Source organism: Pempheris klunzingeri, chromosome 12, assembly GCF_042242105.1.
Source record: "Pempheris klunzingeri isolate RE-2024b chromosome 12, fPemKlu1.hap1, whole genome shotgun sequence".
Lineage (NCBI taxonomy): Eukaryota > Metazoa > Chordata > Actinopteri > Acropomatiformes > Pempheridae > Pempheris > Pempheris klunzingeri.
In genome coordinates, this window is record NC_092023.1 from 25,781,792 (window position 1) to 25,853,880 (window position 72,089).

The 72,089-nt window shown below is 40.1% G+C and overlaps 1 protein-coding gene across 1 annotated transcript; it reads right to left on the minus strand.

Moving 5' to 3' along the window:
• Positions 1–4,460: 4,460 nt before the first annotated feature.
• Positions 4,461–55,637, minus strand: LOC139211339 (cilia- and flagella-associated protein 46). The gene is given in 60 exon segments (XM_070841630.1): positions 4,461–4,573; positions 4,832–4,930; positions 5,065–5,201; positions 5,412–5,493; positions 9,077–9,189; positions 9,327–9,429; positions 9,871–9,903; positions 9,995–10,055; positions 10,386–10,465; positions 13,659–13,814; positions 14,278–14,340; positions 14,622–14,742; positions 14,950–15,128; positions 15,808–15,881; positions 16,180–16,277; positions 17,581–17,754; positions 18,111–18,293; positions 19,434–19,556; positions 21,437–21,625; positions 23,042–23,239; positions 24,701–24,839; positions 25,935–26,117; positions 26,752–26,858; positions 26,957–27,157; positions 27,423–27,575; positions 27,996–28,056; positions 28,136–28,234; positions 28,586–28,734; positions 29,137–29,298; positions 29,729–29,851; positions 29,943–30,166; positions 30,884–31,016; positions 31,273–31,285; positions 31,428–31,607; positions 31,723–31,858; positions 31,997–32,069; positions 33,545–33,710; positions 33,825–33,956; positions 34,330–34,511; positions 35,432–35,542; positions 37,731–37,880; positions 39,804–40,005; positions 40,725–40,937; positions 42,569–42,681; positions 44,042–44,160; positions 44,529–44,653; positions 45,142–45,259; positions 46,976–47,093; positions 47,473–47,698; positions 48,141–48,331; positions 48,727–48,825; positions 49,236–49,335; positions 49,517–49,663; positions 50,529–50,623; positions 51,129–51,252; positions 51,868–52,032; positions 52,903–52,967; positions 53,294–53,425; positions 55,381–55,502; positions 55,589–55,637. Coding segments are annotated over 60 exon segments (7,779 nt in total).
• Between the last annotated feature and the right edge of the window lie 16,452 nt (positions 55,638–72,089).

Consider the following 72,089-nt stretch of genomic DNA (forward strand, 5'->3'; position numbering starts at 1 on the left):
CAGTCAGTCAGTGAAAGTTAATGGTGCTTAATTTGTAAATCAGGAGGTCCTTGGACACAGAGAGGGTGAAGTTCCAGTGGGACAAAAAAACTCAAAAGTCCACAGTGCCTCATCACTACAACGCCAAGGTGTGAACTGTTCAAACTAAATAAAACCAAACGTTCATTTTTAATCAGCATATTCACAATAATCACTCAAAATCAGCAGGTGGGGGTACAAAGAAACAGCTGCTTACAGCTTTGGGCTCAGTACATACTTGTGTGTGTGTGTCATAGATCTGCTGTATATAGAAGTAATTAATGTTTCAATAAAGAAACATTTAACCACAAATGTAAGTTTGAAATGTCACGTAGAAGAAAAACTCGTGAAGCAGAGAATAGAATCAAAAGCAGCGTGTGAGCTGTGTGGAGACTAACTACAGCTGCCATGGTTTGTTGTGCTGCTCGTCTCTCAGGCGGAGACGTGCACTGACATATCTGCTGCTTCTATGGCTCTGACATGATTTTCTCTAAGTAGATGTTGCATTTTAGTTTGGTCAGAGTGAAGTCTGTCCTGAGGGAATGTTGTCCTAGTTCAGCTCGGCATCCATTGTTGAGGTTGTTCCTGTGGACTGTGAGAATAATCTTGCAAATGTCACTGTGTAAGAGGACACCACACTTCACCACCACACAGTAAAACTGGTTCAATTATAGATTAGAATATTTTGAGCCAAGTTTGAGTGTAGACTTTTATATAGCATAGGAAGCCCTGTCTCTGAGATCACTAATGGCCAGATTGATATTTCCAGTAGAGCTAACGTTTAGTCCCAAATGTGTTGCTGTGTGTGTGTTCTGTGTCTCTCTCTGATTGTCCCTTCACTGTCTGTGGATTTCTAATTCAAGCCACAAGTTCTATTTATATCCACAAAAGGTAAGCGGGCTAATAAACTGAATAAAGTGACATACTTTGTATGCCTGCCTGCCTCCTCTGCCTCGTCACCACGTGACCTGACCCCTCTCTCTCTCTCTCTCTCTCTCTCTCTATTTTAAATGTAGTGTTGTATTTCATGTTTATGTTATATTCATGTTATTCCTGTGTGAGAAACATGTGGTACTATGACAGACTGTTGTACTGACAGACACCTGGCCTTCCTCTCTCCGTCTATCTGCATTGGTGCTGAACGCCGACAGGCTAGGTTCCCTGTCTGAGACGGGCTGCATTTGAATATGACCTGTGGTGGGATGATGTGACTTGGCATAAGATCACATATTGTATCTCCCGTGTCGTGTATTTTGTCTGTGGTGTGGTAGATGAGTCAGAATCTACAATTTACAAAATGCAAAGTGAGCGAACAGAAGAAAAATCTAAATCAAATCAATATTTGGTGTGACCACCTTTTGTCTTCAGAGGAGGACAGAGGGGGTGAGGTGCTCCTAAAATGGGCCACTGCTTTAGGTAACAGCTCAATAATGCAAATATCAGCCAATCACGTGGCAGCAACTCAATGCATTTAGGCATGTAGACATGGTCAAAATGATCTGCTGAGAAGAGAGGTGATTTAAGTGACTCTAAATATGGTGTGGTTGATGCTGTCAGGTGGGCTGGTGTGAGTTTTTGTTGTATTTTCACACACAGCCATTTCTAGGGTTTACAGAGGAACGGTCTGAAAAGGAGAAAATATCCAGTTAGCGGCAGTTCTCTGAGGAAAATGCCTTACTGATAGCTCAGCTACTAAAAGCTCAGAATGCATGCACGCTTCCTATTCGAACCAAAAAAGGGGAACTGACCCATTTACAAGCCTATCATCCAACTCTCTCTTGATTGCACTTTATTACTATTGCTGCACCTGTAGTCTATTGCCTCTATCTCCTCATGCTATGCATTTTTTTTTTTAACCCATTCAAGACTCCATCCAGAATCAGTAAGAATATGATGATGCTTACTGGTGACAGGGTTTGTCTCTCGGATGTAGTTGTACCTCCATCTGTGAATAATCTCCTGTGCTTCTGCCTCTTGTCTGAGTGAATCCTGAGTGAGAGAAGTAGAGCTGCACAGTGAAGAGCTCTCTCTGACATTTCTGACAGTAGTGACAAGTCAGTCAGAAGGTAGGCGTGTGTAGTAGCTGTAGTAGTAATCACAGCAGTGAGAATATTAGTAGTAGTTGCAGTAGTGTGTGTGTGCCACTGTTTTGATTATTCATCAGCGCATAATTCATCTGCAGTTTGTCAATCAAGAAGACTCATGCAGAGGAGTTCAGTGCAGCTGTGGCTCAGGAGGAACAGCAGATCTCCCACTGATCAGCATTTCGATCCCCAGCTCCTCCAGTCCACATGTCAAAGTGTCCTAGGGCAAGATGCTGAATCTCAAATTGCACCCGAAGGCTGTGCTATCTGTGTGTCAGTGTATGTGTGTGTGTGCACGGGTGAATGGCATGTAGTGTAAAGTGCTTTGAGGGGGGGAAGACTAGAAAGGTGCTATATAAATGTAGTCAGGTCCATGAAACCATTAGATTCTGATTATTTGGTTAAATTACCAAATTAATTGGTTTTGGCTAAAACTATAACGATGAAAAATGATGTAGTTACACAACATCATACAGTTCATTAAATGGAATCAAGTTTAAATACTGTACTGTCAAGTCTAAATGTAAATGTGAGGGAGGATTTTGGGCTTTGGGAGCACAACTGAGAGAGACATCTGTTGGCTGCACAGGAGGTTGAAAAGCAAAGTCGTCCCTGGGTGAAAGCACAAACAAGCTGCTGAGATAGATATCAGAAGAAGGGAAACGAGAAGAGTGGTATCCAGCAACTTGCTCTGAATGTCATCAGCCAAAGAGCAGGCTGTCCAGGCATCAGCAATGCAGACATGAGCTGAGACAATCATTTCTTAAATGTTAATGCTCTTAAGTGTACAGATCTCTACAAGCACCAACGCAGCAATATAGTTGCTGTGCATCTACATAGGAGAAATGTCACCAGTGTCTGATGGTACAACGTTTGGGTTGACTTACGCAAGTCAGTTGTCTGAGTCTGAATGTTGACTGGCCAAATCAACACACAGAATATAAGGCAACAAAACCTGCCTGCAACCATCTCTAAAGCTCACTAATAACCATGTAATAGCCTGTTTAAGTCATCCAAAACCAAAAAGTAAGTTGTGGTTTTACAGGGTTATGTGCCAGGCTCAGTAATCTCCCAAACTCCCCGCTGTTTGCCCGGGAACCTCACACAAGTAACCAGCACATAACTCTGTACATACAGTATGTACATAATTGTTGTGGTTATGTTTTTGTACGGATTAAACAAATGAGATGAAACGTGTTAGTGAGCTTTAGAGGAGCAGGTTTTGTTCTGCCAGGACAAATCGAGGCTTCTTGTTTTCCCATGTGTCCTGTATTTATGCTAAGCTAAGCTAAGTGGCCCCTGGCACAATACAGTCAGAACATTTCTTACTCAAGGCGTGTGTTTACGATTTAGGAATCTATTAATGAACATTTAGTGCAGCACAACAACAAACACACCGCAGTGTCTGATGAAGGTATTCTCTAAATGAAAATTAACAAACACAATTACATTCATTTGGAATTTTAATATCTAGCTTCTCCAAAGAGAGAGGTCTTGTGGTTTTCATGTTTACACAGTTTGCCCTCAGTTGTGGGAACTTCAGTGTCTGAAGTTAAAGTTAGTTTCATGTGACAAGTCAAGACAACAGAACTGTGGTAAATACCGCAACAAGAGATCAGTGTTGTGAAAGCCACAGTTAACAAGGCGGAAGTAAACTGAACTACTAAACTGATGTTAAAAGACATAAGAAAAGACAGCAATAACAGAACTTTGGTTACATTTGTAAGGTGAAGCTGCATCACAACACTCTTAAGCTTTTAATGTAGGAATTCAACCATTTCTGTCCTTTGACAGCAGGTCTGTCAGTCCTGTCAAGTGTATATTTGGCGTTCAATAATTTTTCACATTGAATTTGGTAAAGTCCGATACTACCCCATATCGATGAAACACTGGTAATCATGGTGACTGATGCTGGCAGAACTCTCTGAGCATTCACTATTATTGAATAATATCTGCGAGGCAGAGATCCTGAGGGTACAACTTGTCAGCACAAGGTTAGTATTAACATTGCTATTTCAGTAATATTGGACATGTGTAGAAGAAATCTCTGAGCTTTGACAGCTTTAGTCTTATTTCATGGAATCAGGTATGTTCCCTATTGTATCTTAACGGCTGCTGTGCACGGTAAAAATAATATTAAAAACATCAAGTGTAAAATCAGAATTTTCATAAAAGTGCACAGTGAGAAAATGTATGTAAAGACTCAAGGATGATCTTTAATGAAATGCTTAACCCCCTTATACTATAGAAGCTTCTGTTTTTTGCATACAGTTATATTTGCAAAGCTGGCTGACATGAACCTACAATCATCTTGAACTGTGAAAACTTAAGTAAGAAATATTGAGCATGTACAGTACATTACGTGACAATTAAGTTAGGGAGTCCATAAAGAACGCAGCTGAAAGCTGATGGTGTGAGAGTCATCTTGTGGTGAACATGGTTTTCCTTTGACTCATGGACGAGCTGTTGATCTGCAGAGGAAAGCCACAGAGAGCAATAATCACATCTGAGGGTTATTTTGAAATCCAGCTTAATTGGATTCATAATTTGAAAGACTCTGCTTCAGGTTTCTTTTTTTTCTCTTTGCAAAGAAACCCTCATGTGCAGAAAAAGAGAGATGCGTGGGTCTCTGTGATGGCCCATCAAAAGCCCATTGACTTGAATGTACTTACAACAAATAGAAATGCAAATGTGAGGCTAAATGAGGGAGTGCGTAGCATATACAGTACCATATGTTCCTGTAACCTTGTGAAGCACTATCTCTGAAGTGTTCCCTCTCCTCAGGGCATTGATGGTCTGACCAGAAGTCTGTCTGACCCTCAGTAGATCTGCAAAACAGCAGTAAGGTGAACGTTTATAGAGGCTAAATCACAATGTATTATGTTAACAGTAAAAAAAATAAATAAATAAAAAAATATTTTAAATATTCTATAATTGTTTCAAACATATGTCCAAAACCTACTGTCTAGAACACTGGCCATGTTGTGTGTGTTCTGTCGAAGGCTGCTGTGCCACTGGTCAAGGACAACACAGCCGACACCACCCAAACTCAGCAGCAGAGCAGTCTCCAGGGGTTTCTCCAGGGCAAACTGTCCCGCGCTGGGGAGGAGAGAAACAGTGAAATTATGGGAGAGCTATCAACTATCTCCAACCAGAAAACTGAAATAATGTCAAAGACAAAAAAGTCTATTGTCACTATTGTTGCTGAATCCAGTAAAACACATTAGGAGGGTAAAACGGAAGACAGACATAAATGAGAAGAAAAGTAAGCGTAAAACTGACTTAGGTTCAATGGAGCCATTTGGTTACCTCATGTGCACATCAGTGTTGGATTGGCGGAGACGACTGGCATTGTTCTGAACCATGTCAAAGAGCAGAGCCATGCGACACTCTGTGGAGAGCAAACATCAAAATCACCTTCTGGAAACAAAATAAAACAAGGTCTTCTAGAAAAAGACAACTATTCACCATCAGCTGTATAAGAAGCATATACATAAAACTTCTCAAAATCAAAACACATAACACATGGAGAGCCAGGTACCTCTGTGGCCTGTCACCTGTGGCTGTCTCTTTCTTTCTTAATGCAGAAATGATCACTGTTTGCACCTACATCTTTGACTTTTTCATATACTTCTCCAAATCAGCCTTGAGAATGTCCATCATGTGCTGCCTTAAACAACCTGAGCTGTTCTCAGCGGTGCTCATGCGTCAGGACGTGAAAGAAAGAAGTACAGAATGTTGTTGAAAAGTTGTAATAAAAATGTAAGAGGTGCTTTTAATAATAATAATGATGCTGATTGTATTTTTGCACTTCTGGGCTAACTTTAGCACATTAATGTATTTTTGTTGAACTCTTTCAAGATAATTTCCCACAAAGTCTATTTCTATGAATCATAAGACTCGAAGGCAGACAAAATTAGTATTTTTTAAAAAGTTAAAATGACAATTCTAATAATTTTACAATTATTAGAACCCCATTAAGGAAATGAAAATATAATAATGAAAATAGTTTCAGAGTATAATTTCATTTTCTCTGCATCGTAAAGAACTATGAACTATGGATCAACTGTGTTGTGAAACATTGAGCTGAGTGGTATAATGTATAAATGATTTAATTCATCATGAATAACAGAGGGAGCATTTGGCTGTTTCTGTTACTTCTGGTTTTCTTCATTTTCAATAATTTCCTTAAATAACTTTTCAGGCAGGAGAAAGGGGCGCTACACTTTCTCAGCAAATGAACTAAAACATGACATTTTGTTTGCTTTCCACAGGGAGTAGAAACAAATAGATGAAAAACACTTCAGAGTTAGTGTGGCATCAGTCGTGCCATAGTGCCAAGGAGGCTTTTAGCAGGACTCTAAAATACTGTTTGAAATAATGTTACTTCAACACAGTCCATCTATTTATTAGTTCACAAAAAAGGCTTTTACTGTACGAGCATTTGGACTCGACCTGTGGGTGTGAGAAAACTGGTGCTTGTGTCTGACACCAGGTGTGTGTCAGCGAGGTCGTCTACCATCTTCTTTACTGCAGCAGGGACAGGCAGTGCCTTGCAGCTATTGTGGCTGACTTCTGATACAGTGACAATCATGTCTGTGTCTGAAGCGAGACACTGCTGCCCCCCTCTCCTCCCCTTTGCTATGCAGCTGCCTGAGGCCAGAATATGGGGCTTCTTGCCTGTCTTTCTTCGTTCTTCAGTTCTTTCATTCTAGGTGCATGACTGTGATTTCTCGTTCAGATTTTACAGTGCTTTCCCTCAAAACCCTGCCCTTGTGCTCAAATAACTCGAGCGCACGGCTTTGCCCTGCTCCTCCTCTAACTGTATGCTTGCACTCATACGTACTGTGACTTGCACTTCCTGCACTTCAGTTTCAGTCCTTCTCACGGTCAGGTTGCTTTGGAAAGTTTACTCTGAGATTTCCCCTCTACTGCCCAATTTGTTATTCAACAACACTGAATATCCCCCAACCACTACAATAGCAGGTGTAATGTTGACCCTTTTTTGTGATATTGATTAAAGAGTAACCTGTAAGACGCGCTCTAAGAGTGAATGTGAACACACCCACACTAAGGCAGGGATTATTTTCATTGGTCAACGTCACGCCTAGCATTCTATTGGATAGGGAATTTTTCTATTTTTCTGAATTTTGGGTAATTTTTGGGCTATTGGCCAAAAAAATTGGAGAGCAGTGGAGAAATCGGAGTGCAGGCACCTCAGAAGAAACCTGAATTAGAGGAGAAAGGCTGAAGCTGGGGAGCAGGAAGTCTGTGCATACAACACTGTGTGTGAGTACAAGCACTCAGTTTGAACAGAAGAGGAGCAAATCTAAGTGCAAGCTGGGGCTATTTCAATGTGAGGGCTGGGGTTTGAGAAGACGCACTATAAAATTTGAATGTGAAATCAATGAGTCATACTCTCAGATTGAATAAAGACTGGAGAAAAACCCGTACCAGGAGTCCACTCTCTGTGAGTCTCACTCATCCAGTCATTGTCACAGCAGTGAAAAAGTCGTCAAAAGAGTCATGTTCAGAAGTAATATTATTGCACGCACAAGATAAAGATGTAGTGATAAAGTGACACCATTCCCAGATAAGATATGAGTGCAGATGGTACTCCATGTACCACTGACACCTTTTTTTTCTGAGAAACACAAATGTGCCATCACCTAATCATATCCTGATGGCCAATTAAGTAGAAACAATCCAGTGTGTTGTGAAGCAACAGCTGGAATTCGGAGCGTGGTGTCAGTCACACTATAGTTAGCAGCACTAATGCCAGGCTAGTGGCTGGCGCATATGTCTGGCCAGGGGCGATGCATTCGGCCAGCCTGTCACTCTGTCAATCACTCTGGATAAAGTTGACCCATCCTCACACTACCTTTGTTTGGTGGTGAAAAAGAAGAAAGAAGCCATGAAGATGGCTGTTTTGTGAAATATTTTTGAATGCTCTAAGAGCTGAAAGGTTTGGGGCAGAAAATCATTTATTTAAAGAGTACTGATGTGTGAGGGGGGCTCCTCTAATAACCGAGCAAAGGGAGATGTGTTTGGAGTCTTCTTGTCCCGACTAAATAAATTATAACATCCATGAGTTGTTTTAAAACTACTTCAAGAAAAAAAAAATCAAAGGTTTGGTTCAAGTTTTATCCAAGAAGCTACTTCACTGAAAATTTAAAATCATTTTTCAAAAATCAACAGTGAATTTTGACCAAAATGATTGAAATGACAAATATAATTCTTAAAATAGTAAGAATATGTCACATGTGTTATCTTTTGTGAATTTTGCCATAATCAGTAGGTAGGCTTTAATGATTAGGAATCATTACTGTATTAATACGGTATTCATACATTATTCCTCAGTGTAGTTGTTAATTCGGGCTCTCAGTGAAGTTGTGGTGTGAAATGTTATAACTGGGTTTCAACAGTAAAACTGCATTGATTTCTCACAGCAGAACAGGCCTATTTCTATGCATACCCATTCAGGGAATGAAAAATTGATGTGTTTGAAGAGATTAAACTGCTCTATTTACTGCTTACATAATCTGCAAAGAGCTCTGCTCCAAATTGCAATCATTCAGTCATTACAGTGTTTTGCCACCTATTTTTGTTCCTAATTTATTTGAAATGCTTTAGAAACACTCAGTCATTCTCATGATTTTGTGTTTTATGTAATGCATTAACATTTACGTTGATCAGTTCTGTGTCTGTGATGGGGTCACACAAATAAAAGTGAGCAAAAACAGACATGAGCCTGGTGTCATGCTGCAGGTGATGGACACATTATCAGTTTATGAGCAATTTCCAGGAATGACAATGTGCAACAGACCTGTACATCAAGTTTCTGGTCTGTCATATACAGCGGCATTCATATGGTTGTTCATATGTTCAGCATTCTGGAAATTTTGAATGCTCACGTCCAACATATTAAAAACATATACACTCACATTCTAAAAGTGTGTATGGGCGTACAGTACCAGACAGATTGAGGGCTGCTAGTTTGGCAGGTGGAATGTTTGCCATGAAGCGCTCCGTCCCCAGGTAAATGAAGGCACTGCATCTGCACAGCAGCTGCTCCATCTCGGACAGACTGGAACGGTTAGCAGTGTGGAAATGATCGGGTGTGTTGCAATGTATCACATACAGTTGGTTCTCAGTATGTTCAGTGGAAAAGCCAAACAAAGACATGCTGCATTGCATTACTTTGCTCCACTTAAAGGTTCTAACCTGGGCGTTTGTTTGCTGCCCGTTAAGCCCTCCCACTGATGGGTAAAATGCTGGCTGTGGGTTTCCAAAATCTCCTTCATCCTCGAGCTCAGACTGGTCCCCTCTGTGCCACGTAGACAACAACAACAACACAGAAATATTATAAAAGCCTCCACTTGCTAAAGTTGTGACAATAACTGGGAGCTGAAATTTGACCCACACAAGGCCATAAATGCAGATATTTTGTAAAAGAGTACATTATAAAAGACAGGAAGGTGCTTTAAAGGGTGAGAGAAGGACATGCAGGGCCAGCTGTTGCTGTTGAAATGCTTGGCCGCAATTCAGTATAAGGAGCACATTAATCACGGCAGAGCTTGGCTTCTTGAGTCCCAAAAGTAAAAAACACACCACCTATACAGAATCTAAAATAGAAGCCGCTTGAGCTATAAAGTACGATATTTTCTTCTGCCACAGTGCAGTACATTTCCACCTTTAGCTATCCCTCCGGTGTATAAGTTAGAGGGTATAGTTTTTTTTAATGTGTTTTCTCCAAACATTTACTTACCAAAGTGGCCTTCATTGTAAGGGTCAACAATATCTGTGGATGCATGTTAAGAATAACTTCACTGTATTCCAAGAACACAAATAAAAGTGACAGAAAAACATACAATATTTCACAAAAAAGATACATTTGAAGTTACGTGTGTCCACGGGGAAGGTGCTACAGGGCAACGCACGATTCGCAGGTATCTGGGTAAATAACTTACAGTTTAAACAAAATTTGATATACTGCACATATACATCAACAAATACCAGTTGCAAGAGGGAATATTAGGGTGGGTTTTAAGACAGAGGAAATAGAGCAAAAGGAATCGAAGCAAAAAAAATAGAAGTGGTGCATGACAGAAGATAAATTCTCAGAAGCTAGAAATAGGATCTTTATGAAAACACATTATGTAATTGATTGAAAACCACACTTAAAACGGAGAAGAGAGGAAGCTAAATTATTGCCAGTGCTGACAGCAGGTAAAAGTAATATTGCTGCTATCTGGCAGGTCCAGATTAATTTACTGAACTCACCACTTTGATGGCTTGGCTTTGATCTCCCTTCGCCTTAGTTCCCTTGCCACCTTTGGTCTCCTTTTTGTTGTCACTTTCAACTGCGACAAACAGGAAGCAGAATTAATACATACACTTGTCTGCGAGTTAGATTACACAGCATTTAGACTGGGAAAAGAGAAAAAGCATCTCAGTATCTGCAAATGACATTTATTGGTGTCTGAAGAAAGTTTCCCCATGGCTCCAACATTTGCAATCCTCTGCAAATGAAAGTACTGACTATTGATAAAGCATTGATTATCAACTTAATTACCAGATCATTATTATTATTATTATTATTATAAACAAATAAATACATACATGGGTTTGGTCAACACCTAACAGTTAGACACACTGAAGTAGTAATCACGGTTCATTATTGTGATTTTTTTCTCATTTGAAGCCAGCCTGTATGAGAGCAGTCCATCTGTTGGTCCATCAGTCCAACACTTTGGTCCAAAGTGAAATCTCACCATGATTGTTCAATGCCCATCCTCTGCTGCAGGATAAATCTCCACATCCCATGCCAGCACGTACTTGTGTATAATTTCTTTTAAGAAGAACAGAGGAAAACCTAAGTGCTGTACCACTCTGTACACTTTTTAATTTGAGAGAAACATCCAGCTCTTGTTCCTATCGAGTTTGAATGCAGTCATTATAACTTGCTTTGGACAAAAGTATCTGCCAAAGTTGCCTCTCAGATCTCCAACCACGTCTAGCACCACGCTTCGCCTATGGTAGCTTTCCAACTGCAAATACAGTAACATTCATCAAAATCAGCAAAGCACAAATACTGTAGTCTTTGATCTGTTGGAAAAAAATTGCCACTAGTTTGAAAGTCTGGCCAAACTTTTAAAACTTGCCTCACTATAATAGTAAAAAACGCTGACTTAGAACTGTTTATGGTTGTTTTATGGCCTGTGAAGCCTTGCCTTGTGAAGTTTTGCTAAAATCCCCTTCTAATATATGTAACAGTTCATCACTGTAAAAGACCAAATCTACCATGAAGTCTGTGTAGTTTGAATCACACTTTATCTTATATCACTCAACAGCTCTCACCATAGAGACGCACAGACATATTAAACATAGTAAACACAGACATTCATACAAAGGCAAAAATTTCCAACCTGAGGGGAGTCTTTTTATAGTTTGTGCTAATTTGTCCTGTGTATACTTCATGCAAAGCACTACACAGAATAACAAATAGCCCTTTCAAAAGTGGTTTCAGGCACTATATCTTCTTGACACAATGGTAAACTGTAGATGTCAAAACTATGGTAATGATGGTCCAGAAAAAAAACTCCCGGTCTCATCATCACCCATGTATTTGATCCAGGCACTGAAAGATGTAATAGGAAATACATGTTCTTGCAGTTTCCCCTCTTGGCATATGAAAGTGACAGATACACACTAGTTTAACAGCAACCTTTGAACATTCATTCAAGTTATGCAAATGATTCAACCTTTAAAAATGTAAAGATGTTTGTAGCATTAGATTCAGTGCTCTTTCTAACTCCTTTTCTTTTCAAAATATTAATGTGCATAATACCCCAAAGGATTCAAGCAACGTTGCCAAAAAACAACTAGGTTTGTTTCTTGAGATTTTACTCTCGGGACATCCAAAATGACATTTTTAGCAGGGTCAACACGGTGAATCTACAGAATCTCAAACCCACACATATTTAGCAAGTACGGTCATTTCAACTTGAATCTCGGTTTGCTCAGTCAACATTTACACTCCGCCAAGACCAACATATATCGCCCCTGCACAATCAGACCTACAGCCTTGACTCTAAATTGTTAGCTCCAAATAGCAGGTACAGTGAAATGACCACAGTTAATGGACATCCACTTAAGCAAAGCAGGCTGTGGCATTCACGGATGTCCGCATGAACTTCTGCATGCCAGCAGGATGTGTAATGACCTTTTTCTCCTGAACAAATTCCATTTCCATGGATGGCTGCCTGCAGTCCAAATTCAGGCGTCAAGATGCTTTCGCAAGTGTAAGCCATTATTTACTCAAATATGATGAGGGATTATGTGAGGCAAACATCCACTTGTACTGCATAAAAATCACACTCTATTAACTATTGCAAGTTTTATAGATAAGACAGTTAAACTGCACAATCTTATATCCCCCATTAAGAAGCTTGTTGTGCTTTACAGTGGCTATGACTGAGAAAACTAGAAGGGCACTTGGAGAGCGCACATCTAAGCCAAGGACAGCGGACCAGATTTGTTATTAATTGCTTGTTCATGAATCAGATCCAGATCCTCTACAAAATGTAATGAGCTCTTCCTAGGCCCATGCTTCACCGTTCTTTCAGGAAAATGATAGTATATGTTTTTCTGTAATCCAAAATAATAATAAGCAAGTTGGTAATAAAACCACAACAAAGCAAAAATATGAAACATCTGAAACGCATGTCATCATTACACATCTCCTCGGGCATACAAGTTCCTCTCACTGAATTATGCAGAAGTACAAAGTTTGGTCCCAACAAGCTGCTTCTTAGAAATTAACAAAGAAAATCAGGGGAAATGAGTGATCATAGACTCATAGGTCTTGACTAACCACTGTTTGCACAATTAAAAAAGTATTAGTTTTGTAGCAATTTAAAGCGGGTGCCTGCATAAATTAGCTCCAGTAATAAGAGGCTGAATGAAAGCTGAACAGGAATTCTCCTGGTGATTTTAGACATGAAAATCATCAAGTCATTTGCACTTCCATATTCTAACAGGTTTCTGATTATACCTGTGTTATATATAGAACTGTGTTAGCAATTTCTATTGTTGGTACTAATAACAGATCTCACAGAATGTATGTGCTCTATTTCAGTGTGTGTCTCTGTGCACCTCTGTGTGGTCGCTATGATTTGTCAAGCAAGACCTACAATATGTTGGACAGTTGGGACGTTGTTACTGATGTTTCCTCAAGCACTGGGGAATCACAAATGCCAAATTAAAAACGTTACAGTACCATGGAACAGGCATAAAAATGTGTAATGTAAAAAGGTTAGAATTAAATGAATTCCACACAGCATTGATTGAAATTGTTCACTGGATTGTAGAAAACCCAAAAGTAGCACCATAGAATTCAATGACTGATCTGAGATCAGCAGACTTTAAATCCACCAGACCAAATGTCCTACAGTATGTTGTCCTTAAAGTTGCATGTTCATGGGAATGGTTAGGAATCCCTAGGCAGCGCTTGCGAACAACTAAAAAATGAGTCCGCATGTGTGTCTGTGGTACCTTTCTCTGGTTCTTCTCTGTTCAGGCGACTGTGGAGAAGCTGGAGGGAGAGGTCTCGTGATACAGAGCTCAGCCCTTCCTCCTGCAGGACGGACAAGGCTTCTAGTGGCAACTCCAGCAGCTTCCTGTCTGCCAGCAACACCACGTACTCCCCTGGTTCGGCTGGTAATGTAACTGTGTACACACAAAGACCAGCAAACATTTTCTCATATATTGTGTTCATTGTGACAGTACAACTCTTTTTTTCCCCTTAAATCTTTGATATTGCAGTACAACAACCTTCAAGGAACTATTGCCCCACTTCTGAAGTGCACATTTTTAAACTGGTCCAGTGTCACTGTTCCACCAATCTAGACTCTGACACATTTAGTAGTTCTATAATACTCACTAATTGTTGTAGAAGTACAGAGTTATCATATTGTGTGTGTATATCAACATGTATCATATTAAATCACATATATGACAACAGTGCTGGCCTGAGGGGGATGAAATGCAGCCTGCTTAAATAAACAGATAGGAATCACAGCATATGTTGGAATAGCGGTTCATATGATACACTGTTAAGATAACCACGTCGCCCTTAGGGTGTCACAGACACAAGCAAACTCACACACAGCATACTCTGCTTTACCTGAGCTCCCTTTCTCTTCTTTCTCTTTAGCTTTGGTCATATCATGGGCTGGTAGTGATGGAGCCTGGGGCCTGGGGGAAGTAAGGACAGGAGAGGAGAGGATCAGTACAGCTACACTACCTTATATCTGACATAAGATAGAACCAGACAGTGTAAAATGTGACGAAGACAAACACGGATACAGCACTTGCTTTGTGTCAGGTTGCTGCATGAACGCAGACATGGGAACAAACCTGACCAACCAAGTTTAACAGACAAACCAGCCTACTTTGTTTTGAACACACACTTAAAGAGACTTTTCTCACAGTGGACATTTGTACATTTGATGACATATACAGTACTTCACCTTAAGCAAGACAAGTCAAACTGTGTGAGAAGTGGATTCAAATAATCTTCCATATCTTGTACAACTTCTCTGAAGCGAGACGCTAAAATTTCTTCTGTGGCACACTTCTGTGTAGGGGAACAAGAAAATAAGAGAAGGGAGTTTCAGTAGCTGTAATGCAGTATTTATGTAAAAGTCAGCTGTCCCAAGCCTCCCCAGTAAGCGGGAAGAGACATGAGATGATGATAATTGAAGTGGAGCATGCTTATTTATGAGGCTTGCAGTGGATAATGTTAAGGGAGTGAAAGGAGAGCAAGGGTCCTAACAAGACATACACAGGGAAAGCCCTGATGGTCCTCAGAGGCATTCATTGTGGCCTCAGCGCTGTTCCAACAAGCTTCCTTGAGGAGGGTATGTCTAGTCTCCTGGCCAAAAGCCCGAGCCCGCTCCCTCAGTGCCAGCAGAGCCCGCGGGCAGACTGAAACCTTGGCCACACTAGTGCATGTCAGGGTACCTGCAACATCAGAATTGCCAATCAGACATGCATACTCACAGACACACACAAGCCTTGTAATTGGTCCCCATGAGCACCTCCACCACCTCCTCCCCTTCCTTCTGTTGTAAAATCTCCCTGTCTTTTTCTGTCTCATCTTGTTTTGTTCTTTTTCCTCCCCGTCTTTCTATTTCATGAATCTGTCATCATTCTAAGGGGATGAGCCTGGAACCTAGCAAACTATTCCTTTTTTTTTTCTTTTTTCACCTCCATCTGCAACCTTCATCTTATGTCAGTCTACTCCCAGGAAAGGTCATGTGAGCAGGCTACATAGTTTGCCAATACCATGTGATGACTTGTGTTCCATGCCAAGCCAGCGGCACAGAGGTCAAAGGGAAATTCTGGTGATTTTCCTACACTTTGTCGTCTTTTACTCTCTGCTTGTCCTCATTAATTCTGAACTTTTCATCTGCCTTACAGATAAATGTTACATGGGAATACTAAATTCATTCAGCTCTATTTAAATGCTGACAACAATGTTGCGTGCAGCACCGTTTGTGTGAAACAAATTATATGCAGTACAAAAATACATAAATGCAGTAAATCCTCTGTTTGAAATGAAATTTCTCATACAAGTAGGATGTTTGACATCTCTTTGTAGTATGAACATTGGTTTAAAAAATATGTATAAACCTCCAACCTGTAACGTGGTGACTCTTTCCCTTTAGATTTGGAGCTCTGGTCATCTCACAGAAGGCCCCATAAAGTTCTGACCTAAAGACAAGACAAACAAATACCCTTTGGCTGTATACTGTATGTACTGCTACACATGCTCATTTAAAAACCTTCAGATTCAAGTAACATAGATGCATTCCACCCCACAAATATAGATACAGTACCTTCAAGCCATTAGCCCTCTTGTGGCGGCTGTACCACACAGCAGGCCCCATCTGATACACATGACTGTAGCCTAAACCTTATGTCACTTGTGTGACCTGCAGCCAATTAGTAATGTACCACCTTACAGCGTGGCACATAGAGAGAAACACTAAGAGGAAAAAACAGAAATTACCCATCTTCAGAATGCTGAAGCAGCAGGATCTTCAGGTTGGACGGAAGCTCCATAAGGATGTTTAGGTGGCTGGGATTGATGGTCAGCTGGCTAAAGGCCTGCAAACCAGATGGTCATTTCATACAATATATAAACTTGAAGTGTCACTGAAATTGTTTTTGACTGATTTAATTGATTTCAGAACATGAAAACACCTGTTGCTCAAGAAAGGTACCACCAGAGATACAGTATGTGAAGAGGAACAGAGGAATATTGTTTTGCATTTCAGTTTAAAAGGATTCTGGTGGATCTGGGTATAAACAGTAGGTAAATGTCCCTACCAATGTCAAGGCAATGCTGAATTGTACCACCAATAGTTGTACAGATCTCAAAGGATCCTGTTTTTTTTTTTTACTTAAAAGAGTTGTGTGGTCTGTGTGTTTTCTGCAAAAGGTGAGCTATTATGACAAACAGTGAATGAGCGAGATGTGGGGTATACTTGATGATCAGGCAACCTGCTATTCTACACATTGTTGGGTCCCTGCAGCTCTGACAGAGTGGTGTGATCAACTGGCCACAGTTTGTCCAAGTAATTAGTTTGTTCGTGAATGTCAGGCCTCATTTTATAAGTAACGTCTTGTCAGCAGCAGGCTGACCAGCACGAGACACACAGACAGCTGCAGGTTATCAGGTGAGCTCTGATGTCACAGTGAAATGTCTGGCTGTAAGATCATGAGCTAATTAAAACTAAATACAAGGTGAAGCTTTTCAGATGGCTTTCATATACTATAGGTTAATGCATGAGCATTCCTGTGACTTTGTCATGTAGCAACAGTTTATTAGTTACAGGAAAGATTTGAGTTACCTGTAAGACGTGTAACAGCAGACATTATTCATTTATTTTCTTGTAACTTTTATTGAGGGGTTCTATTTTATCTAAATATTAATGCATTAATTAAAATACTAATTTAAAATCAGAGAAAAATGTATATGGTACAAATCCTGTTTTAGCCAAGGTTTATAGTAAGTATATACATACTGATTGAAGCAAACATTTTGCTATCCAGTCTTATTTTTATTGGCACTTTTAAGGCACTGCCATGTTTCTAACTTTTTAAAAGACTCATTTGCCTTTTAGGAGGCAGCTTTCATGTAACTTCTTGACGTGTTATGTTCACAAAACTGCAGATGCCTCTAAGTTGTCCCACATACCAGCTACTGTGCATATTGGCGTGACCACAAAACTTTGAAATGGAGGCGTGTTTGCAGCTCCACCACTCTGTGTGATTTTGGAATCCTACAGCATGTTCAGAGCAAAGGCCGTAACAGCACCAGTATCATGTCCCCCATCAAGGGAATTTACAGAGCTGAATGTGACAGCATGCATAAATCATGAGTGGAAGGGGGCTGGTGAGCCGGTACCTTAGAGATGCTACTGAGGGAATCCTTCACTCCATTCAGCATGCTGCTGGGCCTCTCCTCCTGAGAGACAAGCAGTTTCCTGTGAAGGTTGAGTAGAGCAGAGAGCTGGGACACACCGGTGTCAGCACAGGCAGAACTTAGGACCTCAGCCATTGTTGCAACAGTGCAGCAGCTCTGGGAATAAAACAGAAGATGGATGAAGGAGCTGTTGTTAAGAGCAAGAATTATATCAGGTGATGATGTCCTGAAGGATACCATTAAGTATGTGAAGATGATGTGTGGGTGGCAGATGCAAGGGACTGGTTTGTGCATAAAATCACTAGCATGGTATCTACAGTGCCACCACGTAAACCCCAATTTCATACAATAAGTATAAGTGGAACTTTCTACAGTGTACATCAGCATAGCCAGGATGAAACTGAGAGTGAAGGTAAAACCTGATGATTAACAATCTATATCACTTCACACTCAGAGACAATGTCTGCATGCAGTAAAGTAAAAAAATGCACACATGATCTGAGGCACAATACCTGAAACAGGGCAAGGTATTGGCCTGCCACTGCAGGGTCAGACTGGCCGAGACACTCCAACATGTTGAGAGAGGCATCAGCCAGGATGGAGGAGGTCAGTTTGTGTTGGAGACATAGGCCTGTGGCCTCAGCCAGTGTCTTAGTGGCCTGTGCCAAGAGCTGCTGGGCTTTAAGCCTCCTCCGCTGTTAAATAGACATCACAGACACGCACACACAAATTACAGGCAGATTAACACCTCTCTACACTTTAAAAGTCAATGCAAGTAAGTCTGCGTAAAATAAATACACTACTAATAAGGTGAACAGTATATCTCTATCATTCTAAGTTATCATCAGAAGTCACCAAATTTGTTTTTATCGAACTTTCTAAACTTTTCTTCACTTCCATCTTCAAACACTACGTACATGCCTGTGTGTACATAGTACACTATTACACTGTAATCAGTCCTCTTCAACAAATTGGCTGTTTAGAGATTCTCTCATAACTTGTGAGTGATTATGCTGCACAAATATATTCCAAAGTAAAAGTTACTGCTACTACTAGTGTGAAATTCTTTCCATGGACAGAGTGACTTGGGTGAGCCTTATATTAACTTCACTTGAAGTGTACAATGCATTTTCACAGAGCAAAGACTGTCAGCTTTGTTCTCCATCTCTTCTGCTGGAATCATGTAAACAATAGATCTCCTCATATCCGAGAGGAACAATTACAACGACCCCAACCAATTACTCTTGAAATTTACATATGGACGTGTGACCTGAAACGTGTGAACCTATCATTTAGGTCAAACTCCAGAAATACACATTTTCTGTAATCTTTACATGTGCCTGTCTTTACATCGCTGTTTCTGCATTGCATCTCATGTCAAAGTCCTTGAGAGTACTTGGAGTACGCTCAACTACAAAAACTTTTCTGAATGACTTTACGGTCATGCTGTCAGTGAAACCAGCATTAAGAATGAACTTTTTTTTCTATGCATATAACCATCACACCACAAAGTATCTGCCAATACATTGTGTATGGTCAAAGTTAATCTCATGTCAGACATCCCTGTTAAAACTCAACTATACAGCTTTAACAACTCAGTCTTACTTAATATTCCAAAATGTTGCTGCATAAATAATACATTGCCCCCTTTTTATTCTGCATCAAGTATGATGCGGACAGTAGATCTCTCTGCACTGACTTTCAATATGAGAAGTATGCAGAGCGCCCAGAGATTTACCTCTGAGGGATTTGAGATGTGAAATGAACCTCTGTATAAAGACCTTAGATTAGAGATGAGTCAGAAGTGATGGGGTCACTTGTCAGGAGGTATGTACCTGCAGCTCAGCACTTTTGGCAGACGTCACCCTCGGCTCTCCTCTGCTTGATTCTCTGTCTTTCTCTGTCTCTGGTTTCTCCTCCCCCACGGAAAGAGCTTGAGGGTCAGACCAGGCACTCATCTGCACAAAGTTAGTTCAAGATCACAGAACAATGATCGTGATTAGTATAAAATCCCCTCATGATCACAAACCATGAAGACCTAAGCTTTTCTGTCTTAAATTATGTAAGAGGCCATTCATCTCTCTTATCCTTATAAGCTTTTCACCCAGTGTATCAACTTTTTCCTGGTTATTTGTCTGTTGGTGTGTATGCGTGTGTATGTGTGCCCCTTTATCAGAACTCAAAAAAACACTTTCAAGTAAAATCACCTATGATTTGCATGACTTTTGCTTATGTAATCTGCATTACAGCCAGGACATTTGATGTGATTTATAGCCAGACTGTTAAATACTGTAGGTGTAGGATATTAAGTGGAAGTCAAGTAAGAGGTCTTCATTCACTCCCATATTGTTATAAAACTGACCTCTTTGGTCAGATACTTTCAGGATTGTTCATTTAACAGTCTGTCTGTTACTGAACTGGTTTTACAAAGACAATTTCTGGTAATATGTTTTTAAGACGTTCCCTCTCCATTACATGCTGGTGGAGAGAGCTCTTGTCATCTTTTTGCTGTGGAAGTACTACTTTAACTCTGCCGGGTGGCCTTTGGTAGCCGTTGGTAGCCGTTTTGGCTACACAAGTGATCAGCTGATCGCTCTGAAACCTGCTGGCATCTTGACCACGAGATCTTCACAAATTCCAGAAGAATTGTGGAGGAAAACACACCGAGGTTGCAGAGGAAAGAAGAACCAGCGGAGGAGAGAAACCAGAAGGAGACAACGGAGGCGTATGGAGGAAAAGAAATATAAACCCTGTCTCCCCATTGTTACTATGGGCAACGTGAGATCGCTGGTAAACAAGATGGAGGAGCTAACAGTGTTAGCCAGGAGTCAGATGGAGCACCGGGAGTGTAGTCTGGTGTGCTTTACGGAGACATGGCTGCATCAGGACATTCCCCACCACGATGTTTCCATTGGTGGCTTCCAAACTGTTCGGGCCGACAGGGACTGCACCAGGAGCGGTAAGCAGGAGGGGGGCTTGCTGTTCTGGTGAACAACAGGTGGTGCAGTCCTGCTCATTACTATCAAGGAGCGCATCTGCAGCCCGGACATTGAACTGTTTGCTGTTGGTCTTCGTCCACGTTGCCTGCCACAGGAGATTTCACATGTTGTTGTGGTGACTGTTTACATTCCTCCTTCTGCCAACCCAACTTCAGCGTGTGACGTCATCCACTCTTCCATAGCCCTAGTAGTACAGACTCTACACCAGAGTGCACTCACTGCTATCTCAGGTGTCTTCAGTAGTGGTCTTCAACCATGTCACCATGGCAAAGGCACTGCCCAACTTCACCCAGTACGTGAACTGTTTCACCAGAGAGGAGAGGACCCTGGACTCTGGACTCACCTGATTTACTTTTGTGTTTGAGGTTTATTCTTATTCTTTTGGAGCTGTGTGTCACAAAACGCAATTTCCCCCTGGGGATTATTAAAGGAATTCTGATTCTGATTCTGATTTCTCATGATCCTTTCATGATTTGTTTTTAATAATCTTTTTGGAAATCCATTGTAAGCCATAAAAATCTGAGTAATGCAAATGCTTGATTTAACAGATATGGGCAACAAATTTATTTGGCCCCAGACTGGGCTCCAGTGTGATTCCAAGAGATTTTGCAATTCAAAACATATGAAGCTGGAAAAATGATGTTTCCAATAGTCTGGTTTCCATTTCTAATATATTCATTATATTTCCTGATATCCCCTTGTGATTCTCTAAATAATGTATCAATTTTCAAATGAGCATTATGTGTACATTTGTATAATGTATAACTATATTTACTATTCACACACACATACACACATACACATATAGAGTACATATCAATAATGTTTGTGTTGTCTACCTGTTTGTGTGTATCCCAGAGAGCACACAGATAAATGGGGTCCTCCTGCACAGCCAGCAGTCTGAAGTACTTTCCCATCAGACTCAGGCAGCGAGCTCTGATCTCCACGTTGTCCAGGGAGAGGGAACTGACTGCAGTCAACTGGCCCAGAGCCACCTGAGCCAAGGTGCTGCCCGTACTCAGCCATTCCTGTACAACACACAAAGAGGTTAAGGTCAAACGTGGATATGGATTGCAAGCAATGTACTTACTTGTACTATGACCTGACAAATCTTTTTTTTTTTTTTTTCACAAGGAAATGCTGTTATAAAAACTGTTCAGCAGCAGCATTTTAAATAGGGAAGGAGGATTGGTGTCTGTGGAGAAAACATCAAGTAAGTAATCTCATTTTAAATGTATGACAACAAATGCTGATCCAGTGAAGCCTGAAGACAGATAAAGAGAGACAAATAGAGAAAGGAAGAGATAATGAGAAAGAGACAAGACATGGGGATATGTGTGGAAAATATCAGCTTTTTATTATCGTATCATTCATAAATACCAAAATTAGAGTTGTTCTGTGACAGAGACTTTCTGTGCTCACAGCCAAATACCCTTCTCGGCCTCCAAAACTATTAATAATAAATGAGCAATTTCCAGTTTACAGTCCTGGCTGATGCAATGGCTAACATCTTACTTAGCTTTCCAAACATGTGTTGACTAGCAGAAAGCCAATTCAGGATGGAGGAAATTTCGATGTAGTGCAACTCTGACATGACTGGAGTTTTAAAATAGTCTAATGGGTGCATTTCTGGAAATCAAATCCTTATTTTTGTTTCAAAATTGCATTATTAGGGGCAATACATGTTGTACGAGTGTACACTGTTTCGTGAACAGTGAGCAGATTTTCTTCTGCACACAACATACTATACCGAGTCCTACATAAATATTGTAAATGAAGGTAAAACACTCTCCAAACAGGTAAAATCCAGGGCATTGGTGTCCCAAATGAACACACTGGTGGGAAGCCAACTTGGAAAGATGGCTTGCAGGTGCACTACTTTGGTTATGGCAGTGAAGATAAAACACAGCTAACTGCTCTGGCATACAGCGTGGGGATGGTGAGGAGGAATGCCCTCAAAGCTAACAGAGAATCCAAATAATCTCTGGAAATTGTTGGTTAGCCACAAGAGATTTGCTTTCAAAAGTGCAATTTAGTACAAATTTGCCTTGTGCTTCTTTGCACGTTAGCATCCCCAGTGGGTTATGATACCTGCACAAAAGACTAATAATTTATCAATAATAATTTAAAGGCAATTTACATAGGATGTAATGTTTCCATCTGTTCCACCCGTCTTTTGTTGATCAGATTGATATTGCAGGTGTATCATGAATACTACAGCTCTAAAAATTGTGTTCTGTGTTGACCTAAAGCGGTCATTATAATGAAAATAAAATAATGATAACCTTTATTTATATATATTTATACATATATATATTTTAACCTTTAAAATAATATACTACTTCTCATCATAAAGAAATTGCCAGTTAATGTAATAACATAAGTTTGATTATAGCTAAATAGATATTTTATATTTGATTTGAGGTGCTTGTTCACCGTCTAACCTGCTCTATAGTGTTGGGCTCAGGTGTGCAGTGTGTAAACTCCTCCAGTGCTATCTCAGCAGAGGTCTTCCGCTCCCGGGCCAGAGCTGTGCGTTTCCCCTCAGCACAGTGCTCCTCCAGCATGGCCAGGCAGAAATGTGCAAGGGCCAGTCTCAGGCGCAGCAGCCTCCGCGTGGCTGCCAGAGACAGTCCATGACTCTGGCAAGGACAAAAGCATCAGTATAAAAAAACTAGCAAAAACAGTATGTAAAGTAAACTTAACACACCTTAAATATGCCCATCAGTATGTATTACATAAGGCATGGGCCAGACTCAAGGAACTTAGGTTGAAATGATTAAGAAAGGTTCTATTCAAATGAGCTGCCAACCTGAGATCAGGAGCACTTTCTCTTTTTAATCATAAAAAATATGTCTGCTATTAAAATGGTAATTGGAAACAATTATGTTCTAGTGGTGGGTTGAGGAGTGGGCTGTAATGATGACTTCCCAGACAAATAGCAACTTAAGACAAATGTGTGATCAGGAATTGTGAGACATTGCAAATGAGAAACTTGGGCACTGGTGAGAAAGAGACAAAAAAACACTAATTTGAACAAGATATTTGGTTGAATATGAAGCAAAAGATAGTCCGGCTCATAAGGCTGAATAAATGAGCATGATTTCAGTGATTACTGCTGTTGTCTCTTCTTTCCAATGCAGGCTGGGTGTCTCAGCTTACTAGGGCAGCAGCACCATCTGCTGCAAGCACACTGCTACATTCCCGCCTCCAGTGGCTGAGTCAAACATCCACAGAAGGTTTAATCAAAAACTTGATAGAACCAGAATTTGCAACAGGAGTGAAAGCAGCTCAATCAATCTTTGTTACATGATTCCATCAACATGTAAATCACTCAGTCTTATGCCAGTCCATCTCTGACAGTGCAGCCCTCAGATAACCTCATACTTGTAGAGCTTGTATAGTGTCTGGGTAAAATGTGATTCAGACACCCATCTGCTGTTGAGAAGAAACAGAAATACAGGCAAAGTGTGTATATATATATCAAGTGTTAAACTGTGGCGTGATATGACCAGCATTACACACATCCATAAGATATCACATGGTTATGAACCTCAGACTATGACTGTGGCACAACAGGGCCTTAATAACCTCATGCCGCAATTCAATTGTGATTCGGTCAGTTGGACACTTCAGGAAATGTGAATGTGGATAGCACAAACAAAACGTGTCTTTCTGTCATTTAGCCATAAAGAGAGCATTTCACAGGAAATCCCTTTCATCTCTCAACACTGAAAAAACATGCTCAGATACATCCAAATCAAACATTTTGTCCTCATGCACGTGTCCTTAATGGGCCACCAATTTTAGCCAGAACACAGCTTCTGAGCTCGAGCATAACAGCCAAATGCACTTTTTTTTTTTAATTACTATTATTGTAAAACCTTCTCCTCCGCCCAGTAAGTAATTTTGGGTGTTTATTTTCAGCCACGTTGTCTGCTGATCAAGAAAGTGAAGGAGAGTGGCTGTGACTGGTTAAAAGTGTGAATAATAGAAGCCAGAATGTTTCAGAGTATGAAGAGATAAAATGCCTCCCAAGATCTTGAGAGGGCATTATCATAATGAAAGATAATCTTAAAGCAACACACAGGCACTTTGTTTACCTCCTCCTGTGAGGGGAGCAGCCTCTGAGCATTCAGCACAACATGTTCCTGCTCTGTGACAGCAAGCTGCATTTGGGAGAGGCCATCAAGCAGGAAGCGCTGTTTGTCCTCTGCAGAAGTAGTGTGGGCGGCTAGGGTTCTGTAGAGCAGTGTTGTTATAGGTGGACAAAGACAGAGGAAAATCATGCATGGTTGTAGGGATGACACAACAAATGTGCTCCAGTCTAATAGAGTACTGGGCCTTATGCCCACTGCTCTCTTATCTACTGGGCCTTATCCATTTGTACAAACAGATGATTTGTGCTATTCACTAACTGTCTTGTAATTTGAATTTTACAAATAAAATTCATGAGCGGTCAGAGTTGTCATACTAGTTACAATCAGATAGTCTTTCTCTGCGGGGGAAAGAAATCCTCATTTGACCTGAAATCATATCACCATAATGTGGATTAAATATGATGAATACTTTAAGTAAAATAATTTAGGCATCATAACTAAGACACACTTAAACAGTAAAATGAATATTCTGTTCACCATATCATCATCCTTATGGCTTATCAATTTACTGAGAACTTGTTAGATTTTATCTGCATATTTTAGCACAGAGGAATATAGAGTTCAGTAGCTGTTGACTATTCTACTGTGACAGCTCCTGCATGGTCTTCCGTCCAGTTTCATCCTCTGTTGCACTGACAGTGTAACGTCACCTACTGTAGGCTGATGTATTCTTTTGTCAAGGTGTCTGTCACATCCCTCTAACCACCTCATATTAGTCATGGACAACTTTGCTTTAGACAGAGGTTTGTTTAAGCATCTACCTTCATGACAGACCATTCTCTTTCTCCTCTGTCTCACAACAGCTGCTCTAATGGTACGCCACTGACAGCTGTGTTATATGACCACGGAAACTGCTACATGTGTTCTCTTATCGTTTGCCCATTGTCAAAACAAGTGATTTTTTTCACGTTTGTCCAGTTTAGTGAATCCAACTTGGAACACTTGCATTAAAAAAGAGGCTCAGGATCAGCATTGTATATGAGTGTGGCAAGGCTGCAATAGCAGTATGAAATAACTCTTAAGTTAAACTTCTGTGTGCTGACTTTCAAGATTTAACTGTCAAACACAACCTGCATGCACAAAGTAGACTAAACATTGTATTTGTATACAATATGGTTTACACAACTTTCCATTTGTAATTACACTAGCATTTAGATCTGGAGTGCCTCTGGCTTACCTCAGACCATGTGCGTACTCTACATGAGTCTCTGCTGTGTGTTCTCTGTAGCTGAGTTTATTGAAACTGCGGGCACACGCTCTGAGTGTGTCACAGGCAGCCGTTAGCCTCTGGATAACCTCGGTGCTGAGTGTCTCTTCAGGCTCACCACCACCGAGGGCATGTATACATTCAATGGCACCTCTGGAACACAACACAAAATGTTCAATTAGATCAAGATTACGAGGATGCCCATTGATGTCACAATTTATTCAGCTAAATATTTAAAATATGATAGTTAGTGGATGTTTCAAATGCGTTATGGTTACATGCTGAAAGTAGCTTTGTTTGTTAACGCTGATGTTTTTGCCAGTAGACTTTTGTCTGAGTCAAATGTGGATTTAAGTCTATTCATGATACAATAAGACACAAGAGGGATATTTACTAAGCTTGTAGCCAATTATCACCAGGGTCACAAAGTTGGACTATTTAGTGCCTCAAAATGGTTCAAACTCTTTGTAGATATCCCCCGAATGGTGGAAAAATAATAGTTAAAGTTGATGCATGTAAGCTTAGGGAAGACATTGGAACCATTAAAATGCCTATATAAGAGTTCATAGTGCAGCCTTTAAGTGAAAGTATTAAACAGGGTCTTTGGTTTATGTGGTAATTGTGTGGCACTGGACAGGAAAACCAGTCCTTCTCGTCAGTCACTTTGTTTCAAAAGGTAAATATAGAAAATATATAAAAATCTTGATCAAAGACACTAAAAGCAATTTTCTGTTATCTAGGAAAAATTACACATTCAGTAGGTTTGACCACAGACGTTCGGGGTTACCTCATCTCTAAAGAGGCGATCAAGAATGTCAGCTCTGGAACTCGGTTTACCCGCTGCTTCATGACCAGCTTTAGAGCCCCACAGCCTTGTTTTATTATCTGATCAGCCTGTGAAAGAAACAAAGGCATGTTAGCAGAAGTATTCACCATAAAAGTAAAGTAATTGAACTTAGAGGCGTAAGAGTTAGAAGGTGGTGATTCAATACCTTGGTGTGTGCATCTTGGTCTCTCTGGCTTACAACAGCTCTGACCTTGGTGAGGGTGAGCTGGTACCAGAACTCCTCATCTCCACCCAGGGCTTGAGCTTTATCCAGCAAGATCAGAGCCTGGATGTAATTCTGCTCTTCACAAGCTAGAATGGCCAGAGTGAGCAAACTTCTGGCTGTTGCTTTCTGGTCTCCGAGCTCCTGAACAATCAAAACAAAGAGACAGTTAGTTGTAATAGAAAATTAGCAGAACTGCAGTAAATTAAGTGAGCCATTAGTGGGCTATTAGGTTATCGGTGTCACTTGTAGGCTAACTTTAGAAAATATTTGTCAGCATAGCAGAAGGGTTCAGTCTGGTATGCAAAGACAATAAAAGAAAGTTGTTTTTGAAAATTCAGTGTAAGCAAGATTGATTGATTGATTCTGTTTTACTGTCACAGTCTGACACTGCAGCCTTTCAACTCACCATGGCTGCCAAGTGGGCCTCTACCAGGAGCTGCCTGGCTGGTTCATAGAGCCCCATGCTCAGGCAAACCTCAGCTTTGTCCAGCCAGATGTCTTGAGTGCACAAAGCCGTACCCTTTCTCCTAGACGAAGCCTTTTCATCCACCTCGACTTTCTGAAAAATCACCAAGATATACTACAATTCAGCCTGTAGATTTTAATATGAAAGTCTCCCATTAACAGGCTAGAGTACTGCACATTGAGAAGGACAAGAAAAGTTAGAACCATTAATGATCATCATAAAAAAGGTTAACTCACATAAGTGACTTTAGAGTTAATACTCATTCCAGGTTTATGAGACCAGTAATTTGACTGCCATAAACCTTATATATTAATCTGGCACCACTCAAATGTTACATTATGAAAGAACTATTTATAGTATATAGTAAATTTCCTACACCAAATTAAGTCACTTGTGGGCGCTTGCCAATCATCATCTAAGAAGTAATAAAACTGGAGTAAATTAAAAGTGATTCATTTGTATTGTAATTTCTTCAACTTGTAAAGCTTTATGAATATGGAAAAGAATGCTGACCTGATTATAAGCTTTGTCAAGGCCTCTCTTCTCCCGTGAAAAAGCAATTTCTTTGTGGCACCTGCAATCATGAACGTCGTATCACAGGTCATTAAAACAACATGGACAATCAGTAAATCTTTATAGCTGAGTGGACATACCTCATTTGCTCTTGTTCTTGGATCCTACTCAGATTCAGGAGATTCTCCTGATACGGTGAATGTGTCTCCAAATCCAAGCGGCAGCAGGCCATCACAATTCTATTTAGGTGAAAAAGAGCAACAGGAAACATACAAAGTCACTACATAAAACTGAATTATTGAGAATCAACAAGATTTCCGAATGCAACAAATGGCGCCACAGGTGATGCTCATCAGTTCCCTAGTCTTCTTTGCTTGTCTAAGTTTTGACTGTTTGAATAAAGCAGCCGCAAATGACACCGTCTCAAGTGACATCACTTGAGGACATTTATTGGATTTTGCACACTTCCCGTTGGAGCCACAAAGGGCTTTAAATAACATTTGACTCATACGCAGTACTAATCCCAGAGACCTGTAAACTTTGACATGTAAAATCAAAGCAGTTCCCCTTTAATCTATCAGTGTTTTTACCTAAGTCGATAGAGGTCGGAGAGGCTCCTCCTATCTAAAAGCTCATGAGCAATGGTCTCAGCCAGGTGCAGTATGGGCAGGGTCAGGTGGTCGAGTACGAGTGAGTGAAGCTCTTTATCCAGCAGGTTGAGATAATACAGGGTTTGAGCCTACAATCAACAAACACGGGGAAAAATACAGAAATAAAAACAGTTTCTTATGGAAATACATTCAAAAACTGTACACATCAATACTAACAGAACAGGAGGTGGCACATGATGTCACCCGTTTACTCCATTTCATAATTAATCAAATCACATGACACACTTCCATCCCAGTCTGGTGGCAGTTCCATAAATTAATTATAACACATATTCAATTCAGAGTGGTGCAGTTTCAAACATTTCCACCATCTTAATTTGATCCACAAATATCAATAAAAGCACTTCCTCTTGTCCAACACATAACAGCTTCTTAGAGTGACATTGATACCAAGTCAGTGCTTCTGCTAGCTTTTGCTTTTATGTTGAAAACAAGACTGTGAAACGTGATGGAGAGGTGTTTAGCCTTGCCTGCTTTGTAATGCTGTGAGTATTGATACAGTGGGGGTTACTGTTGTTTCTGAAGATCTGCCTGGCCTGGTCAGGACAGACGTAGCAAGCCCAGTCCTTTGGGGTGGAAGGAAGAACCTGATCTAAGACAACAGGTTTAGGCCTTTCTTCTGCAGGAGGAGGCTGTTCAAACAGATCAGACTCAGTATTTATATTTTGTTGTTATTACTGGAGTGCAGTCAGCATTCTAAAATAAGCACAAATAATTTAGATTCAGTAAATATCTGCCAAGAATCTATTTACTGCCCCAATTCAATTGTATAAATAATATGCATATTTTCACTGTTGAGTCATGCAGTATCATGCAGCAAATTCAAAGAAGCTCAATTTTCATAATGAATCAAATGAACTCATTATGGACATAATAAATATATTTGATAGCATTGTCTTTTTTAATCACACAGAGAAGGGTGAACAATGGCTGACTTAACAAAGAAACAAATCAAGAACTTCAAGCCCAAAAAATAACAACCTAGTATTGTATAATACACACTCTACTATATACTGTGTAAGTCAACAAAATTCTAAATCTAATTTAGCTTATAAGACGTACATCTTTCACTTTTTTGCCTTTGCCCTTGTCTTTGCCTTTTTTGGATCCAGCAGAGGGTGGAGGCTGGGGTGGCGGACTCTTTGCAGTCTCACTGGAAATCTCACAAACTAGCGCCATGGATACCTGGAGTGACAAAGCAGCACACCTCAAACAGCATCACATCAGAAGTAATGTGCATTTAAAGAACAAATTCAAAGATGTAAAGATGCAGTACCTGCCATATTTGAAGTACAAAGCCGTAGGCTCTGAGCAGGTTAAGCTGGCGCTCAGGTGACGTCCTGTCTGTCATGACAGCGAGCAGAGTGTGTGCTTGTACCAAGCTGTCAAGGCGTCGCACCTCCTTCAGATTAGACAAACTTTGGGTGAATAACGAACCCTGGACTCCTACCAGGGACTCGCATTTCACTGAGCTCAAATCCCTCTTTTTGGACTCGTCCTCTAGAGGAAAGATATACATGTAACATTTAGTGTGACAAAGAATTCAAAAGGATTCAAGACTGATATGAACAATAACCTGTCAGTACAATTGAACGGTATCATTAACACATCTTTTAAGAATGGCAAATAAAGACAATAATACAGAGACACATATTCTTATAATTACCTTAACTTTTCTTATTTGAGAGCTCAGTTTCTCTCTCCCAGCAGGAGACTAAAAAGACTTCTCACAGCAGTCTTTAATAGTTGCTATGCTATTCACTTTGGGTAGCCACATGGGACTTTGAGAAATCTGTGTCTTTGTCTGAGCAGTTCCCTTTTCTCTGTACAATATGTACTTGTTATGTACACAGGGTAACAATTGAAATTAAAGAACAAACAGTGAAGAGCATTGCTGATGCAACTATCAAAAAGCTGTGGCATGGCCCTTTGCTGAATCATATAGAGCAGATGTTATCCCTTTGGACTAACACAGTGTAAAACTTCAGGGATTCACTAAAATAAAAGGCTCACGTGTTCATGCGCAACCACTAACACACAAACTGAATTCATATGGGAAAGGACCCCTGAGAAATCTGTGTTTCATCCCCATGTGTGTGCCTCAAGAGCAAATCTGTTACCTTTTCATCTAAATTTAACAGTACCATACAAAAAACTGACTTGTAATTCACACAGTTATTCATGACATGATGAACAAGATGAGTTTATATGTTGTACCTGCTTCTTCTGCCTGCTCAGTTTCCACTTGCAGAAGGATGTCTATGGCCAACTGAACCTGGTGCTGGGCATCGGCTCTGGGGAAGTTGTGACAGTACAGCCACTCTCCAAACTCCAGCAGAAGGCTGACCTTCTGCCACTTCGTCTCCACACTCTGTTCACAAGTGATCATCACAAACACAAAAGCCAATCAAACATCTTCTCAAAGATGGGAACAGTCCTTTGTGTGGCCTGGAGCATGTGGTGAACTGACGCCTTTGGATGGTGTAACAGATGCCATTCATCCTCTGCTCCAAGGAGGCTCTCATTCTCTGCTCCAGGCCATAAACAGCGACACTGGCAAACACAGTTGTAATGACAGGCTGGCTCCACATGATGGTGATAGAGACTTTATTACAAATGCTGCCTTTGCTCAGTGTAAAAAGACTATCCAGGAAATAAAATGATGAACTTCATGACTCTGATTCTGACATAACCTGCATGGATCTACTGCTGTATAAGGTTTGAGCAATTATGTAAAAGTGTTGCCAGAGGTATTACCAACAGTGAGGCGATGGCTTTCTGGTAGCAGCTCAGCTGTTGAGTTATACTGCCAGCACACAGTGCCACCTGGTGCCACATCAATGAACAGCACTGCTCTCCTTCGTCTTGTAACTTCTGCATGTCCATCAGCACACTTTCCTCCAGTCGTGCTTTAACCAGTATTCTGTATTTGAGCAGAGGTCTGGCAAAACACAGAGGACAATAAGATTTCATTTCACGTGCCCTTCAGATTTGTTCCCATGTAACAAATTCCAACCAGGTTTCCCACTGTGTTTTTTTTTTTTTTTTTTACTCACAGCCGGTGCCTGGTGCGAGGCATGTCCCTGATAGCTTCATTCAGCAGCTGCAGAGCACTTTTCCAGTCTGTTTTATCAATGTGAACTTGGAGCAACAAACTGTAAATGGCTGCTCTCAGGGTTAGGTCCTCTTCAACTACTCACAGAGGCACATACATATATACAAAGCAAACCAATCAGACTCATAAAAAAGCAAAACCAGAATACAAAGCAATTTGCAAGGGGTACAGCCTACCATGCATTCAAAAAGAAGTTTCACAGTTGAACCACTCACTTGTTGCTTCATGTTTAGAACTCACAAGAGGGAGTGTTGTCAAGGTCAGCAAGCCTCTCACTTTGCCCTGTTTCTGACATAGAAAGAGAAGAGATTGATACTTAAGTCGCTACAAGTGTGATAGGGGATAGCTGGTTGTAGTGGTGGATGGCTGGTGGTACTTAAAGCTCCCTGATGTACAGTAAAAGATAAATTGTTATCTGACCTTGTCCTGTATATGACCTTGCCCCCTTATCTGTAAATCCCCTTCCACACACAGAGCCTGCAGCATTACTGGGATAGGCTTAGGTTTACAGAAAGATTTCACATCATGTCTGTTGGGATGTATCAGACAGACACACTTTTTTCCCTACTTATTGTGGGTTGCTGCGCTGTTAAAGAACAGAACAAAACAGAACACCAAAGGTGAAGATCATTCTGAATTCTCACACAAGCTGCCTTTAATTATGAAGTTATTTTGCAGTTGAATGTTTATCCTCCTGGCTGGATTGCTGTACACAGGCAGCACGGAGGAGATGTTTTTTCACACTTGAGCACACCGACAACTTCTCCCCTGTAGCACCCTCAAGAAAATGCTTCATCAATTTTATAATCAATAAAAGATAACTGAGCAAGTTTCAAAACTGTGCCACCTATTTCACAAACTAGTAAACACACTAAGGCTGTAGGGGAAAAAAAGGAAATAGCTTTGGTAGCCTAATGTTTCAGTGCATGTCACATGGCCACATAATCACAACTGTTGCCAGTTCAAATCCACCAAGAGACCTTTGCTGAATATCACACCGACTCCCTCCCATTTCCTGTTTGCCCTTTCTCTGTACTGTCCGCCAAAGGTAAGATAAAGAGATGAGACGTCATTTGCTTTCTGTAGCTGACATTTCCCATAACAGAGGGCCAGACTCTCTGTTTCTGTGGTTTCTCTTGTTGCTTTGCTGTTTTCTGCTCCTGCTTACGAGTTAAGATGCACCACTAAAATGCTCAGTTGTTAAACATCATAGAAATGCACAAAGGTAATTGTGTGTTATCCAATACTTAAGCCAGTGGTTCAATAACAGATTCAGTGAAGGAAACATTTAGTATCTGTACAATGAATTAATGCTGCCATACATGTTGTACCCTTCATTTGAAATATCTCAAATATTTACATGCACTTACACTTAAATATCGTGCATACATTTTGTAATTTCTGTAATGTTTGTCTTTGTTAATCATTGTTTGATGTTTATCTGGAGGGTCATTTTGTATGTTGCTGTATATTGTCACTTTCACTATATCTACAATGCATTGTCTGTTGTCTGTTATGTTGGCCATTTGGAGACATGGGAGGGTCTAAGCTTCATAGACATGCCATCATAGGATGTGGTTATGGTGTTGCTCACATTAAAACTTAGAGGACATTTGATGTAAATCTTACTTGGAGCTGACTTATTATCCTAAAAAAAACAACTTCTGGCTCCTGCTTACACATGACAACAACATCAACAAGAACAATGGATGGAAATATAGATTGAAGTGAATGATGTGAATTTGATGAAGAAGATTGCATACATTCGCATGTTTAGTGTTGGTGTGACCCAAAGCAAGCAGAATCTTCTTCAGGGGCTCTTGGAGGTACCATCTTTCCTCGGGCATCTGTGTCAGGGGAAGACAAGTGTTCCAGTAATGCCTGGCAGCTGCAACACACAACGCTGGATTCTCTGCCTTTTCTGCATAGCTATGGACAAGAGAAATGGAAAACCAGAGACCAGATAAAGAGAATATCTTTAAGAATAGTTTGTAACTGCCCAAGAAATCAGCCATATTGTCATAGTGTGACTGTATATTGCACCTGACACTGGACAGAAGAACCTTCATAGCCTCTCTGTAAGTGTGTCGATCTCCACTGGACTCATGGACTAAACTCAAACCCCTCAAACAAGCGGCACTGCTCAGCATCTCTTTCACCGCAGACAGGCCATACCTAAGGACGTGAAGAAATGTATTGCTTCAATGATTACGTTCAATGTCAATCGATCAGGAAAAATGTAAAACTGGCATAACACAAAAAAATCTGAAAATTTGCAATCACAAGCAAAAATGGAAAGCAATGTCTCATTTAGATCAACTGCAACACTCCTGAATATGCACAAGATGTCATCTGCACCTCAGAGAGCTTTGGAGGCGAAAATCTCAAACACTCCAACCACCTACGTATGGTGCTTTCCATAATGGAGCACACACATTTATATCATGTGCTGTTTCTTTTGTCCATCTTTAAGAATTAAGGATCTACACAGATATGTCTAAGATTATCTCATCGTTTAAATACATTTTAATCAGTCACACACACTTACAAAACACAGGGCATAGTGTTGAGGCTCTTTGCTGCTGCTTCTTCCAGCTGCAGAGCGCTCTTGGTACAGCACAACACCAAGTGGTGGTCTTTGGCATGGTGGCAGAAGGCAGCCAGCTGGCACCACACCTGCAACTCCACCACAGCATCAGTCCAGCTGCATTCAGACGCCATGCTCACCAGCTTTAGGTGAGGAGAGAGAAGAGGGAAGGGGAGGGAAATGAGAGGTGGTGAGGGAAAAGAAAAGGAGGAAAGGCGGGTGTAGGAAAAGAGGGGAGACAAGCAAGCAGGGAGGGAATGAAAACAAGGGAGAAAAAACCCATGGTGATGGTGGAAGGGAGGGGGTCGCTTAAGTAATGCAAGCAGGGAAAGAGAGAAAATTGAGTGAATGAAAGGGGGACAGGGATAAAGAGAGTGATGGAATGGACAGGATTGAAGAAAGGATTGGTGAGGAAAAATGAGGAGGCGTTAAGCAGAACGGTAGAGAGAAAAACACAAAGCCAAGCATAGGAAAAAAGGAACAGCACAGAATAAAGATGTAAAACAAAAGTAGGACATAATCAGGGATAGAAAGGAAGGTAACAACGTGATGAGTAGAGTGAATGGATGCAGAAAATGAAAGAAAGGTTAGACAAAAAAGGGATTAAGCAGAGGTGGCAAAGTGAAAGGGAAACAGAGAAAGAAGGTCAAGGAAAAGTGGATTAGGGAGTGATGGAAAATGGGAAAAGCAGAATTTAAAAGAGGAGAGGATGGGCAGAGGATGTAGGAGAGGAAGGAGTGAATAAATATGTGAAGAAAGGAACGAGGAGTAAAGAGAGCCAAGGAGAGACGGAGGATGAAAGATGAAAGAAGATAAAAGTGTTGAAAAAGGCCAACGGGCCTTCAGTGACAGAGAAAGTGATTCTCCACAGCAAAAACCTCACGTCAAAGAAATCTCAGATAACCTAAATCCGCATGCTGATCAAGGCAGCTACACAACTTGAAGATATTGACACATGATAAGGTGGCAGAGAGGCTCTGAAGGCTCACGGGTCATACTGGCATCTGTTATTACCATCTGGGCATCAGCTACTGTACGAAAACATGAACAGAGACGTACGTACTGTGGAGAGGCTAGGAACAGAGAACTCCATATGCCTCGGGTTCCTATTGCACTGGAGCATCTCCACTCCAACCAGCACACGTGTCATCGCAGACACTTCCTCATTGTCACACTGCAAATGGGGAAGAGAACAACACATACTGAGCATATCAGACATTTAATTATAGAAAAGACACATACATATATATTGCCATTTGCTTATAAATTATACACAGGCTTGCGGTATGATTATCACATTGTACGCGTCCCAAATATCACAGAGATGACCTTGTTGATAATGTATGACTTCCTATTGTGTAGAAAATGAGTTGATGAATGATTTATTAAGATAAGACATAAACCCCATTTATGTTAACACTGCATTTCTCAATTAGCATGGTAAAAAACAAACCTCATTTAGCTGTGATTCAAAGCAAATCAGGCTGAAGGGACTAATGTAGGGCAGGAAATTCTTGGCTGACAAATGCTTGTAGGATTATGGTGACTAATCAAGTCTGTTTAACTGACAAATTGTATAAGTGCTTTCCCCACATTTGTATCCCACTGTAAAGCGGTACAATCAGGAAATATGACATCTGGAGATGATCACAGTCCAGCGGGTACAATGCTGTAATATTGATATGGGGGAAGTAACACCTACCACATAGAGGGGATTAATAAACATGTCAGGCTTTATAAGCCTACAATGCTATAAGCACATTATAAAAGAACTGTGAGGAGACCATAACGCCGGATACATTATGAATGTGACATGTTAATGTTATGACAATCAACTATACTGTTGTCTCAGCAAGCTTTCACGTCCTTTACATTTCACATGTTTTGTAGTGCAAGGTGTTGCATACATAGAGGATACCAGCCCCTCTGAATGAAAAAAGCGAATAACTACATAGAGTATAAAAATATCATCGTAGTTGCATCACAGGGTTTGTAATACTGAAGCATTTTTGTTGTTTTTTGCTGTTCAAACCTTTTCTTTTTTTAGTTTTTCTCCATTGTTTTAATGCACTTTTGTAACCTGTGCTCTAAAACTGCAAATGCAGTAATCACAACTTTAAAATCATTCTCCTAACTTTTATCTATCTCTGTTTTTCTTGCATAAAAATCCTGGTTTGTGAAGCATTAAACACGCGGTGGGTACTGAGTTCGGATTTCACTTGTTAGTGATTGATAGTGATAGTGATTGATAATGTCTCCAACAACATTATCAAACTTGTTCTCAGTTATCAAGTTGAATAAAATGAAGTGACCTTTACATCTCTAGGGAAACTAGTTTCTGTGTCATCGACTTATTCACTGTGGACATGTACATACAGAGGTACACAGAAGCAGAAAGAACAGAAGAAGCAGCTGTGAGGAGTGTGAGTGGAAGGTGGGAAAATCGGTGCAAATCTGTGGTGTGGCTTGATGTAAATGAAAGGTAAGATACACAGTCTAATTCTGTACAATTCTGTATATATGTTCAGTTTAGTTTTGTTAATCACCTCTAGGAGATTGCAAGTGTAAATGGTTTGTTGTAGTGTGTTGAAAACTATAAACTATTATTGTGTGTTGGATCTGAACTAGGTCCTAGTAAACAAAATAACTGATCACAGCAGCAGTAGACCAGCAAGTTCTGTGTTCTGCAAGGTAAAATGACTGTTTTTGTCAATGGAGTCTGGTGGCTGTTTCTGGAAAACATAAAGGATGTTTCAGTCTACCTCTGATGGGATCCTTTCTGTAATATTGTCATGACATTTTGAATAATCTGAGCCTGTCAGAGTAAAAAACAAGTATTTACTGTATAATGGACGTACTTTGATCGGGCACAATTGCCCGAAAGGATTAAGTTGCAGCCATTGCAGCCTAGCTTTAACATATGTGTTAACTAAGTTTTTTGTTGCCTTGCTCCGAACTTTGAATCTGAATCTGCCCTGAGTCTGCCCTCTCCACCGACATGACCACATAGACAAAATGTCCTCAGTCTTGCCCGACATTGTAGTTTGTTTTTACTTCACACTGCTCTGCTCTTAAAACCCCAGCAAAATCATTACGTTGGCATGGCTACAACTTAAAATAGCATCAGATTCAATGTCCAAGAGACATTGTTCTCTTGTGGCCGGTTAAGGAAAATCGAAATCATGGAAAGAGTGGTGGTGCTAACATATGACCCATAAAAGATGTGATACGGAGAAATTTGTAAACCACGTTAAATCATATTTTGGAAAACATTCTATATTATATATTACAAATTACAAAACATTTTACTAAATTCATTTCCCCTTCACTCTGACACAATTCTTTCACACGAAGAATGGTACCTCATCTTTAGTGTCCATTTTTAAACCAATCTGCTGTTGCAAGAGCCTCTTGCTCTGTACCCACGTGGCCACCACATGTTTCCTGGCTGCGATGGGGACGGCCTCCTCTGAGATGCTGCAGTTGGATAGGCGCAGAGCGTAGTCGCACAGCTAAGAGGAAGTGTAGAAAAATTGAGCGATCAGCTGTAAGTGCCGGTCCAAAAGGCTCAATAAATTGAAGCTCAATTAACATAGTCAGGATTATGCATGATCCTAAATTATACTAAGATGTTTATGTGGTTTAAGAATCATTGTTGGTTTCTGTGAGGCCCTGTCAGATGCATTGGACAGACATACACAAAAGTCTCGGAGTACAGTGAGACTTTGTTCAAGTCAGACACTGTATCTGACCCTGCTGTACATTTATGAAAATTGTATTGGAAAGGATCACTTTTTATCTTTCCTTCAGACACGATGAAAGTTAGTTAATAATTCACTGATAAAGGGCCTTTCATCTGGAGTTAGAGCTGATATTCATGGTGGAGCCTTTGAATAGAAAAGCAGAAAGGAAACAGGGTTTAATTGGCAACTGCAACACAGAACAGAAAAATGGCACAAAGAAACCCAGTTATGAAAGCTACTGTGAGTGTGCATGTATGCATGAACATGGATGTCTGGATGACTAATGTGTGTCAAAGGATGAGCAAGATAAAAGAAAACATATATTACATATACTGTATATGACGCAAGTTTTGTAAAGATGTTGTACAGATGCAAGCACATACTGCACATACTGTGTGAAACCTAAACAATGTATTTTTTCAATGATCCTTTATTGCCTGGAGTGCTAAACCTATACAAAGTGGCTTTTTTCGTAACGTTCTTTTTGATGTTGTACCAAAGGCTGAAATACACCTCAGGGGATGGATGGTGATGGACTAGAAGCTTACTTGACAGCCACATTTTATTGAGGAAGACATGCAGTTTGATATCTCCAAAATAACATGAAAAATCCTTTGCTCAATAGAACATGTCAGATTATGTATCATACTGGCCTTTTATATTCATAAAATTAGAAGAGAAATTTTGAAAGATTGAAAACAAGCTTTTTGGTTTAAACTGTAGTTTGAAAAGTGAAATTTTGAACTTTCAAAGAGTTGATTGTGTAAACAGTTTGGTGCATAATGCTTGCAATGTAATATCTGCATAAAAGATTAAAATGTGAATTTCTGAACACGTCTTGCAAAGATTTAGAAAACTCCATTCGGAGTCTCAACACAATCTTTTCAGCTCTGTCTCAGATCTGTTCTCAAGCTTTGTGTGCTTGAATCTCAGACATTGTTTTTCCGGTGGAAAAGACGAGAGACTGAAAAAAAGCAGCAAAAAACATCCCAACCAGTCCAGGAAGGATCTGACAGATGGTCAAACATGTTTGCTTCAACGAAACACAACCAATAAACAGATTTCCAGCTAAACATGCTTTAATTACTTTGTGATGGGTTTTTGTGATTTCATGTCACATGACCATAGAGGAAGTACTGTAACTTCTAAGCTCATCAATCCCTCTTCAGGATGAATTATTAATCGTCTACAGAAGTTTTGGACAGAATCAGCTACTGTGCAATTTCCATGCCAGTTTTACCAGATAATTGCCTTGTAAGTAGTTCTCAGTGCTTCTGAGTGTTTTTATCTTCATGCAAATATGGACACTTGATTAACTGCATTACAGATGAATCGTGATGTGGGGAGCTTTAATATAAATGTATAGTAAGAGAGGGCATCTTTATGTAAATGTTTAGTAATGTATAATGTACAGTATGTATGTATAGTGATGTTTTTGTAAAAATGTATGGCGTCCATCAGAATATTCTGCACAAATATGCTGACAAAGGTACATGAATTAGTGTTGATGGTTGTTCACACATCACAACACAACAGCTGAAGGGACATTTTATGAGATCAGAGCCTAATGCTACAATAATGAAACAGACACGTCAAAACCAAAAGACTATTCTTCACAGATACTTGCTGATACTGGTTACTTAATATATTTCAAGGCCCCCATCCTGCTCCCATATACTCCCACTGACATACCTCTAATGCCTTGCGGACATCCTGCAGGGCAGCGGTGTCTAAAAAAGCCCCATGAGCACTCGCACTCCTCTCCATCCTCTTCTCAGCTCTGCTTTTGCCTTTGTCTCCTGACGGGGCTGGCTCGCTGCTGTCTGGTCCACACAGAGGCTGGATCAACCCCCGAGCCACAGCATCACACAACAGCACAAACAGGGCCCGATTCCTGAGAAATACAATGTAAAGAATGCTCCAAACTGACATTATCTGGAAGGGCTCTTTGTGTTTTCATATTTTACTTAAACCCTTACCACATATTTGGAGAGCAAAATGCATGTTTCCTTGGCCCCATCGTTATATGAGAATGTCATTTGAATTCCAAAATTCACATAATCATTGCTTTGCCCCAGGACAGTTTGGTCTGTTTTCAGAAAAAATCACTGCTTCTTTCCAAAGCCAGAAATAAGAGGAACTTAAACTGCCTCTTTTTGTGTGAGTGGGCTAAGGTGCCAAAGAAGAAAAAAAATCTACTTTAACCATGCCAAAAATTACATGTGTACATGCCATGAAAAGTGAGCAATATATTATTAGTTGTTAACATTATAATCTTCAGTTTCACCTGATTGAAAGATCATGTTTGCACTGTAGCCCACAGAGGGTTAAGTAAATGACTGACTTAAAAACTTTCAAAACCAATTGACCAATTCAAAATATGTGCCTTGGTCTAAAAACAGCTATGCACCATGTTTTTTTTGAAATATTGACATTTTGTGACTGAATTTTTATCAAACACCTGTGATATTGGGGTTCAAGCCTGATTAGAAAGTCACAATCCCATCATCACATCCACAGCAACTACACAAAATGAGTATTTCAAAAATACTCTTCAAGAATTTCAGGCACATACCCTGTAACAACTGATACTTGTTCAGATAACCGGCCTACCCAGTATACTCTGTTTTTCGGAGCATCTCCACCAGACTCTGGAAGGTGGGAAGTAGGCGCTGATACTCCCCAACTGCCACCAAATGGCTGCTGTAGTTCCACAGGTAAATGGCTGCATTGGCTACCACCCATGGCTCCCCAATCTCTGCTCCCAGCTCTGCTGCTCGCAAAAAGTTGGAGGTGGCGTAGGTAGACAGAGCCTGGATCCAGTCTCTGTGTTAGAGAGGTTGCAGGGTACAGCAGAGAGTGGGAAAGGGAGAGAGCAAGTCATGTTTGCGTGGCCACATGGTGAACAGATTCTCTCTGTTGAACAATTAAACTACAGGTGAAACAGTCAGTGAGTTCGCATAACGTTTCTACAGGAGTACTTCCCTCTACTGAATAAAAATGGCATGCTTTTCTGGCAGGTTTTTATACATACAATGTCAAATACTTTATATCTAATTAAGCCTTCAACAGCTATTTGTTTGAGCACCTGAATGCACAGTGATAGCTCTCAACCCTAGTAATTTTACAATGTGCTGGAGGCAAATTTCAGGTAAAGTGTAATAGTGCAGTAGTTTGACTGCTGAATGTTATTTGTCAGGTCTTGTCAGTTAAATAAAGACTGCAATGCAGAAGAAGTTAAAGAGAAAGCACACTTTAAAAATGATTATTGGTGTAGATCGGGGTGCACAATACGTCGATCACGACCTACCGGTTGATCGCGATCTACCGGTCGATCGCGAAGGTAGTGTGGGTCGATTGCATGGCATTAAAACGTAGACGTCAGCCTATCATCCGTCCTCACTATGAAATTTGTCACTTGATTGGCATATTGGTCGGTCTGACCAATCTGACCTTTTCTGACACAGGGTTCACTGCGCATGCGCACATAACGGCATGTTCTAGCAAGCTACTGAGTTAGCCTCCAATTTATGTCTTCTAAACTTAAGGGTGTAAAAATGAGCGGGGGAGCTGGACCAAGTAAAAAGACAAAAACGTACCACTTCCATAGGGAATGGGAGGTGGACTTTTTTTTCACTCTGTCATTTTCAAAGTGCGTTTGCCTCATCTGCCAGTCTGTCATCGCTATACCGAAAAAGGGAAATGTGGAACGGCATTTTCAGCAACCTCCTTGACTGCATTATTCGGCTCCACTTATTTATGTGAGTCAGCCTTTTCCCACATGAAGATCATTAAGTCCAAGTACCGTTCCACCATGACTGATGATCATTTGAAAGTGTGCTTGAGGCTGGCTGTCAGCAGCTACTGTCCGGACTATGCATCCCTGGCTGATTCCATTCAGTGCAAGTCATCAGAGTAAGGTAATGACAAAAAATGCACAGAGTTGTATTGAGCTATATGGATTCATGTAGTATTGCAAGGTACACCAACATATATGGTTCATATAAAGAATTCTCAATATATTAATGAATAAATATATGTTTTGCAATTTTAGAGTAGGCAGATCATTTTGGCTTGGTCATTTTATAAGTAGCTCGCATGCTGAAAAAGTGTGTGCATCCCTGGTGTAGATTATTTTGGTGCAATGTCCATTTTTGAATGTTCGATGAGAAAGATAACCACCTTCACCACCATGACTCTGATCCTGCTAAATATTGTTAATTTATATACTAATTTTACAGCTATACTAACACATACTTTGAACAGCCACAGTTGACAATGCACTTTACAAAAACCACATTTTGGGACCTAGCAATTTTGTTTTTGTTTTTTTGGACAATGTTTTGAAATCAAATTTGATTGTTATTTTGTCAAAACTATTAGTTATTTAATAACCACAATGAATAACAAACGAAAAGCAAACAGAAATAATAATCTCATTACAATTGTGTTTTCACCTGTAAACAACCCAGTGTGGATCCTCTTCAGACACACACACCTCTTTTTTCATCGCAGGGACAGCAGGGCTGTTTAGCTGCACCCCCTCTGATAGCAGCTTGTGGATGGTGGCCTGAACAAGACAGAATAAATTCATTTCTCAACCTCCAAGGAAAATATTAAAGGTGACTTCCTGTTTTGACGACTTCATAATGAAAGGAGAAGAGAGGACCTCCCACTATGGGAATGACAGCTTCTCTAGGGCTGTTAAATCTCAGCTGTAGCAGATCAAAGAAAAAAAAATACCAGTGAGCATTGTACCACAGTGGTGGACAACTAAGGTAAGACAAGAGGAACATGTCTTCATCATGAGCCTAAGATAAAGGTATTTTTTAGATTAATGAATTATAACTCAATCCTCAAAAATGAAATACCGGTGTGTCATGAAATGAGAAAAATGAGAAATTAGATATGTGAAAGAAGCAAGAATGGAGGCTACAACGTGAGCCAGTTTAGGCAAGATCATGCAGTTGCTGAGGATAGTTGTTTCCATTCACTTCAAAGTGCTGCCGAATAACAAATCTATGAAAATAATAAGGACTAGGAGCTGCAGGCTTGATGGGAATTGGGATTACACAATAAGACAAGCTCATGAGACAAGCACAACAGGCTCTGACTCCAACCAATCAACATGTACCTCACAGGCTTGTTAAAAGTCCCATAATGCACTGCTACTATTGCATGCAGTTTTTGCTCTTAATCTTGTATTTCAAAAGAACTGATAAAGCTAAAAAAAATCGTATATAATATTCTTATAATTTAAAATATCTTTTGAGAACATGAATATTGCATCCAAATAGCTTTAAGTAAAAAGCTAATAGACCAGAGAATGTCAATGTAGTCTTTCCACTGCTCTTTGTAAATTATGTACAATAGCATCAATAATTGAAAAGGGACACAATAAAAGTCAGACAACTGAAAGTTTGTGTCTGATCTGTAGAATAAAATTGCTAAATTGCCACTGCAACTCTTTATCATTGTCAAAACCAGAGAACTTTCTTTGTCCGTCTGGAAGATCCACCAGTCATTGTATGTGTTGACAGTCCCCTTTTAAAGTGTAGATTTTCATGACATCAACCCCCATTTTTATACTATTTATGGTCATCATTTTGCAGCAATAATCATTCAATGCATTTTCATTAAGTAAAAACCTTCCTGTATTGTAGTTTTTTAGTGTTAGTAGCTAGTAGTCCAACAATCTAACACTGGAGTCAAATTGCCTTCACAGGAACCACTGCATGCATGTTATCCAGCGAGTGAACAGCAATATTTGTTAGTGCTGTATCGTTCAGCTTCGTCTTTGCCTTGTTTTTGTAAACCAACCAAATGTATTTATTAGGAGTAATATAAAACTTGTTTTTGTGGATTGCTTCTGTAAGAACATATGAAAATTGTGTAATCGTGTGTGGAAGCAAGAATTACTAAGCACACACCTCAGCACTGATGAAGCGGATTTCAGCCAAAAGGCGCAGCAAGTCCCTCACGCAGGTTTGGCTTCCATCGCAACTGTGAAGACATTCTGGGCAGCTTTCTCTCTCCAAGCATCTACAGTCTGGATCAAATTGACAGAATCTGCGATGTGACTTCTCTCAATAACAGCAAACCTCTACTACTTAATGCTATTACAACTACTATTACTATTACTACTTCCTCTCCACCTGTCTCTTTTCACAGCAATGCTTGTAACCAAATTATACCTCTGGTAAATCACATCAGCTATATTATTATGATCTGCTTAACACATGAACAATAAGCAAATGCATGCAATAATAACAGAGCAGTTCCATGAACTCGATCACACAGCAGTTATATATCTAAGCCTGTGGTTTCTCTTTAAATCATTCTGAAATTCTAACAACCTCAGTTTTAGGAATATTTCCGTTATTTTACTGTTAGTCTAAGGATCATTCATCATCTTACTGTCAGGCTTAGAAATCTTCCATCTCCCATCATCGTAAAGCAAACAGAATCGACAAGCAGCTCGGCACACTTCCCAAACTTCCTGTTTCCTGGCTGTCTTCACCAGTGTTGCCCACAACTTCACCCTGGAACAGCCAAGGAAGAGAGAAATCTTAGATGTGATTCTTTTTTAAAAGGTCAGGGCGAGGGTACTTCAGCACACTGTATGTGATCTAAGGTTGTTTGTTTGCAGAGCCATGAATAATAAACTTTTCCTTTGGGGAATCTTCAAGTTCTGATGGCTCTGCCCCCTCCTTACCATTAAGCCAGCCATTTCTGATGTGCACACTTCTTTACTGTAATGATATCAGTAGACAGGGGAACTCAACTATGTGCTGGGAATAAGGAGTTGTAATAGGAGGTTGCAGGCTTCTATAGTCACAACAACTTTAACTGCAGAGAAGGGCAATAGATCACACATTCATTAGTATCCAATGTTCAGTAACAGCAAGGAGTAATAAATTCAACAAGACATAAGAGGCCGATTATATAGGCAATTTTCTGGGAAGCCTGAAAGCTGAAAATAATTACTAAGAAAACTTTACACTACCAAGAAGACAAAAAAATGACACACCTCTCTGTGTTGTCTGCACCATCTCGTCTAGCCAGAAGCCCATCCACTTTCCGTACACATGTAGAGTGATGCTGAGCCTTAGCAGAGAGCTGAGCCGCTGGTCCAGGTCCAAGACTGTCTACAGGAACTAGACAATTGTAGGAGTACTGGATACATAAGCTGAACTTTTTTAATGCTGTTGGAAAAGCTTCTGCATTTCTCTAAATAATGAATCAATCAAATATTCCGGCGAATATGCATAACAAAAAGTCAGGAATACATCTCTACTGAAATGCGTAGCGAGAATGTTATCCTTTTGAGAAAGTTACATAATGATCCTTGTTATGTCATTTCCATGTAAGCAAAAGGAAACACAACCCTGGGACTACAAGAATAAATAGCCCATTTCCAACATTGCATACTATTTCAAACAGGGATTTTACTGCGTTAATGTAATCAGATTAGACACATAAGATTAAAACAGAAAACCAAACAAAAAAGCATACATCAGATTTTTTTTTCTCTGAGCCATCCGCAACAAGGGTATTCAAGCATTTATTTCATGGCCTAAATTATATAGGTCTGCGACTTTGACTGGAGGATTTTAAAGAAGCAAAATGCTCCAGTGCCTCACCCTGAGCGTTGATATACACATACTGTCTCATGCACACACCTTCAATTGATGAACATCTGAGGTACAATACAAAACTGTGGCAACATTACCTGCTGCAATTAATTAATTGGTGTGTTGGCTTTGAAGCTCTGAGCTCAATGCCTAAGTGTTGTCATCTAGGGGATGATTGAGGTTTATAGACAAAAACGAGAGGTGTCTCTATGGACCAAAAGCTTTTAACCCATGCCTGAAACACAAGCCCTCTGACCAGCTGTGAGAGGCTGCTTCTTCCCTGGGTCATTAGGACTGCTGAATGTTGCATTTGATGCTGTGGACCAAGGAGCCTGATATGAGTGTAAGATCAAAGGCACTCCCTGAGCTGGAGCTTCACTGGAGCTCATGCTGATCCTCTTGAGAAACTGCACACAACCTAGCAACAAAGTCTAGCGCTGCCACTGAAAGATCTTCTGTTCAAGCTTGAGGACCAAATTTACACACAAGACAGCGCACACCAGCTTTGCTCTGTGATGTTAATTCAATTTGCGCACACAATCTGTGTGTAATCAGTGCCTGCTTTACTGAGACAGCCCCTCATTAAACAATCAGTGCAGAGGGCTGCCCACCAGGTGCATTCTGTGAGTGAAGGACAGCTCAGTCAGCGCAAATCAGTGGGATTCTGAGATCCCCAAGCTCAGAAAATAAATGATAACGTAGTCATGCTGCATTGCGATCCCAAACCATATTTGCATATGCCACAGTTCAACACCTCAGGTAAATAAATGTTTAATCATTCAATAATTCATGATATCTTCTGATTTCTAGGGCCTATTTATACTATTATATTATTGATTTATATTATTATTAACAGGAATAAAGAGACAAAAGATAAGAGAAAAAGAGAAGAAAGCTAAGAAAGAGCTAAGTAGGACTGAGCAGCAGGTTCAGTAGAAGAGAGCAGGTAGAGAGATTGGAGAAAAGAAGGGCACTTTACTGCCTGCAGTATATGCCCTGGATAACAATGCATCTGGGGTATATTCCAGGCCAATAAAACAGTCAATCTATGAAAGTTTAATGAATTGTGTGATTCCTGGTGCAGGCACAAGGGGCAGAGGGCTTAGTAAATACATGACACATGTTTCCAGCTGTACCTACAAGACAAGACCTTTTTGCAAATCAGAGATGCGTTAAGAAAAGCTTACTGTGTCTTAGAGAAAACTGAAAGATAGGAAGAGAAATCTGTACTTTTGGAGGTGTCGTCTGCATCCATCACCATCTGGAAATTGTCAGGGGCCAAAAGGAGACCCACAGCGACCAGGATGGGACGACTGTCTGTCTTATCTTGGGGCTGCATGTCCCTGGCCTGAGAAAGAGTGGGATGGGTTGGATGTCAGACTGGATGTTAAATTGTGGCCATGCAGTTTGCCTACAGTGCTCTAACAGCATACATTAAAACACACTGGATTTTTATCTCATTACTTACAAATCACACTTACTCTTGCCTCATTAAACCTGCACACTGCATGTGAGTTAACTTTTAGACTGATCTGACTTTAACAAAAAATCATGAAACAGCTAAGTTCTGAGCAATGGGATGCTCTTCCCCTTCACTGTACTTGTGTGTGACTGCTGTTGATATGTTGATAAGCCAAGTATGTTTTGGGATAAAAATCTTGCCTTCTTCAGATTTAATGAACATTTTATTATTATATTAGACAGTCTGTCAGAGATGGGGTGAAAACCTGCTGCATAAGCATCGCGGCTTTATCCTCATTCTGGGAGGGCGTTTGGTAGAAGGTCCGTCTGAATTGCAGGAGACTGAAAGCTGACGACAGGCGTTCTCGTTGTGTCCCGTTATCCAGCAGCATGGCTTTCTGGAGGTGAGTCAAAGAAGCCTCAAGGTGCCCCTCCTCCTCTTCAATCACTGCCAGCTCTGAGTGGACTTGACAGCGCATCTCCAGCAACATACTGTGAAAATAACACACACTTCCAGCATAAAGTAATAGATTACAAAGGAACAAAAAACATCTTCAAAATGGGGAGATACTCATGATATCTACTTGCCATGTTAAACAATACCTAAATGTGATAATGGCTGTCAGTGATTGCAACAAAAGGCAAAAGAACCCCAATCCAAATGTAAAACACTTAAATAAACTACATTTTGTTTTCCAGAAAGCTTGAAAGCTATTGTAAGAATGTTTATATTGCTACAGAAGAGCACTTAGAAATCATACCATGCTGCTTTCTGTATTAAAAATAGTGCTCCTTTGTACTTGTATGTTGAATTTGGCCACACTTTTTTTGTAAACTAAGATACAGAGCACAGCCAAACTTATGTTCAGTGAAGAGCAAACACAACCATAAACACACGACCATGTATTGTGATGAATTTGAAGAAGCTGGAAACCTTTGCATGTCTTCCAGTACTTGGGCCATGCTAAGCAGAGGTGTCTTGATGCGTTTCCTGAGGTTGTGCTGCAAGAGGGGCAAACAGAGGCTCCACTGGGTAGCACAGACTGCCTGCATGGCCTGGGGGTCCCCCTCTCTCACTGCAGTGTGCAGCCACTGATCCAGCTTGCCTATCTCCTTCAGCCTGGCCTGTGGGATAACAACTATACACTGAGAATCTCTCTTGTAGCAATGACAGCACACTTCTATCACTTGGCAGGTATAGATGGATTGAATTGGATTGAATATATGGTGCCAATATTCAAATGTGAGTTGTCACACCAAATTATTAGGTGGTACAAAATGAGATTACATGATCCTTTGATTTTTTTTCTTGTCAGAAAGGAGAAAACTCCTAAAAATAAATTTGGGATGATTCTACGATAATTAAAATTCTCCACTGAGCCTTTACTGCCTTCAAACAAAGAATAAAATAACAGAAAACAGTTGAACAGTTTGTCAAGGCTCTGCCAGTGGGTCCACTGCCTGCATTATAACATGAAGCAGAAACACATGGCTGATAATTCAGGCATACGATCAAGCACCTCCACATTCGCTTTGGAATAGTCATTCATCTTCCCCTCTCTCTTCATGAGGTTGATTTCACAGTTGACACATTCCATCATTATTCGTTGGCCAATACTCTAAAAAGACAAATATATATGATTTAAAGAGTCAGTGTTCAGCAGTGCATGGAGGAGACCTTGACACATATCTCATATTTTATGCCAAACTTCTTGCACATACAGTGTTGCTAATTATGTTACCAATTCACTTAATTCACAAAGTATATAAGAGCAAAAAGGGCAAATTTCTGACAAAACTAAAACCTTTCTGTGAAAGAAATTCTATATTACTGAAAGTAATCAAAAATACAGCATCTTCTTTAGCTCTTGGGCATGAGCTCAACTAATTAATCTCATCTAATGTCAAGTGCCTGCTTTAGAAGGGATGTCAAATTCCATGCATAAATTTACATGTTTCTACAATATGTAGAGTGACAGCAAGGAACCATGCTACTGCCTGAGGTTTTAAGAGAATATCGGACACTCACAGCTTCTCCCGCCGACTTCAGCTCTTTCAAACAGTCGACAGCTACTTTCTGATGCTTCACTTGCAAGGCCAGCAGAGCCAACTCCAGGAGGAAGGCAACTCTGCAAATCCCAGATAAAACATAATTTATACAATTCACAATCCTTCAGTGCAGAAATCTGAGCCATGTACTGCCCTTGGGATATCATAAGTGGTTTTATTGTAGCAGGAGGTTTAGGAGGAGGACCGGGACCAACAAAGGTAAGGGTGGGAGATTTGTTTGGGACACTTTGGGTCACAGACCTGTCAGCTGGTTGGATGGGTGTTGGGCTCAGAAGAGGGCTGAAGCTCACGGGCGTTGTGGATACTCTGGTACAATCTACCAGGAGATGGAAAATCTGCTCAAGCTCCTCTTTTGTTGGCTCATCCTTACTCATTTCTTCCAACCTGCTACAAACAACACGAAAACCTGTCTGTGCACATTAATATACATACACAAGTACGCATGCATCTGTTTTTTCATTTGCACTCTTATATGCTCACACCAAACAGTGCAAAAACCTTAGGCAAAATAACCTACATGATGCTGACGATGCCTGGGTCAGACTGAGTCATGCTGTTGACGTTTATAGCTGAATTGAAGAGCCATAAGGAGCTCTGACATGTCGAGTACATGCCTGAAGAAAAGGGGGTGGGGGCTCTGACTGGGTTTGTACTATGCAGCACCAGAAGCCAAGTTACTATACTATTAATGTACGCAGGCAGCCAGATAGCCTGCCCAGTATGGGACACCACAGGCTAAGCCAAGAGCCAGTGGACCAGGATTAATGTTTGTTTCCAAGTCAGCTGAAGGAAGAAAAGCCTCAGAACCTAGAAAGCATCAACAGCCCTCTGTAAGTCCTACAGCTTAAGACAGCATGCCATCTATAAAAAATACATTTTGAGGGTTTCAAATAAAGAATGTTAAAATGTGCACAAATCACAACCTTAGTATGACCATTAATAAGACCATTACTCATAAAGGTTATGACTGAACTTGCCGATGTTATTAGCAGGAAGCATTGTAAAAAGCAAACATGCAATCAATCAATAATGTATATTCCTTTAAACAACATTTGTCTCCACAGTTGTTAACAATAAAAGCTTATTAAAGCAGATCAAAGGCTTGTTTTCGACAGTTTCAACAACTTTATCTTAGCTGCAGACAGACAGGATGGGCTGTCATCATCACAGCACAAAAACAATGCTGTCTGCAAAACAAATCTCCCAGAAAAAAAAAATCTTTGCTTAAATATGATACAGAAACTTAACTTACCTTTTAAATTCCTGTATTTTGTAAATGGCTGCTAAGGTAGTACACTGCCTGCTCATTTCAATGAGGACATCATCCTCTGTCAGTTTGTGTTTCACCTTAGAAGAGAATAGTAAAAGTAGACGTTACTCTTTATTCATCTTCCCAAAATGTTTAACTAACAAGTCTGCTGTATTTCACTTTCAGTGTATGAGTAGGGACGGGTTAAGAATGACTGTGTTAAAGTAAAGGTGGGATTCTGGTAATATAGTCCAGAGTACAGAGATGCAAAAAAGAGGAAAAAGAGGATTTGCTGAAGATTAATATTTATCAGCTTGTTGTTAGTGTACTACTTTAATTGAGTGTTGCCAAGTTAGTCATTGTAGTGTATCGACGCTGTCCCATCTTAACAATATCTTTCCATATGTGGTGATTTTTAGGTATTCAGACATATTGAAATACTACTAAATAATACAAAAAAAACAGAATAAAAAATGTATTCATTGTGTTTATGTCACAAAACACATTAATATTTGTTATTTAATGAATACTTTACATTTACACACCACTACAAAATTCGTAAATCATTAAAATGTTAGTAAGTCACAAAGAAATTCTTCTTACTAGTAATGTAAAGAGTGCCGGGTAAAGATGTGGGGTATGTGACTTGATGAATTCTTCTGTAACTTTGGCAAAACTTGCAGCGTCCTCCATTTTCCCAGAGTCCACAAGACATTTGATCAGGTGCCTGAATGGAAACAGAGAGCAAGTGAGACTGATAATAAATTCCCAGTTTATTTCTGTTGGCACGCCTGGCTACTGTAAATCAAATGAAGCCAACATCAACCAAATACAATAGCTATTACTTTATGAAGCCTTTTTGTTGACACTGTTGTGCGGTAGAAAAGCATTGCATTCCACTAAAATATGTTCCTCACATATTAGTCAGTGTGAACAACATATTCCAAAGACCATAGCAGCACAGTGTCCACCCTGTTTGATATGGATCATACTCAACTGTATATTTCAGACATACTGTAACCAATCCTATTAATCCTCTGGCTAGTTCTATCACTGACATTATACATGCATACATACATGAATGGTACATTATGACCTCTCAAGAAAGACAACTAACATTTGGGCATAACGTGTCATGGGAGAACACGATAAAGCAGCTTACATTAGAAAAGATTCTTCACATTCTTGAACCAATTAACTAGGGAGACAAGAAAACTGTGATTACGAGTGAACTGCTGGTTAATTAGCTCTGTACATCATAGTCATGAATCCAGCAGTGGACACAATTAGGACTGGACTTATTCATGGGAGAGAAGCAGGAGAGCATTGTGGGGTCACTTGCATCATGAGTTCGGCCCTCCAGACGTGGTCCTGGTCTGCTACCTCCTGCAGACTTTTGACCACCTGCCTGAGGGAGTGGATCAGGTGAAGGCTCCGCCCTGGCTGCAGGAGAGGACGCACTGCCTGGAAGTACAGCACTGATGCATTGAACACCATGAAGTTATATCTGTGGGAAACAACCGCAAGCAAAAGAAGCAAACAGAGAACACTGAATTATTTATATTATGCACATGCAAGCCATTTCATCTCTTAGTACAACTCAATTCAGACCAAGTGTCAGCTCTGTATGGAGAGGTCCTGTGAATTGCAAATGTGTTTGGACTAACTACCGTCCAACGAGCCTCAAGAGAGCACCTTGCATAAGGCTTTCTATGTGAAATAAGTGGAATTTATTAATTCAAGGCGCTGTTTTAGAGGAGATTGTGTACAGACTGTTTGAGTACTGCTAATTTATTCACCAGAGAGTGTGTTGTGCATTAGTCTGGGTTGGATGTATTGGATATGTATTCCTTTTGGTGTTAATAGTGATTTCTAATTCATCCTTTTTATTGACAGGTTATGAGTTCATTAGCAAAGAGGCTAAGCTGCAATCTCCGAACACATCTTTCAGAGCAAGACACAAGGGAACTTATCTTTCACAATTTCTATTGTTACATCTATATTTATCATCCTTTTCATCCTTCCAGTCAGCTCTTAAATTCTAGAAGAATACATGCTGGATATCACCCACTTGTGACTAAGGGTGAAGCATGAAGAATCGTGTTATATTTGAACAATGTTCTTTGCAAATCAAACCTTCCATGTCCCAGAATATTTCTGTGCAGCAGACTGAACCTTCATAACCCATCACAGCTAAAAAAAAAAAAACATTCCCTGTTTCATTACATGTTTTTACAGGTGCACCCTAACACTATAGTGGCAACTGTCAAACAATATCAGGGATGATAAACTGTACATGGCATAAATTGGTCAACTTTCTTGACACAGTTACAACAAAGCCAAGTGCACTTCTGAGTTACTGAGTTACTGTACATACCTCAGCTCGGATTTTGACATTTCAATTGCTTTAAGAAAATACAGCACTGCCTCTTCAAAGTCTTCCTAAAATAGAAAATAATGCAAAACGTTAAGTCAGAAACGAAAAAGCTATAGAGATCATTCAAAGCAACTACTCAGTGAAAGCCACAGTTTAATGAAAAAAACAAACAAGAAAAACTTTAAACTGCATTTAACTGTGAACAGACAAATGGTAATATACCCCGAATGGCAGTGTGGGAAAAAAAGGGAATGTTTACAAAAGGACATCTGCCCTATTTCTAGTGCAAATTAGTACAGTACATCTCTGCAGTAACTGTGTATGTTACAGCCGCAGACAAACAACTACACACAACCCCCTTGAGGAGATGTGTCCAATTTACTGTCCTCACCGCACTCCCAGTGGCCGGCGGAGACTTCAGCTGGCCCTGGCAGAGGTACGCTCGGCACAAAAATTGATTAGCCGGCGGATTCCCTTCAAAGTACAGCTTTAGACACGCTGTGCTTATCTCCAAACATCCCAGCTGAAAACACAGAAAAACAGACACACAAAGGCCAAACAAAATAAATGTTTAAACCTTATCCACAGTTATATTGTGTCACCAGCATTTTTCTACATTTGATGCATTATTAAAACTATTCAGAAACGGCTTAAAGTGTGTGTTATTATGCATGACGAAAAAACAACAACAACAAACGTCTTAATTGCAGGCTGTCACCCTTGAGAATGTCAGTGCTGCACTCTCCAGTTAATTGTCAGATAAATTCACACAGGGTAGTTTTCCTTCAAGGAGTTGTATTGCTGTCACGGGAGATAATCCTGTGACAGCAATTATAACTCTATACTGCTAGGTTTTAATTGTGTTATGATTAAGTATTTCATTTTTTCTCGCGGTGGAGGATCATAAAACAAGTGAAACAGTAATGAACACGGGATCAGTGTGTTAGAAAATGTCTTCATGCAACACAAATATTCATGCTTGTCTGGAAACTTAAGAATATTATGATGTAGTTGTGCTGAGGATGAGCAGAGCTAATTCAGTGTTCACTTAAGCCTGAGACTTCAAGGAAAGCTGCATTTTTACTAGTAAAACGTTATGATACAAAGAAGAGAGAACCAGCCACATTATGGAATATCATTTTATTATTTAAATACGTTTCCCTTCCTCTAGGACAATTCAGTCTACATTAGTAAATATCCATTACTATATCCCCTACTGAGAGAACACTTAGATTTAGCTAACTAAAGTTAATGAATGAAAACAGTGACATACTATAATCTGTGATAATACTTCTCTAGCTGAGGTGTTTATTTCCACAGTTTTCTCTATTAGTACCTGTAGATATTGACAACTATCACTGACAAGACATTAATGTTAATCAGCCACCCAGGATCTGGGTTCTGCTTTCTTTAGTTAAACCCAGTACATCGTCTCGACATGCCAATAATGTCAGTAATAATTCAGAAACTTCCACAAAATAAGATTCTTACATATCATCTCAGTAGCAGACATTTACTAATATAAATGCGCTCCACATTTTTCACAGTCAGAAGCAAATGTTTCATTCTTGGAGGCTGCTTGAAGCATCATGTTGTATGCGACATCTCAGCAGTCACAAACTCCTCACAACATGAAAACACTCCTCACAGCACTTGGAAGGCAAGGTTGCAGGCACATTCAGAGCATGTGTTTTCTCATATCAATATTTCACACACAGGATTTCAGCATCAGACGCTGATGCAGACTCTTGGCCAATGTGTACAGCTACATTAGCTGTCCTCGATGTCGGTCTGCACATGGTTCTGTGTGAACCCGTTGACTGAATTTTCAGTCTGTGGTATAAACACTGGAAAATCTAATGTACATTCATACAGTATAGTCAGATTCTAATGATAGCTAATTATTGCTCAAAGTTGCAGATTCCACAAATTGAAAATTAGTGACAGTAAGGGCAGAGCTGCCATTGAGGTCTCTCAGATCCCATCTGCTTGTTGTTATAGGAATCTGTGGGTAGCTAATAGCCCACAGTGAGGGGCAGTTTAGTGTTTAGTGATAACTGGCTCTTTTGTCATTAAGAAATAGAACTTGGCATTGTATGTGTAACTTTAATTAACAATCCCAATTAGCATCTCAGTTGGTCATTTTAACATTTTTCTATCAATAAAAGTTGCATGTTACACATTATGTGATGTTGTTAGATTACTAGAGTGACATTAAGTCAGGGAAAAAAGATGACTGACATTATTTTCTAGGAGTTATTTCCTAGAATGATAATGTCAGTAGTCTGAGAAAATACAGCATGTCCTCTAGCATCCATGTCCTTTGCCACACACTCACTGATTCAAAGATTTGAACCCAGGGGCGGAAACTCGTGACCTCACCATGTCTGTGTGAGGGTCGAGGGTGACAATATGGTGACCAAGTTTACTGTACATCAGCTGGCACATTACACTGAATTATCCCTGCCTCATTCTCACCTGTAGGGCTGCTTCCGCACATATGACATACAACTCTGGGGCAATGCGTGGTGCTTGTCCGGTGTTCCCAGCTGCCGTCATGTCCGTGATTAAACGGTAGGCTGACTGCAGAGCTCCAGAGTCTACATAAATTACAAGAATTTAACACAGAGAGGACACACTCTTAGAAATCAGTATATAATGTCTCCTGAAATGATACATCACAAACCTTGCTGCTTCTTTGCCTTGGTTATATACTGACGAATATCCAGGTCCATGGCAGGTGAAAGTTAACTAACAAACGAGCTAAATAATATGCGTCACACGAGTTGTGTCTGTTGGCTGATGTTAGCTAGCTTGCTAGCTAGCATAAAACGAAGCCAGTTAGCCAGCCAGTTTTAACCCGCGTATTACCCCTTTAAAACTGTGCTGGTGTTTAAAACTAGCAAGTAAACAAAAATGAGTAACCGTTAGAAAAATACGCCAGTCCGTTAAACGTGGTGTTTATGAGAAAATGGCAATAATTAGTTTATTTAATAACCAATTAGCCGCGTTGTAAACGGAAATGCTAGACCTAAACTATTCCACCTTCCCTGTTTGTTGTTAGGGACCGTTACTAAGCAACCGATGACCAGCGGGCTTCAACTACGGTAAACGAATGGGACAAAAAGGGTTGACAGTTTGATTTCGCTTTATTTTATATAAGCAGATAAATATTATTTTGTTGATTAACTACCTGCATTGAACTACACAAGTGAACTACTTTGTCTACTATAAAATTTAAATATTCTAGTCTTTGACTCAAATCAAATAGGCTTAATTGGGGTAGATATTGATGTTGCAACTACATTTTCTTTCAGAAAAAATATATATAAATAAAAGAAAATAATTTAAAAATCTACAAACATTAAAGAATTAAAGATGACACCCCCTCCACCCTTTTTCATGCTCACAGACACACACACACACACACACACACACACACACAGATATGGGTGCAAAAAGCACCTCTTCATGCATGTGGTCCCCATGCTTCTTAACTTCAAAGAACATCATTAGAAATCAGGCCACTCAGTGTGCGAATATAATTTACTTGGTCAAACCACATAGTGCCAGTGAAGTGACAGGGGACAAAGTAGTGAGGCAGTCCAAACCACTGTGGCTCTCCCTCTAATGGACCTGGGGTTCCTAGTTTGAGGTTTAATTGACAGAATCATGTATTACCTGCCAGTATTTCAAAGCAGCAAAGATAGCTCCTCAGTGCCCCTTAAGCAAATTTGTTAAGCAGTTCATCATGGGATCTTTCTAAATATACACGCACAGAGAATATTCACCCTTTGGAACGGCTTTATATGTGAGATGTATTATAATTATTCTCTGGCAGAGATTTTTCCTCTGTCACTTGACCTACTTAATGGTTTGAATTGGTGCTTTTATTTGTTCTTTAAAATTTCGCAACTGTCAGAGCAGCAATAGTGCTTTTGCTGATGAGTTTGAGTTAATGTGATTTTTACTGTTTGCTTATTGTTGAGTTGCAAGCAGAAACACCTATATGCTGTACTCCTGGACATTTCAGAAAAGTTATAGACAAATTATTGTAAATGGGCCTTTAAAAGTAATTTGGTTTACAATTACGTCGTGTCTCATATGTATGAAGTAAGATCCTTGTATCAGTGCATCACATCTGCAATTCCAATCATCAGTGATACAGTCCTGTGCTCTTGTACTGTAATTCTCATTTAAATAGATCCAAATATAGTCACTCTACTTTCTTACAATTAAGGTACAAAACAAGCAGTTTGTTTTATGTCAGCGATATAATCAATCCATAGCAGAGGAGGTTGTGTCTGGCTTCACAGAGCCGGTGGCCAGGCAATCTGGCCAACACAGATGGTGCGATATGATGATGAATAGGCTCTTAAAATATAATAAAAAGTGTGTTTGTTCAGCCTTTCATCCACTATATTACAACAATTCACCCATCCAGCTCTGTGGCTTACAGGAATCTGACTTGTAATCTAATGAAAAAGAAGTTACATAGTATATTATATAACTCCAGGGCTGAGGTTTCAACATGTATGTCGAAGCAAAACCTTATTCTCAGTGGTAATTTTTACCAAAATGACTCTTTTTATCAGAAGTAGCTATGGTACAGGGTATATTCCATTATCCCAGGAAAAACAACAAGGGCATTCTCACTTTGTCCACAATATCTGACTTTAATTCGATGTCACTGGAAATGCTCCAGGAATGGCTTATATTCACAAAGAGAGACTTAACTGTCTTGGATTGCACAAACAACACGCCTGGGCTCTTTCCTGAATTAAATTTAAGGAACTGAAGAGTGAGTCCAAGTTGGATCCAATGAATAAATGCTAAGCTCCAGTTAGGGCTCAATAGCAGATTTTAGCTCCATTCAGTGTCTGTGTACACACTATCATAAATGCTATTTTGCTGAAATGTAGCATGTTTGGGACATGGTCTCTTGTAAAATGAGAAAGGAAATTGAAATGCCATTAAGTGATAATCCATAAGCTGTGTCTGTGAGTTATCTTTGTACCAGAGCGCAGACGCTAGCCACATTTAATGACGATATAACCGCATGTCACAATCTTGTCAGCAGTACCGATGTACACCAAGGTGGAGAACGAAGATAAACAATGCACCACCAGTAGTGAAATTCCATTAATCACCCCAGCATTTTCCAGAGATTAACAGAAACAAAAATTCAAAAGGCTGTGACGCCTGTGTTTCACACCAGGAAGCTCATTGTAAACACGCATTCAGATAAACAAGATGAGTCACAACAGATTTGAGCTGTTAGCTGTTTTTAATTTATTTTTTAAATCCATAAAACTTATAATGAGACTGTTTTCTAAAAAAACAAAAATAATTAAAAAGGAGCGTGCTGATAAGGATAATCCTTTAACAATCCTGGATTACGGTGGTCAGTTGGTATCTCACGCTGTGCTGAATTGACAGACAAATCTATTCTACTCTGTGTTTTGATTCAATTCATTTGGCCTAGCAAACCTTTGATAAGCGAAACGCGTTGTAATTATGAAATATTTCACAACCATTATAAGCGTGTTTGTTTGCATCAAGCGACGCGCATGCACAGTTCACCTCTCATTCATAATGAATGAAAGCCATTGTGTGGAGCAAACTCTTTTGCATCATCTGGCCCCCTGATGGGATAACTTTGAACATCTCGGAAAATCCCTATAATGCAAGCATCCTTAAGATGTTAAACCAGTAAGATCAAATAAATTATTGATCAGCTCTCTAATTGTCATCCATAATTGAGCATTTTGGACATATGAAGCATGCATACACAAGAATGGCAGCAGCCAAACAGTGATCACATCAGCACAACTTACAGTACACGGACCAGATGCTCCTCCGCTTACACGCAAGTCCCATTGTACTCTACTACTGAGATACATATAGAAGTATAAATTGTCGTGCTTTTGGATTCAAAGCCAAAACACTTCATCTATGACTGCAGATTGAGATTTTTTTATCTGTATGTTTACAAAGAACTTCAGTCTTGCATGAGCAGAATGGACAGCAATAGAGAGCAATACTACAAAAACGTCTTTCATAAAGATTTAAGTGAATTTTGTATAAACATTTATGTATAGTATTGTATGATATGGTGTATTTTTCATAATTGCATTATAATGATATGCAACTGGTTTACACAGGTCTGAATTAAAATAATTCTACTATTGCTCTATCGCATGGCATGTTGTTAGAAATACTAGAATAGATTTAGGGGCCTACAGTAATGCTCATGTCTCTGTAAGGTGGCACTGACATGGCAGTGCTAACATGCTGATGCTAAGCAGGTACAATGTTGATCATGCTCACCATCTTAGTGTGGGTGTCAGCATGCAATAGTCACTGACACATTTCACTCAAAACCACATGTGTGAACTTCATGGTGACACAATAGAGGAAAAGTTTGGGGATCAAACTCATTGAGATTCATCCTCTGGGGACCAATGGTATTGATAGTTGTCAAGACGTTTCACTAAAAGTTAAACGTTTCAAGTTAAGGAATCACCTAAAAGTCAAGGAATCACCGAAGTCCAAAGGTTTCATCCTCTGAGGACCACGAACTGTTCCAAATTTCATTGGGTCAATCCAATAGTTGTTTGGATATTTCAACCCCAACAAAAGTTGGTGAATGGCTAACCAACATCACCATTCCTGCACCCATGCTGCTAGGACAGTATGGCTAAAAACATACACAAGCCTACACATTTTACACACGCACAGAGAGCGGTAATTACAAGTGTTTTCTACAGCGGCGAGTTGGCTGCAACTAATCAGCAGGATTACCCCCATTTAAGATACAATTCAATCAGCATAGACATTTCTACAAAGGTATTAGTGATTTAAATGAAGGCATCCGAAATTCATTTTTAATTTGCCAAGAGAGCCCATGTCAAGCTGGGTATTAAAAAAAGCGTACAGCAACAGCAGTCTTCGATTGGATAATGAGCCTCAGGCTAAATTCTAAGCCCTTCCCAAGTGCCCATTTCAAATCCTTTCAGGCAATAAATCAATTGGTTATTAATGGGAAAATCAACTGACTGTGCAAATAAAAATGTGGCAAACTGTAATGTTTTTTATGCCTCTTTTCATCACACATCAGTATGTATTTGTATATTAATGATCATTTCCCCCTAGAATTTAGGTTTTCTATTAGATAGGGGTGGTTAGCATGGTGAATCATGCTGTAGAGCATTTGCACGCATTTTCTACACCTCGTAGCAGTTTTGGCGCAGGATACCACCTACCACCCTCAAGTAATGCTGAGTCATCAACAGCATTTAATCAGTTACAGGTTCTTTGCCTGGACGTTTGATTCCCGCAAGATTTTTGTTATCTGAGTCTTTTTAGTGCTAAGTGGCTTAGTGTTGCTTTTCCTCTGAATTTGTTCACAGCAGTTTATGAATCCCATGTCCTACTTTGTGCACAATAGGCGTACGCACTTTTAGAATCATGTGGTTTCCCAATCTGCTGGCTTAAACAATTCGACATTTGAAAATAATCTGGCCCGTCAGAGCTGGACCATCAGACACACAGTTTCTTATCTACGCAAGCATGTGCTCAAACAGCTAACGAGGGTATTGACTCACTGCTCGTGCTCTCATTGGAATGACGGATGTCACTGATTTGTTTTAACATCATCAGCATGGGGATTGGATTTGATGGCTCCCTGGATGCATACTTAGCAATAACTGACACGATGCCCAGTCCTACACAGCATGTGTTTGCTGTGCAGTTGCATTGCATAAAGATTAGCCATTTATATCAAGTTGAAGAGAAGCAAAGCATAACTCTCTAGATGTATTGCTGCATATTTCACATTTGTGCTGTCAAGTATTTTAAGGTATATCTTATCTATATAAGCTGAAACTACCAGCAATGTATGTGCATTGCTAGTACTGTAAAACAAGGGAAAATAATATATTTTTAGTTTCAGTTGTAAATTCAGTTGTACTGCACAGAATTTGACGTATTGTATAGTGCTGCTGATTTCTTATTGTTTATGGTGTGATATGGTGTCATATCCCTTGGGGATTAATAAAGTATATTGAATTGAATTAAATATGGAATAATGAAAAATGTCAAATGTCTGCCAAGATCTTCCCCGAAATCCCCTAAATCATCACTAGAACGTTTTAGTGTTTAATTTTGCTACAGATGCTCAATAGTCTGATTAAAAAGCTCTAATGTATCTGTTGGAGGTTTCACAGGACCCACTGAGAAGTGAGTTATCAGTTGTACAGTCGAAGTGCATGGAAGATAAATTATATTTTGTTTGATTCATGCAGTTTTAGCTACAGTAGAGGAGTGATTCTCAGAACTAATATTTTGGTACGTACCAGTCAATCTGCTGCTGTAACTGGACCAGAGTGATGGACCTATATTAGACAACTATTGGATGGATTGCCATCAAATTTGGTCTATTCATGGTCACCAAAGCTTATTTTTATTACTTCTAGTAAGACGATCCAAACTTTATTGCTTAGGGTCACCTGAGGGTCAAGCTTTTCTCTTGTCCAGTAGTTCAGTTTACCACTACAGGATGCCTCTAGAATTCTGTTATTTGCATGTTAGCTTGTTAAAGATAGCCTTCAGCCGCTGATCCTTAGAACACTGTCCAGCTTACTTCAATGAAAGTTCACATCTGTCATTGTAGAGCTAAGCTGGCAAAGCTAACCGATGATTCCTCAATGATTCAGGTGCATCCCTTGCTGTTGATTAGTTAGGGCAAAATAGCAACCCCTCCCACGAAGAAAATGGCTAAGAAGACTAAAAGACTTAAAACTACGCCAGATTAAATAATAAAAGAAAATGAAAATGGCCATTCAGTTGGATTACAGGGCTAACTCTTCAGAGGTAGATTGGCCAAAGTTGTTTTTTTTATCCAACCAAGGAAACAAAGAGACAAAAACATTAGAAAAATGACTGTACCCATCCTCAGATTAATATATGAGCTCACTATAGAATCACAACCCTGCAGTGGCATGCTTTTAGTCTTCAAGTCATGTTTCCATCTCGATCGCTGAGAGGATAAGCCAGACTGATTGATCTTGTAAAGACGTTCCAACACCTCCATCTCAAAGCCATCCTCTTAGCACAGAAACAGGGTGTCACTTGTGATTAGCCGCACTCCACTTCCCCCGTTGACAGGCATCAATAGACCACTTAAAGACACACGCTGGCTGCACTTTTACCTCCAAGCTTTTTCTGCCTTGACAATACTTCAGTCCAGCTTGACCTGAGCATAAACCATATCTCATATTCATAGCCATAACTGCACCTTGAGTCACCTCACCCAGGATTATCATTCATGCTCATTGACATGAATACTCTGTATCTTGTGCATTTGCTGTCCATAGAAAATAGCCTCTCCTTATCATGATTTACTGTTTGTCAGGAGTTGTGCTTCTCTACTGCCTATTGCTTTCTTGATGGCACAGTAAGATCAATGTTAATGGAACTGGTATTTAAATATTTAGAATTTTGTTACGAAGGAGTCATGAGGTACAAGGACTTGATCCCAATCTGTTCAATTGAAGCGTCATTAGTCCAAACTACTGGACTCATGGTTGTTATATTTGGCAGTTCACAGCTCTGATGTGAGAATGTATAGCCAATTGGGTGTTGCTGATAAGAATAAAGCCCAGACATCACCCCATAAAAACTGAACACTGAGCGACACAGATGGACAACCAAGCAATGAAGGCTACGCATAAAGCACCTGGTTCCTCGTTTCTTTCGTTTCATGCCAGGATTTTCACCCGGCTCATTGAGTTCACTGCATTCTGTGTGACACATATGACAGATGTGTATCCAAATGTGGAAATTTGTAGACAGGCGTGATACATGATGATACAGGTGTTGCACTTGAAGTGAGCTGTTTGGTAGAATTGTTTTTGTATGATTCAATGCGCCGTGCTTTAAATTGCCGTGGTAAACAGATGTTTTCATGTCACCTTTACATATTCATTGATATTATTTATGCTGGTGTTCCAGGAACTGTGAACTGTCCTTCTTGCATGCAAATCCCTCACAGTTGGAAATGTCATTCCCGGGTCTTTTTACAGCATGGCTGGTAATGTTATATAAATCAAATCAGTGACAACAAAAAAGAAATTCAGTTTTATACACAGTGCCGTGGAAATGACATTTCCAGAAAGATTTCTGACTTGACTTTATCAGCCGAGACAAAATCAGACACCATCCTTTCAAAAAGAGATGAAACAGAACAGTACGCTCGGCTAATGAGAACCTGTATTTCATCATGCTGGTAAAGCGCTGTATCAGTTTGCGAGTGTGTGCTGTGCTACTGTGTATGTATTTATCTCTCTTCTCAGGCGGCTGATGTGTTTCTCCAGCCAGGTGCTGGTCCTGCCAGGATGTGGAGGGGGAGCAGCCTGCGTCTGGATGAGTTGGATCAAAAGCAGAAGGACCATCAGTGATATTTAATACTTCTGCAACATCGCTGAACACAGGTACCATGGTAACCAGCCAGAACCTCCCTCCTTCCTCATTTTATCTCCTTTTCCTCTCTTCCCATACTTTACATCAGATTGTGTGTCTTATGTAGAAAAACTTAAATTGGTCATGAAGCAGTACTAAACTGATAATTTTACAGTACCCTATATTGGCTAGAGAACTGCTGTCATGCTATACTGATCACATGATGACAAAGTTCACATCACGGTCACATTATGAAAGCAATTTCTGAGGGAGCAGCTTTGTCTCCCTCCCTCCCGCCCTCCCTCCCACTCTTCACTCTGTCTTCCGTGTTTCCTTTTGGTGATGCGAAAAGCGCTTGAAAAAAACATATTGTACATAACTGTCACAATATGACTGGAGAAAGAAAATGCTAGCTGTGTATAAGAACAAAATCAAAAGAAAGTTACTTGGGGAAGTCATAAATTATACTGTCATGTTTTAAAGGAAACGTTGAGGGTTTTTATGCATGCACTAGGCTTCTTTACACAGCCAAGCGCTCTGTCTTTTCTCAGTTGCTCCTTGGCTGTCTGCCCAACAGATTGGCTCTAGCCTCAGGACACGTGCCAAAATAAGGCTTCCCACTGGCCCTCACTGCATGGATTATTCAAAATAGAGCAACTCAAAATCTAATAACGGGATTGTTTAAGTAAGTCCTTATGAGCTCAAGCTTCCATCCGCATTTATTTGTTTTTCTCAAAACTTGGTTTTATGCTTCAAATGAAGGGTGCACGTTGTCTTTCCGGTACACTTGATTTCAATCTAATCTGCAGGGAATCTTGACATAATATAAGAGTGTGATGGATGGTGCATATTATAGTATTCTAATGCATTGTAATATCTGCCTGCACATTGCATTGAAGTGAAGCCTTTCAACTGTTACCTGCTGCATCACATCAAGTAACATATCAAGAACACACTGATGGATCAATAATTCCATGCACTTATCCATTAGCTATACCTGCTTATCCTTTTTTTTTTTGGGGGGGGGGGCTGGAGGCAGTCCTAGCTGACATTGACTGACAATCACAAGGCATCAATAATTATAATCCAATATTATAAAATAAATCATTCTGAAATGGGCCATTCTTCATAATTTGAAGTGAAATGTGTTTGTACTTTTACTTTTACTGAAGTTTTGAATGCATGACTTTTACTTGTAAGGTATTTCCACACTGTGGTATTTCTACTTTTACCTCTTCCAGTACTTCTGTCTTCCAGCACTCTGGAGAAATGCTGCACGTTGGATGTGCTGGTCATGAACCGGGCTATTACAGTCATTGAACAGTCAGTTGTAGTTTGTATTTACAGTGAAGTCGCTAAAGGATGACGGGGGGGGGGGGGAGAGGACAGCAGGGTGGGAGGGAGAGAGGTGTGATACCTCTCATATGCCCTTCAGGATGGTCCCAACATTTTTTTATGGTTCATGTGGCTTTTCTTGCGCCAGACAGAATGGAGCAGTTTAGGGCATTTCCCTCTCAATTCACAATCCCACTTGAGGGAGATATTTTATGTAAGACACAGATGGGCTGTTATGCTCCTGAAAATGTATCCCCAATGAGCCAAGGCATCAAGTTCAACCTTATGCAGGCTATCCCAATCCCCGCTCCACACACCCCTCCTCTCTCTTGCTCTGTCCTTTACTGTCTCTCTCTCTCATGTCCGCGTCCTCCATAACTCTGTCGCTCAGTTGACTCGTTTGAGGAGCCTGCAGGGAGTGAGTGTTCTGAGCCATGCACGGCCCTACAAACAGACTACCCTCACGTCCTCCGTCCTAATCCCCTTTCTACGGCACACTGACCTTGCCAGCCAAGTGCTGACTGCCTGCTTCATCCGGTGACCGTCGCCAATTTCATTCTGAAGGTCATGCTGTCACTCCGTTACTTCTTCATTCACTGTTTCCTTGGATCAGAGTTACTCTGGCCAAGCCGTCACGGTCCTGTCACGTCGCCAGAAAAGTCGAGCCATGACCCAAGCATCCAGCAGTTTCTTTTCAGGCTACAGTCAGACCACACTGAGGCTTGACAGCAATATAAAAACTGGTGCTTAGATGATTTAAAGAGTGGGATTGTAAGGCAGACTTATGTAATGAATGTTGGCTGGAGTGTAGACAAATTATTGGTAATGCTTTAGATTACAGCCTGTAACATACAGCATAATTACTCCTTAGCCTCTAACAGAGTTATGGTGTGATCCATTGTACTAACTGTGCACCAGTGTAGTACTTACCAATACATATACTTAGGTACTGGGGAGCAGGATGTGAAGGAATGGAATAAGGGAGTAACTAAACACAGAATTCATGCTGTAGTCTTTTTTTAACTACTGGGTACCTATTCTATTTTTAATTTCGTCGTTTGGAGGAACTGAGAGAGAATTTATATTATAGTTATTATTTAACCACTGGCTCATTTTCCGTGCTTGTGTCAGGGGCGGTACAGTTTTGGGCAATTGTAATGCTCTATTACAACTGACCCTGACACCATCAAAATGTGTTCGGCTTGATAACGACACCAAAATGCCAAAATGGATGATTTCTTTCTAATAATTTAGGAAAACTTTTTCAGTTATATATATATATATATATATTACACTGTTAGCCTTGAATAATTATGCTGTACATTGTAGGTTGTAAACTAAAACATTACCAAATTATTTCTGCATTTCATTTTTGTGATAAAAATGATACATAATCAGAATATTGTAAAAAAAAAAAAAAAAAAAGCTTGCAAAGCATTTATGTTTTTACTGAGAACCACTTCAGAATGATTCAGCTTTTTTTTCCGCCTCCTACGACTTCGCTCAGATCCTTTCCAGGGTGTGAAACTTGCGCCCAAAACCCCACAGATCCTAGGGGCTCAGATCCCAGCTTGATGTGTATGCTGTTGTAGAAGGATGTTGCACCTCCTGTGAACAGACAGCCTCTCTGCTGCTTACAGCAGACACAAAGACATCAAACCAGAAACACTGCTGGCTATAGCCTATTAAACTTACATTGTGTACTTTTGTTTTTATGTTGTGCAAGGTGCCATCGCAGATGTTCTCCATTTCCACTACTGAGTAAGGGATGTGTTTGTTCACAAATGCTGGGCTGACTAAGGTTACAGAAATGCAGCCCAATTCCAAAATGTTTTAGTGTTCTTTATTAGTCACTGGTGTTTATTGAAATGGGAGTATGTCCCTACATTTCCACAAAATCATCACTTTCACAGCATGTTCTAACTCTTGTCTTTTTCTGTAGATGTAGTCTTAGATGGCACTCTTTTGTAAAAACCACCACATGTTATGTGTTACCACCACGTTAGAGACATGATAACCTACATTTTACATTTACATCAGCAAACAGAAAAGCCTTCACAAACTATTAATGCCAAAATAATTTGCCCATTTTTGCCATCTGTGGCAAAAGTCCTGCAGCATAGATGGGGGAGTTTTTGCTGATGATTGTGCAGATCCTTGATTTTAATTTGAATCCGAATCAGACATTGTGGCTAAAGATAAGATAAAATAAGACTCTAGACATTTTGACACCACAGGCGTAACTAAAGTTAAACCAGCTATTGTCATGTTTATGCTCACTCTTTCACTCTATCAGCTGTCTAATGGCCTTCAGACTTTTCACTCCAACCAATCAGGTTGGAGAAATGTTACAGTCTTTTGTGAAGCACATTCTATTGTATTTTCTGTATGAACTGTACTATATGAATCACATTGTACTATTAGGCCTATTAAACAATATTATCAGCTGGGACTTTCATGTACAGTTTATGGTGTGATCACCCCCGTGTAAAAATGCCATCATGATGTGGCCTACTCACACATCTCTTCAACTTTCCCTAGTACATACAATACACTCTTTAACTTCTCCTTTATGCTACTCTCACCTGATTGAAATAAAGTAATGCGCCTTACGCAGTGTTTCTTATGAGCATTTGCCCTTTCAAGGTTTGAAAGGTGGCTGTTAGAAGTTTAAGAGGCTGAATTCAGTCGCTTACAATAGACTCCAGAAGTACCAGGCTTTCGAGGTGGGAAAACAGTCTATAGAAACGTTTTAAAACACTACTGCAGCCTCTGTGTTCGGTTGTTATTCTCTAGCGGAGAGGGCATCACGTAAAACTGAAGAACACAATTACAAGTATAATGATGTTGCCTGCTGATTCTTAGTGGGACACCTGAATTTAGGTTGCAACAGCACTTTCATTACACATCACAGCAGGCTGCACCATTGATTTCAGCTCAAACAGCAACCACACTGTAGACAATGTTGTGGCATAAATATATTTCTATTTCTGTAATTTTGTAGAAACTAGTTTCTGGAAAAGATAACGGTATAAATTATATGAACCATCCTTGGACCAGGCTCTGTGAAAACACCCTTCCCCCACCATCTCTTTTCATGGCAGCTGCCATAACACAGCAGCAAACTGACACTGGTGTTTTTCTTGAAGTGCTATATGTCTTTGAGTCATTCATGATGCAGTGGGACATGATGTGTGACACAAACCCCAAGACACTAGTGGTGCATCAGCTCTCATAGCAAAGTTAGCCACAAAGGACAGGGAGCAAGAAAATCCCGTCCTTCTTCAGCATCAACTTCCAGCCAGAAAAAAAACACTTCAAATTACAATTGACATTTCTGTAGATGTATGGGTGTGTGTGTGGGTTGGTGCTAAAAAAAAAGGGCCTAAGCCATAGTAACAATTGCAGCATGTTGTATTGTGACACATTATGCATATGGAAAACACTGGTGAATGCTGCAAAACAGCAGCAAGTATTCCACCAGCCTGTTTTTTATTTATTTTTTTTATTTTCTGTAAACATATCAGCACAAAATATTTGCCATGCAACCCTGAGCAAATTAAAATTTCTCGCTCTCATACTCTCCGCTCTCTCCACCCACCCTCTCTGTCCTCCTACCATATGCATCCCAAAATGATCAGTAAACCTCCGCTTCTGCTGGAGCCCGTTACACTCTCTCTCTCTCTCTCTCTCTCTCTCTCTCTCTCTCTCTCTCTGTCTCTCTCTCTGTCTCTCTCTCTCTCTCTCTCTCTCACACACACACAATGTGAATCAGTAATGGAATGGCTGCATTCTTCTTTACAGTGAGAACGCTGTGGGCGAGATGATATTAATATGTGCCGGTAGCGGACAGTTGCAAGGCATGATTCTTTCCTAACCTGTCTCTCCAGGACATGCAGTGTAGGTATATTTTTACACATGGAATGTAGCCCCAAAGCTGCTCTTGGTACAATGTGGCTAGAAAATACAGCTGCATTGTCACCTTCCATCTAAATGAAACCACTCTATTTACACACTCAGATGTAGTGTTTGTCCTCGAACGGCTTGTCGTTCATGCTCCTGCAGTCTGACAACGACTTCAGCAGAGCAAGCCTTCAACTGTAAGCATTTTACTTTTAATTTGATTTTATCCGAGTTTCGATTTAATCTTCCTTCAGCATCTCTCGGCTGACTGTTTTCGCATCAGCACGGCAATATTTTGCTGTCTGTTTTCTGTCATTTGCACGCTGCACACAGGAAGAAGTGAACAGAAACGATCCTTCAGAAACACACTGAATTTTAAACGTCTCAAACAAACATCTCAGGTAAAGTTCTTCCCATGATTCCCATCATTGATGTCTGTTGATTGCTTTAAAGATTTTTGACAACACAGACCAACTGGACTGGAAACCACAAACATGCTATATGAAGTAACAGTTGCTGCCATAAGATATAAAGTAAAAGATATATTTAGTGTCCAACTTTGAGTGACGCGGCCCTGCACAAACACAATAATAAAGTCAAACTAAAGTTAGAATATCACTGGATATCTCCTCACCCAGCCTAGTGTTCAGAGGAATCACATCCAAATTGGATAATTTATCATCTCACAGTTTTCTTCCAAAGCCAGTGTGAGAAAACCACTGTGAGAAACAGCGTGTCCTTAATGTAGCGAGGGCTAATAGATGGGCTGTAGCGTGTCAGGCCTTAATGCAGGACGTTTGGATATTCTGTATGCCGTGCACAGATATTACAGAAAGTGTACTTGTGGAAATTTTGAAGAACATTGGCTTTCGATGTATAAAAATACAACTGAACATGTCCAATATCAACTTTCGTAGCAATAATGTTTGAGGTGAGTGCAGCCTGCTGATGTATATCCACCTACCAAACTGCAGTATTACAATATTAAGAATCTGAATCAGAATTGTTTGGTTTTTGCTTATTTTTGTTTGCCAGAGACGCCACTTTCAATCAAACCTGATCAAACTGTACCCACAGTCTTGAGGAAGCAAATTAAATGTTAGATGTTCAAGTGTGCTTTCCTTCCTCACTTTGACTTTGATAGTTGCTTATTTATGTAGAAATTTCACATTTTGAAAAGAGACTCTTATGTTTGAAACCAGGTTTTCATGGTCTTTGAGTCTATTGAGAATAAAATAGTTGTCACATTTTAAAATCCACATTAATAACTAACGTCACAACAGCGACAGCCAAGCCACCGTTTCTCCCCAGGCTGCAACTCATTAAACGTTTGAGAACAACTGTTGTTTACTTTGCTGTCGGCGTACTGTGACCTGTTTGGACTGTACAGGTGACTCTGTGGAGCTGGAGGCATTTGCTTCTTCCAAAAACCTGCTGAACTGTGTCAGTTTGGCTCTGCATGTTTAAAGGACCCCGGACAGAGCGAGTGGGTGGCTGTATTTGTGCTGACAGAACTTAGTGTGGGGGCGACGGGGGACTGAGTGATTATTTCTGAGTGTCCGCTGGCGTTTTGCCTTCATCCATTTCTTTCCTCTCCTCAGGCTCTGCTGTGTATTCTTCCCCAACGGCCCACACTGCCTGGGCATTGCTGCTTATTGCTTGCTTATGGGCATGTTTATGTCTCACACACACACACACACACACAACCCTGATACTCTAAACATGCCATCATTTAGACTTAGCTGAAGTATTGGTTCACACTTTTATTAAATCCGGACTTATGATAAGGTGGCTATGATTAATTTCTTTCATTATATGTAGATTTAATAACGTCCACAGAAAACCCTGATTTGTATCTAAAGCACATTTTGATTAGTATTGCCATAGGCCTGAATTTTTGTGTTTTATCATCTAGATGCTGTCTTAGCGGCTCAAAAACTGCAAGGGGAAAACGATTGTTCATATTTTTAGGAAGGGTTTGGCATGAAAATGGCTAGTTTCACTAGTCTTGAGTGTTGGTTCGAGCTCAAACCTGTGCCAGCCTCTAGACTCACGCTCTTCAGTCCATCAGCGTCTCAGAGAAGACAAATAAATCTGGAAATCCAGCCAGAGAGAGGAGAGACAACAGAGTGGAAGGTAAGGTATCAACTGGAGCAGAGACTCCATGGCTTGTTAACTCAGAGACTTCAGCAGACAGACGCTTTGTTCTGGTGGAGGTGTAAGCTGTTTGTTGTGGGGGGTTTTTCAGACACAGAAACTCATAGGAGTTGTTAAGCTGCTTTATCCCCCGTTTCACACCTCACCTCAGGATTTGAAATTCCGCTCTGACCTCTGTTTGTCTTGTGTCTTGGACAGTAATGGAGCTTCAAAAGAACTTGACTGCCACCAACTCATTTTTTTTAATAGGCTTTGTTGAAAACAGCAAGGAAGGAAGGAAGGAAGGTCTGTGCAAGAAAGACGGACACTTATTCCACTTATGAACACACATGCTCCACACACCACACCTGGGTGGTGTGTGGAGCAGGAGTAAAGTGTTCCGGTGATTGATAGCCCCAGTCTAATGCTGTTTGTATAGATAATGTTGGTGTCGGTACCTGCACAGCACTTATCAATGCATGAAAACAATCTCCATCTCGCTGAGCAAAATTCCATTTGGTGAGGGTTATTAACGATCGCTGCTGCTGTGTCTTAACATGCGGGAGGTTATGTCAGCAAAGTGTTTTATATCATATGACACCTATTTGTGCTAAAATGCTCAAATTATATGACACTCTCCAAAGTAATAACATATGGATGGTATGGGCAGCTTTTTTTTAACGCTTTTAAAAATATAATCACAATTTTTCCTGTGGCAGTTTGTATGAAAGTGTCTCATATTTACATATTATAAAAAACTAAAGCTGTGCTAATCTTGTTTTTTTATAGCCACAATGGTTCAAATGACTATGTGTAATGTGACAAAGCAACAGAGAATCATCACAGACTCTGCAGATCCACTCAGCTTTACGGAGCGTTTTAGCATCTTTCCGCTCATTGCTTAGGTTTCACAGTTACTGTTTTGATTCAGTCTCACCACTATCATCAGCCTCGCTTCCAGCAGCAGGCAGCTGTTAGCTGATAATCCGACTGTACGCTACCTGTCCATCACCAAACAGCAGACAGACACAGTTTAGTGACTAACTGCTGAACACAGTGGAGCATTTAGCAGTTAAAGAGCCAGATATTTCCCTCAGGAGCTGATGCAGATCAAAAAGAGAGTTAACACAGTGGAAACTGCTCATAGTGATCAGGACGGCAGATGACTTATTTAACCATTTTTTTTGTCTTTGCAAATACCATTTAATTGACATTCACCAGACATTATTAATCCACTTGACGCGGGCGGCTTCAACCACAGGTGCTTTTCCTCGTGTGGTCTTTTTCAGTCGTGTTTTTTTGCCATCACTTGCAGCTGTGACTGTTTCTCACTCCTAAAGGTAGCCTGGGGA